The sequence below is a fragment of the Lycium barbarum genome, chromosome 10 (assembly GCF_019175385.1).
Source record: "Lycium barbarum isolate Lr01 chromosome 10, ASM1917538v2, whole genome shotgun sequence".
NCBI classification, from domain to species: Eukaryota; Viridiplantae; Streptophyta; class Magnoliopsida; order Solanales; family Solanaceae; genus Lycium; species Lycium barbarum.
In genome coordinates, this window is record NC_083346.1 from 21,380,460 (window position 1) to 21,452,548 (window position 72,089).

The 72,089-nt window shown below is 38.2% G+C and overlaps 3 protein-coding genes across 3 annotated transcripts; 2 read left to right on the plus strand and 1 right to left on the minus strand.

Moving 5' to 3' along the window:
* The first annotated feature begins 18,671 nt into the window (after positions 1-18,671).
* On the plus strand, positions 18,672-20,453 carry LOC132615885 (alkane hydroxylase MAH1-like). The gene has a single exon (XM_060330480.1). It carries the CDS (start codon positions 18,711-18,713, stop codon positions 20,235-20,237), a length of 1,527 nt encoding a protein of 508 aa, XP_060186463.1. The 5' UTR covers positions 18,672-18,710; the 3' UTR covers positions 20,238-20,453.
* Positions 20,454-23,666: 3,213 nt separating this feature from the next.
* LOC132615802 (alkane hydroxylase MAH1-like) lies at positions 23,667-25,469 on the plus strand. Its single transcript, XM_060330395.1, has one exon. The coding sequence runs from the start codon at positions 23,743-23,745 to the stop codon at positions 25,261-25,263; it is 1,521 nt and encodes a 506-aa protein (XP_060186378.1). The 5' UTR covers positions 23,667-23,742; the 3' UTR covers positions 25,264-25,469.
* A 37,653-nt stretch (positions 25,470-63,122) lies between these two features.
* Positions 63,123-63,680, minus strand: LOC132612829 (agamous-like MADS-box protein AGL61). Its single transcript, XM_060326913.1, has one exon. It carries the CDS (start codon positions 63,678-63,680, stop codon positions 63,123-63,125), a length of 558 nt encoding a protein of 185 aa, XP_060182896.1.
* Positions 63,681-72,089: the final 8,409 nt, after the last annotated feature.

A 72,089-nucleotide genomic window follows, 5' to 3' on the forward strand; every position in this document is an offset into this window, starting at 1 on the left:
TCTTTTATAAAGGTTTGGTACAATGGAGGTTTTGAGTGGAGTTCCTACGTCTACACTCAAATCACTCTTATTCTTTTTGATACAAAGCCTCACACGTTATACTGTAACTCTCCTTTCTGTTTTTGTTACACTATAAATCACTCAGACAAATAATGTTTATGAAAAGTAAAGCAGAGCACTGAGGGAATGAGACTAAGCATATTTCTTGTGTTTGTGAAGCAACCCTTTTATAGCATTTTAGGCTCTTCACGCAGAGAGATCAACCCAAGGGATTTGATCCTTGGAAACGGAATTAACGATCCTATTTCCAAGAATAAGGCTGGAGCTTTTGCTGCTTTCCTTGTGCGTTGAGGCAGCATTATCAATCATCAAGATTATTACACTTCATGAGATATTCCTTTTAATGTTGGAGATGGCCTTTCCTTCCTTGAAATGATTTGATACTGCTGGAATATTCCTTCTTTAATGTTGCAGATATCGTTTCCTTTCTTGAACGATTTTGTACTACTGGAGAGTACTACTGTTAGCCACGTTAGGGCTGGGAAGTCTTCACTTGAGTGCGCCCAGCTCATTGGGGCTGTTTTATGGGCTCCCATCTTGTTTGGGCTGTTTTGCGGGCTCACATATATTCCTTGTGCGATTCAATTACTATACCTGCGCAAGTAAAATTGTCATCATAAAAACTTGACACTAACAATCTCCCCCTTTTTGAGGATGACAATTTTAAATAATATGTAGTCAACTTCCCTGTAACGGATGCTCGCCCTGAATGGGTGGAGGCTCCCCCTGACTAGTCGACTAGTCCTTGTAGGCTCCCCCTGAACAGTTGACTGTCTAGTTCTCCCCCTTTGGCATCACTCAAAAATAAAGGCAAAGAAACAGCAAACATAGATATAGACTTATAACATGTATAAGATACCAAACCAATCAGCACAAAAGGACTAAACCAAAGAGCAGCATAAACACAACCAAACATAAGTCCCACAAAAACATTGTTTAAACAGACCAAAAACAACCAAATAAAAAACTTTTCTTGGCGGCGGAAGACTTGACGACGAAGAAAATAGGCTAATGTATTCACAATAGCATCCTTCATTTCAGTCAACAGAGTAGTAAGATGTTCAGGCATGGCACTAACACTGGCTTGAAGCTTGGCGGACAGTTTGACCACTTCCTTTATAACAACATCCAGTTTAACCCGTAGCTTAGAGACATCAGCACCCGTTTCCTTAGTCGCATCACGAATCTTCTCTACTTGAAACAATGTGGATGTCATTAAGTCTTTGATGGACTCAATTTTTTCATCCATAGAAAAACGTTTGGCGAGAAGTTCTGCATAGCATTCAGCGGAGGCGACAGAAGGATCTGATTTTCTCCCTTTGGTGGAGGGACCAGGTTGAGATGCCTCATAGACGTCCTTTAGCACCCAAGAATCATTGCTAAAGACATATCCCATGCTACCAAACGCCCTAGAGTTGTAACACTGCTTAACCAGAGTAATGGGATAGTCGACTAAATCGATTTTGTGGACTTCAAGTATGCGGGAGATGAGCATACCATATGGAACGCTAGAAGGATTAGAAGCACACTCAATCATGTAATTGATAATGATGGAGGACAAATTGATTTTCTTCTTGGAGAGAAGGCAAAAAGCAAAGATAGCATCACGTTGGGAGATAGTAGAGTAGGACCCAGCACGAGGAACAACAGTAGTCGCAACCATATGAGCAAGCACACGAGCCTCAAAAGAGATGTTGGACGGACCAATTTGAGCAGGAACAGAGGTGGAATTTGAAAGGGTTTTCTTAACATCATCAAAAGACACTTCAAGAGATTCAGGCCAGGAATTTTTGGGTAGTTCAGAAAAACCAGAACAGGTGCAACCAAAAATAGAGTCAAGGACAGAGCAATTTAGCACAATGTGGGTACCAAAAACCATTGTTTCGAGTTCATTAGCCTTAGAGGACCGAAGATTTGCATAAAACATACGAACAGGGGTTTCATACACATGAGGAGGGGTTTTGAAAAAGTTTTCCCAACCTTGATAGACAAATAACTGTTTTACCTTACAACACAGATAAAACATATGGTCAAGATCAACAATCCTACCAGAGATGATGGTTTTGTCCTCAAGAGACGAGAAGAGTTCTTGATGATGGTCATCCCAAATTTTTTTGCGAAGATCAAGGGGTTTATCAGTGATGGTTTTGAGTTTCTTGGAGGAGGTGGAGCATGCAGCATCAGCAAAGGCTCGCTTTCCAAGATTGCAAATTGGAACGGAGTCGGAGGTGTCAGAGGAAGAGGAGTCGCCGGAGGTGACAGAGTCATGAGGAGCAGGAGAGAGATTCTTACCAATTTCCTGGAGCCTTGAGCTTTGGCGTGTGGAGAGAAGAGGGGTTTTCGTGTTTTTCGCCATTGGAGAGACGAGAGTACAGACGGAAAGGTTGGCAGGGAAAGGTAGAGTGGAAGGTGGAAAGGGTTTATGGGGATACAAATGAAAAATAAAGATATTTTATGGGGAAGGTAAAAAGTAAAATATGGGAACATGGGACGGTCATAATTTGGATGGGGATAAAATTTATGGCAAGGATTTGAATAGCCGAAAATATTGGCACGGATTGTTACAAAAAAAGTTAGACAGATTTATCAATAATTCCCAAAGATCTTCTTAGCATACAGAAACGTTCTTCAAGAAGAGGTTTAGTAAAAATATCAGCAAGTTGGTTTTCAGTGTTAACAAAGACTATTTCAAAATCTCCCTGAGCAACATGATTTCTGATAAAATGATGCTTAATATCTATATGCTTGGCCCTAGAATGATGCACAGGATTTTTGCACAGACAGATAGCACTCGAATTATCACAGAAATTTTTTATAGGTTTAAAAAACAAGTCATAATCACTTAGTTGATAAGACATCCAAATTAGCTATGTGTAACATTGACCAACACCAATATATTCAGCCTCAGTGGTAGATAGAGAGACTGATCCCTGTTTTTTGCTATTCCAGGAAATAAGAGATTTTCCTAGAACCTGGCAAGTACCACTGGTACTTTTTCTATCATCTTTATCACCTGCAAAGTCTGCATCTGAAAAACCTTCAAGCGTAAAATCGTTGGTGTTAGGATACGATAAACCATAGTTAGTTGTTCCATGAAGGTATCTAATGATACGTTTAACAGCAGTAAGATGAGATTCCTTTGGAGCAGCTTGGAATCTAGCACACCTGCACACACTAAACATAATATCTGGTCGACTAGCTGTTAGGTAAAGCAGCGATCCAATCATACCGCGATACTTAGTTTCATCAACAGGTTTTCCTGTTTCATCCTTATCAAGAGAACAAGTAGGACTCATTGGAGTTCCCATAACTTTTGAGTCAGACATCCCAATTTTTGAACGAGTTCTTTAGCATACTTTGCTTTACATATAAATATTCCACTGTCAGTTTGATGAATTTGTAGTCCCAAGAAGAATTTTAATTCTCCCATCATACTCATTTCGAACTCGCTTTGCATAAGATCAGAAAATTCCTTGCACATAGAAGGGTTAGAGCTTCCAAAAATAATATCATCAACATATATTTGTATAATGAGATTTCCTAAGGAGGATCGTTTAATGAGAAGAGTTGTATCGATCTTTCCTCGGAAAAATCCGTGACTTACCAAGAAGGAGCTTAAGCGATCATACCATGCCCTAGGGGCTTGTTTAAGACCATATAAAGCTTTACTTAATTTAAAAACGTGATAGGGAAATTTTAAGTTTTCAAAACCTGGCGGCTGTTTGACGTACACTTCTTCTTCAATGAACCCATTTAGAAAAACACTTTTGACATCCATTTGAAAAAGTTTGATTTTTTTAAAAGAAGCATATGCGAGCAAAATTCTAATGGATTTCAACCTGGCAACAGGAGCAAAAGTTTCATCATAGTCAACTCCTTCCTGTTGTGAGTATCCTTGAGCAACAAGTCGGGCTTTGTTTCTAACTACTTCTCCGGCCTCATTTAGCTTGTTCCTGTATACCCATTTTGTGCCAATGATTGAAGCATTCTTAGGTTTGGGAACTATATTCCACACCTTGTTCTTTTCAAATTGATCAAGTTCCTCTTCCATAGCCTTGACCCAGTATTCATCTTTTAAGGCATCACTAACTTTCTTTGATTCATATTGAGAAATAAGAGCCAGATTTACATTATTTTTACTAGATGCTCTAGTTTTCCTCCCTTCATGGATGTCTCCAATAACAAATTTATTTGGATAGTCAGGTTCGCTTCTCCATTTGTTTGGAACTATTCCAATAGTAACATCAGTCGACTGAGGTGCATCAGAAGTCGGCTCACAGGGTGCCTTTTCTTCAATGGGTCTTGTAACCACTGCAATAGGTATTTGACTGTATTCTTCATCTGCAATTTTCCTTTCCTCGGCCAGGTGATTAGTATCATCAAATACAACATGAATAGACTCTTCAATAGATAAAGTACGTTTGTTATAAATTCTATAGGATCTACTAGTAGGAGAATAACCAAGAAATATACCTTCATCACTTCGAGGATCAAACTTACCAAGATTTTCCTTCCCATTATTGTGAACAAAACACTTACATCCAAAAGGATGAAAGTAGCTAATATTTGGTTTCTTACCCGTCCATAGCTCATACGAAGTTTTCTTGAGAATTGGTCTGATTAGACATTTGTTCAAAATATGACAACTTACCGCTTCAGCCCAAAAGTGATGTGGTAAGCTTGTTTCTATGATCATTGTTCTTGCCATATCTTGAAGGGTTCTGTTCTTTCGTTCAACTACACCATTTTGTTGCGGAGATCGAGGTGAGGAGAAATTGTGTGTGTACCCTTGATCATTGCAGAATTCTTCAAAAGCTTTATTTTTGAATTCTCCTCCATGATCACTTCTAATGGAAGTGATGTAATATCCTTTCTCACGCTGAATTTTCTCACAAAAAAACTAAAAATTCTTTAGAGTATCATCTTTATGAGCAAGAAATATTACCCAGGTAAAACGAGAGAAGTCATTTATTATAACAAATGCGTACCTTTTTCCTCCAATGCTAGCAGTTCTAGTAGGACCAACTAGATCCATATGAAGTAGTTGGAAAGGCTTGGATGTAGACACAATATCTTTCGAACTAAAAGAGTTTCTAGTTTGTTTACCTTTTTTGACACGAATCGCATAAATGATCTTTAGTGTAGTTGAGTTTTGGCAATTCTATTACAAGATCATGTCTTGCTAGTTTTTCAATTAAGCGCATACTGGCATGCCCAAGCTTCTTTTACCACACCCACGGATCTTCTCCCATTGATGCCAGGCATATATGACCTTTAGGATTTTTGACAGAGTCCAAAGTGTACACATTTTTATTTTTGCTTCCAGGAAGAATCTTTATTCCAGAGGAGTTTTCTATGACACAACCTGATTTACTAAATCTTATCTCAAGATCAGAATCACATAGTTGACTTACACTTAACAGGTTATACTTAAGTCCCTTTACCAACCAAACATTTGAAATGTCACAAGAATTATCAAAAGTAATAGTACCAATACCAATTACCGTTCCAGTTGAGTTGTCTCCAAAAGTTACCAATCCTCCATCAAAGTCAGCGACCGATTTGAATAGACTTTTGTCGCCTGTCATATGTCTTGAACACGCACTATCTAGATACCATTTTCCCTTTTTCCTTTTCTTGTGGTGTTCCTGCAAAACAGAATTTTTACTCTTGTTTAGGTACCCAAGAGTTCTTGGGTCCTTGATGGTTAGTTTCAAAACACTTATTTTTCTTGGGTTTCCATACCCAACCAGGTGCAGTTAAAAAATGAAATCTACAGTTATGATAGTTATGGCCGTGTTTTCCACAACAAAAACATGTTTGAAAAGATTTTCCTTCTACTTTACAGGGATCGGTTGATATATGTATTCCAAACTTCCTTTCAGTCAACTTAGAGGTTCTAGTTGACTTATCAGTGTTTAAGGAAACAGTTTTCTTTCCTTCAAAATTATTAGTCATTTGTAAGACCTTTTTCCTAGTGGACTTATTTGTATAAGTTGACTGGTTTGACTTGACATAGTTATGGTTGGAAGGTTTCAGTAAAATATCTATTTTAGATTGTAAATTGTAAACTTCATTTTGAATCGAATTTTTTTCTTTTTCGCAAATTTCTAATCTTGATTCCCATTCCTTTTTCTCTCTCTTCAATTTTCTATATTCATCAAAGACATTATTCAGGTCTATAAGAGTTTGATCTAATAATTCTTGAGTTTCCTCACATTTAGAGCAGGGATGGGAACTTACCTTACTGCTTCCTTCGAGAGCCATGAAACACACAATTTCAATTTCTTCAGATTCTTCATCTGAAATTTCATCTTCACTCCAACTGCTGAAGGCCCTTTGTTTTTGATAACTTCTAGTTCGTTTCTTTCTTGTCTCAGGACATTTAGATGCAATATGGCCATATTTTCCACATTCATAACACTTTCCATCATTCTTTTGCTGTCCAGTGGAAGTCTTACCTTTTCTAAAAGTTTGAGCTTCCTTTTCTGTTATTTCTTGATCTTCTCATGGCTTCTATCACATGCCTAGAAATCATAGCCACTTCTTCTTCTTTAAAGTCATCATCAGATTCTTCAACTTGAGCCTTGAAGATGATCACTTTCTTCTTTTCATCCTTCTAATATCTTTGTATGTGATTCTTTTCAAATGCTATTAGATTTCCTCTTAATTCATCATAGGTGAACTTATCCAGATTTCCATCTTCAAGAACAATTGCTTTGGTTTCCCAAGTCTTTGCAGACTTCTAACAAGCTTTCTAACTTGTTGAGAGTTGGTATAAGTTACTCCACGGGATTTGAGTTCTCCAATGATCTTGCTAAATCTTGTGAACATTTGTCACGACCCAGCCCCGTGGGCCGCGACTGGTGCCCTACTTGGTCACCCGAACGGACAAACATACCAAATCGTCATGTTACAGCTTAGTTCAGATTTCAAATTTCATCATTTTAAACAGTTCTGAAAATAGCTATTATCTTAAGCGGTCACGCGTACCAAAAGTATCATATCGGAACAGAAGGGGCGGCGGAATACACATCGCCGATCATATGTACATATGCGAACACATGGGCCATTTTGGCCGCCATAACAAACAGGACCGCATTAAACCGCAAATCAGAAATAAAACGAACACACATAGGACCCACGACCCACATATATGACTACAGGCCTCTACAAACCAAAACGGAAACATATGGCGGGACAGGGCCCCGCCGTACCCCAAATAGCCAAATATACATAAATATATACATGACAGAGATATGTACCAAAATATGGGCTCCGGATCAAAAGGAGCACTCTGTAGTAGCAGAAAGTGTGGCCTACAGTGGCGGATCACCAACGTCTGTACCTGCGGACATGAAACGCAGCCCCTGAGGAAAGGGGGTCAGTACGAAAGATGTACTAAGTATGTAAAGCATAGAGTACAGAAATTCAAACCATAACCATAGTAAAGGTACAGAAAGGGAATACCGAATCAGTATATCAAAACCGGTACGGAAATCATATGTACATAATGCAAGTAAAAGAAATCATGCATAAGGCTTAGGAACGTGGTCGCCACTCCGACACTGGCGCCACAACACAGCATACTCCGGAAAGTTTCAAATCTCCGTACAACCCCGAACATAACATATCATCACACACATCATATCATAAGCCATATCACAGCATAACTCCATAAACGGAACCCCGCCCTATGGCGAGGTCTCGGGAACCGTAACACAACATACTGTCGAATATATCATAGCGCGCACGATCACAAAACCGGCCCGGGAACTGGCGAACGATATCATAATAATGGGCACGAGCAGAGTAGTGCGGAAACTAATGCAATCCAAACATTTATGAAACTGGATATAATCATATGACAACCCGATAGGCAAACTAGTCCGGACAACTGATCAATACGGGGTTTATCTCACAAAAGTACTTCTGAAATCGTATTCATAGTTCAAAATGTAAATCAGAATATCATGGAGTAATCAAAACATTATTCTTTAATAGCTAGAGTCATAAGTAAAAGTCTCTTTCCGATATCGTACAAAGTTAAGTCAATTAAGACAACGAAGGAGACTCGGGGCTAGTGGGCCCACCTCGGTCCAAGTCGAGGCGGCGTACAAATATTTACAGACATTTGACCTTATGGAATCAACCATAAAATCTTAGGGGTGATTCGATCATGTTTACGAAAGTTACGAATGTTTGAACATTCCTTTTCAACAAAGCATAAGTTTCTAATTCAATTTCGCTGAATGGAATAGTGCTAAAAGTAAACTCGAGTTTCTATGAATAGGATGATCCCCAAGGTTCAAACTCAAACCTAGGACATCTAGGACATGCCAAGAGAAGAAAAGGGATAGCTTTACATACCTTTCGCGCTTCTTACGCTTACCCAAACTCAATCTCCGTTTCGCCCAAAACCTACAATTGGTCATAGTTACCAATTATGAGTTGCAAGCTTTTAAGAATTCAAACTTAAGTCTATATTTGTCTACCGAAATTTCGGCAGCATTTCCCCTATACATATAGCATCCCCGAGACTTAGCTCGGCCCAATATATCAACAACAACAACCCAACAATCCAACAACATCAACAATTATCATAAAGCGCACTATAACATAAATAGTCCTCTTTTCTACATAGTTCAACAACTTCCATTCCAACTTCCCGTTATCAAACTAATATTAACATTTTCCATATCCATCAACTAATTCAAGATTATTCAAACATATTTCAATAACATTCCAAACAATATTCATGAATTTAAGTGGTTCCGCCAACTCCTATTCCATCCGAAACTTCAACGAATGCAACAACGCTACCAACTCGCATTGTTTTCTCCCAAATTCATTAACAACAACCATAATTCACATTTAAAATCTTACTTTCACAATTATATAAAAATCATATAAAAATCACATAATTTCCCATAATAACATACAACCAATTTCAATGCTAACTCAAATCGTTAAACCTTTATTTACGTCACAAAGGTCACAACGACATAACTAACCAACTAAATGGAATTTAATTCACCTTCCCTTGACCACCCTATGGCTCACGGCCACACAAACCACTCCACACACACACGGCTTCACACGCACACATCACAACCCCATAATTTTCATCTAATTCCAATCCTTACAACATATATACTTATTCCATAACACAAAAGAATAGATTTCTTACCTTTTCCTTGAAACTTCAATCTTGTCGCAAACGTTGCTCTCTCGCTAAGCCAATTATATCCTGAACTTAACAAGGATTCAACAAGAAAGAGATTCTTAGGATGAAGATTAAAGAACTAATTTTTTTTTTTTGTTGTTGTTGAAAGGTGTTCGGCCGAGAGCCTTATGGAGGGGCTTTCCAATTTTTTTTTTGTTTTGTTTTGTTGTCTTGAAGCTTCTATTGGATAATCACTTATATACTTATCCTTTATACTAATTGATCACATGGAAATTAATTCATACTTGGGCTTGGGCCAAGGCCTCTTGGCCGGCCACCCCCCCTTATGCTTGGGCCTTATTGTTTTTTTTTAGCCCAATTAATTATGGAGCTTGTTTTGTAATTCCCGAAATAAATTTCCAAAATTCCAATTTTGCCCCTAGCCTTCCTCAATACTTCCACATTAATATTATTTCATGAACAACTCATATGTTAAATAAAATCAATTATGACCTTATTTCTTACAAGTCAAAATTGTTTCAAATTTTCCGAATGCGCAAAACACGGGATATAACATTCTCCCCCCCCCCCCCCCCCCCCCCCCTTTAGAACATTCGTCCTCGAATGTTAAATTCGTCTTACAGGATCTTATGAACATGGCGGGGGAGTCTCTCTTTATAAATAACACACATAAGTTATTTGTCAATCACAATAACAAACTCAAAAGTTTAGATTACCTGTGGGCGTAGGAAACAAGTGGGGATACTTCTTCTTCATCTCATCCTCCGCCTCCCAGGTCATTTCTTCCCGGTTGTTGTTCCGCCACAGGACTTTAACAGAAGGCACTTCTTTGGTGCGCAGTCTCCTCACCTGACGATCTAGAACAGCTACAGGTTGCTCTTCATAAGACAAGTCCTCCGTTACCTGAATATCATTTACTGGAAATATTCTGTCAGGATCACCAATACATTTTCGGAGCATGGATACATGGAATACCGGGTGTACAGCCTCTAGATCTGATGGTAAGTCCAGCTCATAAGCGACATTCCCAATCTTCCGGATAATCTGGTAAGGCCCAATGTATCGCGGACTGAGCTTTCCCTTTCTGCCGAATCTCATCACGCCCTTCATGGGCGACACCTTTAGAAATACCCAGTCTCCAATCTGAAACTCTAACGGTCGACGTCGTTTATCAGCATAAGATTTCTATCGACTCTGGGCCACTAATAGTTGCTCTCGAATCAGTTTCACTTTATCGACGGCCTGCTGGACCACATCTGGACCAATTAATTTAGTTTCACCCACATCGAACCAACCGATCGGAGATCTGCATTTCCTACCATATAGGGCTTCGTACAGCGCCATCTGTATGCTGGAATGATAACTATTATTATAAGCAAATTCCACAAGCGGCAAATGATCGTCCCAGCTGCCTCTGAAATCAATAACACAGGCCCGCAACATATCTTCCAATGTCTGAATGGTGCGCTCGGCCTGCCCATCGGACTGAGGATGAAATGCTGTACTAAGACTCACCTGAGTCCCCAATCCTTCCTGGAATGATCTCTAGAAATTCGCTCTGAACTGGGCACCTCTGTCAGTGATAATAGATACAGGAACCCCGTGAAGTCTTACTATCTCTTTAAGATACAATCTGGCATAGTCCTCAGCCGAATAAGTAGTCCTGACCGGAAGAAAATGGGTTGATTTCGTCAATCGGTCAACAATAACCCAAATAGAATCAAACCTGCGTGGAGTGCGCGGCAACCCAACAACGAAATCCATATTAATCATCTCCCATTTCCAAGCTGGAATTTCCATTTCCTGTAGTAATCCGCCGAGCTTTTGATGCTCGATCTTGACTTGCTGACAATTTGGACATTGGCCAACGAACTCTGCAATATCTCTTTTCATGCCGTCCCACCAGTATAAACATTTAAGATCATGGTACATCTTAGTAGACCTAGGATGAATAGAATACCGAGCATTATGTGCCTCGGCCATAATTTGCCGTCGTAACCCTGCAACGTCCGGTACACATAATCTGTCTCCGTATAATAATACCCCTTCAGACGAAATTTCAAATGGAGTCTTTTCTTTATTAAGGGCCACATTTCTATACTGTGCCAAGACAGGATCTTCGAACTGACGCTGCTTAACCTCTTTCATAATGGATGATTCAGCAACCTCCCGAACCGAAACCCCAACATCTCCAGAATTTGCCAAACGGACCCCAAGGCTGGCTAACTGATGAATCTCACGAACCAATTCTTTCTTATCAGGCTGTACACCAGTCAAACTGCCCATGGACTTGCGGCTAAGTGCATCCGCTACCACATTGGCTTTCCCAGGATGATACAAAATATCAACGTCATAATCTTTCAATAATTCAAGCCATCTCCTCTGCCGCAAATTTAGTTCCTTCTGTTTAAAGATATACTGGAGACTCTTATGGTCCGTATAAATATCAACGTGGACCCCATATAAGTAATGCCGCCAAATCTTCAAAGCATGAATCACCGCGGCCAATTCTAGATCATGAGTGGGATAATTTCTTTCGTGCGGTCTGAGCTGCCGGGAAGCATAGGCTATGACTCGACCGTGCTGCATCAACACACAACCTATCCCGATACCAGAAGCATCACAATAAAAGACGTACCCGTCTGACCCTTCTGGAAGAGCTAACACTGGAGCTGTAATTAATTTTTCCTTCAACATCTGAAAGCTGCGCTCACAGGCATCAGTCCACTGAAATTTTGAGGCCTTCTGAGTCAGCTTTGTTAATGGCGCCGCAATAGAAGAAAAATTCTCTACGAACCTTCTGTAATAACCGGCCAAGCCCAGAAAACTGCGTACCTCCGTCGGTGTAGTAGGCCTAGGCCAATTCTGTAAAGCTTCAATCTTCTGCGTATCGACCCGAATACCATCTGCTCCAATAATATGCCCCAAGAAAGCCACAGAGGTTAACCAGAATTCACATTTTGAAAATTTAGCATATAATTTCTGTTGCCGAAGTGTGCCAAGTACTGTTCTCAGATGATCTGAATGCTCCTCTGATGATCGTGAATAAACCAAAATATCATCAATAAATACATGACAGAGATATGTACCAAAATATGGGCTCCGGATCAAAAGAAGTACTTTGTAGTAGCAGAAAGTGTGGCCTACAGTGGCGGATCACCAACGTCTGTACCAAGAGGCCTTGGCCCAAGCCCAAGTATGAATTAATTTCCATGTGATCAATTAGTATAAAGGATAAGTATATAAGTGATTATCCAATAGAAGCTTCAAGACAACAAAACAAAACAAAAAAAAATAAAATTGGAAAGCCCCTCCATAAGGCTCTCGGCCGAACCCCTTTCAACAACATTTTTTTTTTTTTTTTTAGTTCTTTAATCTTCATCCTAAGAATCTCTTTCTTGTTGAATCCTTGTTAAGTTCAGGACGCTCTCCGACGTGATATAATTGGTTTAGCGAGAGAGCAACGTTTGCGGAAAGATTGAAGTTTGAAGGAAAAGGTAAGAAATCTATTCTTTTGTGTTATGGAATAAGTATATATGTTGTAAGGATTGGAATTAGATGAGAATTATGGGGTTGTGATGTGTGCGTGTGAAGCCGTGTGTGTGTGGAGTGGCGTGTGTGGCCGTGAGCCATAGGGTGGTCAAGGGAAGGTGAATTAAATTCCATTTAGTTGGTTAGTTATGTCGTTGTGACCTTTGTGACGTAAATAAAGGTTTAACGATTTGAGTTAGCATTGAAATTGGTTGTATGTTATTATGGGAAATTATGTGATTTTTATATGATTTTTATATAATTGTGAAAGTAAGATTTTAAATGTGAATTACGGTTGTTGTTAATGAATTTGGGAGAAAACAATGCGAGTTGGTAGCGTTGTTGCATTCGTTGAAGTTTCGGATGGAATATGGAGTTGGCGGAACCACTTAAATTCATGAATATTGTTTGGAATGTTATTGAAATATGTTTGAATAATCTTCAATTAGTTGATGGATATGGAAAATGTTAATATTAGTTTGATAACGGGAAGTTGGAATGGAAGTTGTTGAACTATGTAGAAAAGAGGACTATTTATGTTATAGTGCGCTTTATGATAATTGTTGATGTTGTTGGATTGTTGGGTTGTTGTTGTTGATATATTGGGCCGAGCTAAGTCTCGGGGATGCTATATGTATAGGGGAAATGCTGCCGAAATTTCGGTAGACAAATATAGACCTAAGTTTGAATTCTTAAAAGCTTGCAACACATAATTGGTAACTATGACCAATTGTAGGTTTTGGGCGAAACGGAGATTGAGTTTGGGTAAGCGTAAGAAGCGCGAAAGGTATGTAAAGCTATCCCTTTTCTTCTCTTGGCATGTCCTAGATGTCCTAGGTTTGAGTTTGAACCTTGGGGATCATCCTATTCATAGAAACCCGAGTTTACTTTTAGCACTATTCCATTCAGCGAAATTGAATTAGAAACTTATGCTTTGTTGAAAAGGAATGTTCAAACATTCGTAACTTTCGTAAACATGATCGAATCACCCCTAAGCTTTCATGGTTGATTCCATAAGGTCAAATGTCTGTAAAAATTTGTACGCCGCCTCGACTTGGACCGAGGTGGGCCCACTAGCCCCGAGTCTCCTCCGTCGTCTTAATTGACTTAACTTTGTACGATATCGGAAAGAGACTTTTACTTATGACTCTAGCTATTAAAGAATAATGTTTTGATTACTCCATGATATTCTGATTTACATTTTGAACTATGAATACGATTTCAGAAGTACTTTTGTGAGATAAACCCCGTATTGATCAGTTGTCCGGACTAGTTTGCCTATCGGGTTGTCATATGATTATATCCAGTTTCATAAATGTTTGGATTGCATTAGTTTCCGCACTACTCTGCTCGTGCCCATTATTATGATATCGTTCGCCGGTTCCCGGGCCGGTTTTGTGATCGTGCGCGCTATGATATATTCGGCAGTATGTTGTGTTACGGTTCCCGAGACCTCGCCATAGGGCCGGGTTCCGTTTATGGAGTTATGCTGTGATATGGCTTATGATATGATGTGTGTGATGATATGTTATGTTCGGGGTTGTACGGAGATTTGAAACTTTCCGGAGTATGCTGTGTTGTGGCGCCAGTGTCGGAGTGGCGACCACGTTCCTGAGCCTTATGCATGATTTCTTTTACTTGCATTATGTACATATGAGTTCCGTACCGGTTTTGATATACTGGTTCGGTATTCCCTTTCTGTACCTTTACTATGGTTATGGTTTGAATTTCTGTACTCTATGCTTTACATACTTAGTACATCTTTCGTACTGACCCCCTTTCCTCGGGGGCTGCGTTTCATGCCCGCAGGTACAGACGTTGGTGATCCGCCACTGTAGGCCACACTTTCTGCTACTACAGAGTGCTCCTTTTGATCCGGAGCCCATATTTTGGTACATATCTCTGTCATGTATATATTTATGTATATTTGGCTATTTGGGGTACGGCGGGGCCCTGTCCCGCCATATGTTTCCATTTTGGTTTGTAGAGGCCTGTAGTCATATATGTGGGTCGTGGGTCCTATGTGTGTTCGTTTTATTTCTGATTTGCATTTTAATGCGGTCCTGTTTGTTATGGCGGCCAAAATGGCCCATGTGTTCGCATATGTACATATGATCGGCGATGTGTATTCCGCCGCCCCTTCTGTTCCGATATGATACTTTTGGTACGCGTGACCGCTTAAGATAATAGCTATTTTCAGAACTGTTTAAAATGATGAAATTTGAAATCTGAACTAAGCTGTAACATGACGATTTGGTATGTTTGTCCGTTCGGGTGACCAAGTAGGGCACCAGTCGCATCCCACGGGGCTGGGTCGTGACAACATTGATTCGATGTTCTTATCGTCTTTCATCATAAAGGCTTCATAATCGTGTCTTAGAGCATCAATTTTCGTTTCTCTTACTTTTGATGTTCCTTCATAAGTCACCTCAAGTTTATCCCACATTTCTTTGACAGTGTCACAGTTTGAAATTTTTGCATACTCTTCTCCACTTACTGCACAATAGAGCAAAGCTATTGCCCTAGCATTTATTTGCAGTGTCTCTTGTTGTTCTTTAGTAATGTCATGTGACTCTAGATCAATTGTTGAAGTTTCTGCGTCTTTCTTGTTTTCAGTGTCGACTCTTGGAATAGGTTTAGATCCTTTCTTAATTACAACCCAGGCTTGATAATCAGTTGACTGCACAAAGATTTTAAATCTTTCCTTCCAATGGCAATAGTGTTCACCATTAAAGTATGGTGGTCTTATTGTGGAGTGCCCATCTTGCAATATTGCTCCAGGAATTTGATATCCAGCCATTTGATCTTTTCTCACGTGCGGTTAAACAACTGAAAGTGAGACCTTGCTCTGATACCAATTGAAAGTGCAAGAGGGGGGGGGGGGGGGGGGTGAATTGTAAAATTTTTCGATCTGTTAGTCGACTAGGTTAAACCAGTAGTCGACTGCTTACTCAGTGAATGCTAAAGTAAGGTGCAGAAAATAAATGACAGAAAGTATTTTATACTGGTTCAGATTCAATATGAATCCTAGTCCAGTCCCCTTGGGTTGCAAGGGTGTTCTCTGCAGCTCTTTTATAAAGGTTTGATACAATGGAGGTTTTGAGTGGAGTTCCTACGTCTACACTCAAATCACTCTTATTCTTTTTGATACAAAGCCTCACACGTTATACTGTAACTCTCCTTTCTTTTTTTGTTACACTATAAATCACTCAGACAAACAATGTTTATGAAAAGTAAAGCAGAGCACTGAGGGAATGAGACTAAGCATATTTCTTGTGTTTGTAAAACAACCCTTTTATAGCGTTTTAGGCTCTTCACGCAGAGAGATCAACCCAAGGGATTTGATCCTTGGAAACGGAATTAACGATCCTATTTCCAAGAATAAGGCTGGAGCTTTTGCTGCTTTCCTTGTGCGTTGAGGCAGCATTATCAATCATCAAGATTATTACACTTCATGAGATATTCCTTTTAATGTTGGAGATGGCCTTTCCTTCCTTGAAACGATTTGATACTGCTGGAATATTCCTTCTTTAATGTTGCAGATATCGTTTCCTTTCTTGAACGATTTTGTACTGCTGGAGAGTACTACTGTTAGCCACGTTAGGGCTGGGAAGTCTTCACTTGAGTGAGCCCAGCTCGTTGGGGCTGTTTTATGGGCTCCCATCTTGTTTGGGCTGTTTTGCGGGCTCACATATATTCCTTGTGCGATTCAATTACTATACCTGCACAAGTAAAATTGTCATCATAAAAACTTGACACTAACAAACTCTACTGACCTCATCTCTATGGATCATGTCACCAATTAGACTTTTATATTCAAACTTTTAAAAAAGAAATTTGATACCTGTAAATCCTCCTTTATATTCATCTCTTCAGCATTTCTATGAACATCAATTTATTGCCAAAGAAAAGTTATATACATTATTAAAACAAAAAGGACAATAATCGTAGGATTGCTTATTTACAACTTTAATATCTTGAATGACTAGAGTATTTTCTTTTTAAGGTTTTAACATAAACTTAAAACAAATCATTTACCCGAATTATGCACTGAAAGATATATAACAAGTACACATGCTTATGTCATTCAAAAATTACCTAAAAAGTGTCATATAACCTTAGGATATAGATATCTAAATAGAGCATAACTTTAGGGACATTAAGGTGCCAAAAATATACGTTCGACTTTCTAGAATTTGTCCAATAAAACGGATAGAGGCAATGCTATTCTCACCAATTGTTATTTATTTATAATATGTGGTGTCGATTCAATTTATAATACGTCGCATCTGTAGGGTGTGCAACAAAGTACCACATTGGTAGCTGAAATGAAAAAGGACGTACTTATAAGGAGTTGAATACTCTTAATGATGTGAGTTTTTTGAAGAAAACCGTGCGGGCTTGACCCAAAGCGGACAATATCACATCATGTTAAGAGTATCTTTGGGCCGTTTAGCCAACAGCATCCCCACCTGCTATTTTTATTCATCAAGACTTATTAAGATGAAACAAATTAATCTTACGCCGTTTTACCTTTGTCATGATTTGAACATTGGTCTCTCACGTTAAGTAGATTAAAACATATAAGAAGTGAAAAATCCTAAAAAACACCGATACTTTAATTTAGCGAAAATTCAATATTTGCAAAAGTGACGATTCTCAGGCTCTCAGCTTCATGCCACAAACTAACAACTAAGAAAATTAATCCTGTGCATGTTAGCATGTACTGAATTAAATTACAAACTAACTGAGCTCACAATATATGTCACGCCAGATGAAAGCATATAGTTTCCAGCCAATATTTTTTATTTTTATTTTCATTGTTTCCTATTTTGCTGCTTCTTTTATTTTGTTTACAGTTTCCTTTATTTTTATTTTTATTTTTGTTTCTTGGTTTGTTGTTTTATTTTTTCTTGTTCAATTTCTCTGTTCGTTTTTTGTTTTTTTGTTTTTTTTGTTTCTCTTTTTCTCATTTTGGATATTGGACAATATCACAATTATTAGAACTGAAATGAATATATTCATTTACGATAAATTTATATATATAAATTATAAAAGACAACGACAATTTCCTTCTTTTAATTTTCTTTTGTTTGTTATTTGACATTTAAACCTATGTCATCAAGGGCGACGCTAGCATCTGGACTCGGGTTCGGCAGAACCTAGTAGGTTTGGCCTAGATCCTGTATTTCTATTAAAAATTTCACTTAATATGTATAAATAATTTATTAAGAACTCAATAACTTTTTCTTTTTAGAATTTAAAACTCATAAACTCAAAATCCTATCTGTATATCATACATTTAGCTACACCATATTCATTGAGGCCACCACACATTTTAAGCTAAGATCATAGGAATGAAACAAATATTGAGTTCATACGAAGAAAAAGATGAAGTAATACATTAGATAAATGAAGTTTGTTCTTTTACTAAACGCAATGGACATGATGTGTTTTTCTAGTTTCTTGGTAAGAAAAGGACAATGTAACAAATAAATGTGCATGTCGGCATGACAGGTCAAGTAATTTAATTGATGCATTTGAATTTATTCTTTTCCAATTCAAACCTAGGTATCCTCGAAAGATTAATTTACTCTTATATAGGAATAGTGTAATGATATTTCACATTATCACCCGGCGTAATTTAACTTGTTATCAAAGGTTATTTGCCTTATATTTTTCAAGTTTTTAATTCATTTATTATAGGTAGTGTACATGTTATTACTTTATAAATAACCAGATAATGTAAAAAGATGAATTTACACTGTTAGTGTATAGAAATTAATTAACATAAACTACCAATAATTTTATTTTTTTAAGAAACTTTTCTTTTGGTGGTTAAAGGAAGCTAAATTAACCATTTCCCCTCTATATATACTAGCCGTTCTCCCCAGTTTGAAATCCATCAAGCAAGCAAGCAACAAAAATAAAAATGACAATAATAGGATTAGGTTACATTGAAATTTTCCTAGCAATACTATGTTTTTTCTTGTTTCATGCCCTGAAGGATGCAAAGGGATTCCCCATAAACTGGCCAATTTTTGGTATGTTACCAGGTACCCTTTATCACATAAAACATATTCACGAAAGGGTCACCAAGACCATGAGGATATCAGGGGGCACTTTTTTATTTAAAGGTCCCTTGTTTGCAAACATGGACATGATAGCAACTGCAGATCCAGCAAATGTTCACTACATCATGAGTGAAAATTTCATGAATTTCCCAAAAGGACCAAAATTCAGGGAGATATTTGATGTTTTGGGAGATGGAATTTTTAACGCGGACTTGGATTTGTGGAAGGTCCAAAGGAAGACGGCTCGTACTTTGATCACTCACCAACAGTTTTACAAATTTCTAGTCAAGACTAGTCGCGAAAAAGTGGAGAAAGGGCTTATTCCAGTTCTTGATCATGTTTGTCACAAAAGTATCATAGTGGACTTGCAAGATTTATTTCAAAGGTTCACTTTTGATACTACTTGTATATTGGTCACTGGATATGATCCTGGGTGTGTATCTATTGATTTCCCTGATGTTCCCTTCTCTAAAGCCATGGATGATGCTGAAGAAGTGATTCTCGCTAGACATGTCATACCTGGGGTAATATGGAGGCTACAAAAATGGCTTGGAATTGGAGAAGAAAAGAAGTTGATTAAGGCTGTAGAAACGATGGATAATGTTATAGGCAGCTACATATCCAAAAAGCGTGATAAGTTGAAAAAAATGGAACCTGACTTGAAAGAGGACGATGAGGGGTTTGATCTTCTGACCTTTTATCTCAAAGAAGGTCAAAATTTGGGAGTGAATTGTGATGATAGGTTCTTGAGGGATACCATCTTGAACCTCATGATCGCGGGGCGTGACACGACTAGCTCAGCCCTCACATGGTTCATATGGCTTGTGACAAAAAATCCAGAAGTAGAGAAGAAATTAAGGGAAGAAATCAATTCAATTATCCCCCAAGAAGAAGCAGGAAAATGGAGGCTCTTCAATGTGAATGAATTGAACAAATTGGTTTATTTGCATGGTGCATTATGTGATTCACTAAGGCTATATCCACCTGTTCCATTCCAACACAAAGAACCACTTCAAGAAGATATTCTCCCAAGTGGTCATAAAGTTCATCCAAAGATGAAGATTCTGTTTTCAATGTATGCAATGGCGAGAATGGAGTCAATCTGGGGGGAACATTGTTTAGAATTCAAGCCAGAGAGATGGATTTCAGAGAGAGGAACGATTAAGCATGAGCCTTCGTATAAATTCTTGGCTTTCAATGCAGGGCCAAGGACTTGTTTAGGGAAAGAAGTGGCTTTCACTCAAATGAAGGCTGTGGCTGCTACTATCATCCATAATTACCAAGTTGAACTTGTGGAAGGACACCCTATTGAACCTAATGCTTCTATTATTCTCTATATGAGACATGGTTTTAAAGTTGGGATTAGTAGGAGATGGCCTCAGTGACAGTATCTTGCGTCAAATTTATCTCCATGGTTTTAAAGTTAGGATTAGTAGGAGATGGCCTCAGTGACAGTACTGTCTTGTGTCAAATTTATGTCTGTTTGTGTTACGTACTGTTTGTTATTTTGTTTACTCCAATGAATAAAACATGTAAAACTTCTTACAAAGATTTATGTTCTTTAACTGTGAAACAATTTGGGCTTCTCACCAAACCCTTAATACAATTAGTGGAGCATGTCAAGTTTTTTAAAGTTTGCGATGCTTGTATATAGGGGTGTTCATGGTTCGGTTTGGGTCGGTTATTGGTTAAAATCATAACCAAACCAATTTAGTCGGTTTTTAAATGTCTAAAACCATAACCAAACCATGTAAAATAATAACCACCGGTTTGGTTATTATCGGTTTGGTTCGGTTTGGTTCGGTTTTTCGGTTTATGACTAGCCGTGACAATTCAAATATTCTCTCTCTACATTCTTCAAATTTCTTATGAAGCTCTTTTTTCCTCACGGCCCATAAGGGTGAACTTTGCTGCATATTGAGGGAAAGACACGCTGTTGGCAAATTAGGTGGACCAAACTTGCAACGCAGTTTAGATTCAAAAGAACAAGTCAAACAGAGGTTTCAAAATACAAACAACCCTTATGCTTACGACTTATTAGAGTTGGGCTTGGATTGTTGGACATATTCTTTTAAGACATGGGCCTTAAAAATAAGTAGACCAAAATTAAAAGGTATAAAATATCTTTAATTATTTATGAAAAGCTAATATTATACATATAAATAATTATAAATTTTATGTATATAATTATCGGTTTGGTTCGGTTATTTATTCGGTTATTTTTTACTATAACCATAACCAAACCAAATATTATCGGTTTTTCAAATTTAAAACCAAACCAAACCAAACTAAACCAAATGTCGGTTATTTTATTCGGTTTGGTTAAATTTTCGGTTTGGTTTTGGTTTTAACCAAAACTGTGAACAACCCTACTTGTATATGTCTATCAATTACGTACCATAGCATTATATCCCCATTATGTAAGAACAAACTTATCAAACGTAAAATCATTAACCATTTAATCCAAATCTCAAGGTAATAAGTGGAGTTAATGTTATACAATACGTTTATAAACTTTTAAGGTATCATGGGTTATGTTTTGAACTTAATTATGTTTTTGTTTTCCTTCCACATACTCCCTCTATCCCAAAAAGATTGTCCTCCTTTCCTTTTTAATTTATCTCAAAAAGATTGTCCCCTTTTTATATTTAGAAACAATTTAACTTTATGAGATGATTTACAGTCACACAAATATCTAAGGCTTGTTTTGGACCACACATTTCAAAAATCTTCCTTTGTTTCTTAAACTTTGTGCCAAGTCAAAAGAGGACAATCTTTTTGGGACGGAGGGAGTATATATTATGAACTAGTTGTATATATTATGAACTAGTTGTATGATGTTGGTTCTACTTTTTCATCTAAAAATACTTTTTCATTTATTTGGGTGAGCATGGTTGAATACACTCGAGGTCATATGAAAAATTTGAGGAAGCCTGAAGGTGATTTAGGTTGGTTTGGAGTTAAAACCATAACCGAAATCAAGTTGGAAAGCGTCACTGCGACAATGTATATGTATATCGTGTATATCAGACACATAATTTTATGAATATACATAGATATACATGCAATGCACAAATATACATGAAAGATATATATCCAAGGGGATATTAAATGATACACACAGCCTAAAAATTCATTTTTCACCATTTTCGCACAACCTATGCCGCACCAACACACCACAAAACCATCCTAACCACAGTCATTTCACCATAATAATACAAAAAATCATTCTAATCCAACAAAAAGAAATTGATTGAAGAAGAGATCTAGAGAAGGTTTTTTTAAATTCGTCAATGGTTCTGGAAAAAAACCATTTCAATCAAAGAAGAAAAAAACGACAAGGGTAGAAAAAATCTAGAGAAGGTGGTATCATGTTTTCCTATTAAAATACCCTAGCAATATTTCCCCTTTCCTCACCAAAACACCGATCACACGCTGTAATAAAAAGCAATCCTTGAATTAATTTTACACCAAATTTTCGAGCATTTAACTCAAGTTGTTGGTGGCGTTAGTGTTGGCCGGAGGTATTGGGCCGATAGGCTTCGCCGTATCCAAATCTAAGAGCCTAAGAGAGAATCCGAACTGTCCAAATTTAGGAGCCCAAGAGATAATATGTCTTTATTTTTTATTTTTAAAAAAGGGCAGCCTCGGTGCACTAAACTCTCGCTATGTATTTTTATATATATATATAAATAATAGGTTATAGTTTGTAAAATCTTTTACTAAGAAAATTGAACTTTTGCTAATAACAGCAATTTGGATCATTTTGAACCTATCGTATATCTGCCTGGTCAGAGGCGGATCTAGGATTTTAAGACGGTGGGTGCACCATTATCTTAACATACATGGCAACAAATTTTTTAATGACGACTGAGGAATAATACCGTGTCGGACCGGTCACTAATAGTGTAGCAGTGGCGAAAATACAATTATATAGGCGAAAAAAATTTGTGTTGAAGCCAAGATTTGATATTTGAGGGGTCCTTTTAAAATATATCATAGCTTTTCAAGATATATATATATATATATATATATATATGGTTTTTTTCAAGTTAGGGGGGTCACGTGTCCCCACACGTTGGGTCCGCCACTGCCTGGGATATTCATATCATATTTTGATAGTTGTCTAACTTTAGTTGAGATATCTTTTACTACTAGATACCTTCCACTAAGATATATCTCCTATAAGAAGTAGACAGAAATTGCTAAAACTACTGAAATTGAGCTTCACAGGCAACGTGTAATCTCACTTTCTAGTTGAGAAAGGGACACAACAACTAAGAGTGTATAAAACGAAGATATTAGATACAAGAAAAGCTCTCTTATTTTCAGTAAATTGAAGCACATTAACATCAATATTGTGCACTACGGCAAGTAATATATATCCATTTCCATTCTAGAATCCAAAAGTTTGAATGATTTTCTGAATTGAAACCATTGTCTAATTCCGCAAGAACTCTATACTATTAAAACATAAGCATTCAAGTCATTTCGCTCACCAAAAATCAAAGTTAATTTATAACATGAAATACTTAGATTAAGACAACATTTTATAGCAAATGCTACATTATTCGCACTGAGTTTACAACAAATCAATCATTGTAATCTTAGAAGTTAATTAAAAGTAAAATGAGAATACATATCACTGAACTATAATTAAATGCTGAATGTGCAGATGAAAGACTTTTAGACACGTGTCTTTCTTTCATTAGTTTAGATAATCATCAAATGCGAGTAAATTTTCCATTTTCGATACACGTCATGGTGGATTAGGTATATATCAATTTAAGTAATCTAGCCTACAATTAGACTAGATATGATTATCTATAAATCATGAAGTAATCTCCCAAAGAGAGCAACACTAAGCAAGAAATAGTTCTCACTTCTTTAATGGCCTCAATAGGTTACTTTGAGATATTTGTTTCAATCTTTTGCTTTATTGTATTTTGGGCTATAGGTGATAGCAGTGGCCTACCATGGAATTGGCCATTTCTTGGTATGTTTCCAGGCCTTCTACTCAGTGTAAACAGAATCCATGAAAGGTGCTTTGAAGTTTTTTCAAGAACCGGTGGCACTTTCTTGATAAAAGGGCCATGGTTCACTAACATGGACATTCTTGGCACAGTGGATCCTGCAAATGTGCACTACATCATGAGCGCAAATTTCGTGAATTTCCCAAAAGGGGAAGAGTTCAAGAAGATTTTCGATGTTTTGGGGGATGGGATTTTCAATTCTGACTTGGATTTATGGAAGGGTCAGAGGAAACTTACTAGGACATTGATCATTCATCAAAGGTTCCACAATTGTTTAGTAAAAACTAGTTGGGACAAGATTGAAAATGGACTTATTCCTGTCCTTGATATTGTGGCTAGAGAAAACAGAGCTGTGGATTTGCAAGATGTTTTTCAAAGATTCACATTTGATACAACATGTAAATTGGTCACAGGCTATGATCCTGGCTGCCTCTCTTTTGAATTACCTCGTGTTCCCTTCGCGAAAGCTATGGATGATGCTGAAGAAGTATTATTCATTCGCCATTTATTGCCAGAAAATGTTTGGAAGTTGCAAAAATGGCTAGGCATTGGTCATGAAGCTAAATTAACCAAAGCATGGCAAGTTCTTGATGAAGTTATAAGCAAGTACATATCCATGAAACACGACGAATTGAGCAATATTGCAACAAAATCAAAGCAAGATCAAGAAGAGGGTTGTTTTGATCTCTTGACATCATACATATTAAATGACGGTCTAAATCTTGACGACAAGTTCTTGAGGGACACCGTATTGAACCTCATGATCGCGGGGCGTGACACCACTAGCTCAGGCCTAACATGGTTCATCTGGCTTGTCGCGACACACCCTGAGGTGGCAAAAAAAATCAGGGAAGAACTCGCTACAATTATCTCGTTAACATCATCATCATCAGCAAACCAGAGGCTTTTTAGCGCAAACGAGTTGAAAAATGCAATTTACTTGCATGCAGCATTGTGTGAATCATTAAGGCTATATCCACCGGTACCATTCCAGCACAAGACTCCACAAAGTCCAGATATTCTCCCAAGTGGACACCATGTTCATCCCAATATGAGAGTGGTGTTCTCACTGTATGCAATGGGGAGGATGGAGTCGATATGGGGAAAAGATTGTTTAGAATTCAAGCCAGAGAGATGGATTTCGGAGAGAGGAACAATTAAGCATGAGCCTTCGTATAAGTTCTTGGCTTTCAATGCAGGGCCAAGGACTTGTTTAGGAAAAGAAGTGGCTTTCATTCAGATGAAAGCTGTGGCTGCTGCTATCATACATAATTATCAAGTTGAAGTGATCAAAAGACACAAAGTTTGCCTTAATGTCTCAATTATTCTCTACATGCAACATGGTTTCAAAGCCAGAATTAAGAAGAGATGGACTTAATTAGTTTTATATTTTTTGTATTTGTGTTTTCTTGTGGAATTAATGCCATCATCTTGACTACGAAAAGTATATTTAAGTTTCCTGTTATGTTTTATAAGTTGTGTTTTATGTTCAAGTCGTACGAAGTCGCACATGTGGTAATGTATATGTACTTGATGTATATGTTGGAGGAAAGAAATGAGTATATAATTACAACTCTTTTCCTCTTTTAGAATAGTTAAATTATTTGTTTTACTAAAGACTTGGTAAATGTCTTACCAGGATAATTATGACCGACACATTAGCTGAATATATTTCCTCGTTTCATTTTATTAAAATCGTAATTTGACTAGATACCAAATTAAGAAAGTAATTAAGAAGATTATTCAATCTTATGTCTTAAGCAAAAAATGCGCATACCGTACCAAAATGTCTTTTGAGTCCTGTGGTTCTATATAAACATTTCATGTGAGACGTTGGAATTAAAGAATTACTCCCTCCGTACCACTTTAACTGTTGTTTTAGCTTTTTTCACGCCCATTAAGAAAACTAATAAATACAAGGTATAGTTTAGTAAGTTATCTCTATTTATTAGATGTTTTTTGAGAATTGAGAAATATTTAAAATGACTATTATTTAATGTTAAGACTATAGTTGAAAACAAATGCCAACTTTAGTTTTGAATTTCTAAAGTAACACTTATTTTGAGATATTTTTTTAAAGTTAAAGCGACACTTAAATGGAATGGAGAGAGTACTAAATATAGAAAGTGAAATCTTCAAAACAAACTAAAAAGTAGTAGTACAAATAAATTGAAATAGACAAATTAATTAAAATAAAAAAAGATCAGTCGTGGATTCTGCCTTGAGAAACCCTTCTGCATCCGCCACTGATTATACAAGAAGCAACTACCGGAAGAATTACAATTAAAACTTAAATAGTTTCGGACATAGTATAATAATACAAATATAATATAAAGTTACCCCAGAAGCTATGCAAAATTTTCCTACCAACGAAAAAGCAACGCAAAAACTTCAAGAATAGTATATGTGTTAATTTGGACAATATTTGAGTTGAAGTTAAAAATATATATATATATATATTGAAACTAAAGTTATAAAAAGTAGTGAAAGTTATTATAGTTGATAATTAAGGGTGATAAAAATTAGCTCACAGAAATATGACCCGTCCATATTCAACACAAACCGCTCATTTATCGCCCTTATTGGTTCATGTTTTTCTCCAGAATTTTTTGGACTTAAGTCTAACTGTATATCCCACGACCACGTACAACAAAAAAGAGAAAACGGAAAAAAGGAAAAGCAAAAGCAAAATGAATACCCGTTATAAGGTTAAAATAGTGATGGTCCTCAGTCCAGTGATTAGTCTAATGCCAGCAATTCATGTTTGGTTGAAAATTATTAGTACTTCCATACAAGAAATTCCTATTCTAATGAAATGTTTTATAACTTAACAATCTATCCTATGATTGACTTGAGAAATGAATTGTCAATAGATGCACATTTATTGAGGTAACATTTTAGTTAAATGATTACGGTTTGATCCATTAGTAGTCGGGGGAAGTTAGAGTTCTATCTACGGGCTTGATAAAATTCATAGTTTTGACCTAATTTCTGTATTTATGCTAAAAATGCACTTAACACGAGTAAATAGTTTATCCAAGACCCAATAAGTTGATTTTTTTAAGAACATATAAATTTAGAATCCGCCTCCATTAACAGTTAATTTATGCAAATGAAGACCATAACTTCTCGTAGGAATGTCCAAATGAAGACTAGGGTGCCCCAGCGGGTACAACTTTCATCAAGAAAACATGGTCAAATTCCCTATATATCAAGAGGTAAATATTTTTGAAGTTGGACGTAGGTTCACTTTGAACATCTTTCTCTATTAACCCTTCCAACTCACTCCAAACCATTTATTCCTACTACCAAATATCCATTATTACTCTCAACATATTAGGTTTAGGTGTTGAACACCCTTCTTTTTTCCCTCTCCCCGCAGCCTTTATTTTATAGTCATATATATCGTGCGGTGTCTTGCGCGCGCAACTTAATTAGTGTAGGCATTGAAAATTTACCCTATTTAAAATGGGATTCTACAAGAAACGTCTAATCTATCTTCAAACTCTTTCTTGAAGACTACTCTATCCTAAATCCTAGATTACACCTATATAAAGGGACACATATTCCCTTGAAAAGACATCTCAAATATCCCATAAACTCATGAGAATTCATAAAGAGATCAAGCCATATCTCGAAAATCCCATAAATCCCTTTATCAAACTGCTCGATGTTCTTGGAGATCAAATACATCACAAGGAGGTCATCCTACGTTCGAGAAATACGCTACTAACGGCCCTCGAATTATGGAGAAGTATTAGAAGAAAAGAATCAAGAGAATAAACAGATTTGTACCCGTAATATTCATTAATAAAGTCTCCGTTTCTTCATATTTTATTTGTGGTTCAGTTTATTATCCGCATATCAAAAATTTGTTGCAAACAAATTTCACGGTTGTAAACACTTAATTAGGTTGCCTATCGTGTGTCGTGCCTTGATCGCGTGCAAGTTTGATTGACTTCTCTCCCTCCTTTCTTGCCCAGATATTGCCTTGTCTCTTTGCACACTAGGCGCGACCTGAGACGAGTCAGACCTTTTCTCTCCTTTTGTTTAGCGTATTGGCCTAGCACCTATGCCTCCAAATGCCTCCAATGTACTAGTTTTGTTCAAACCTCCTTAAAACGTTGTCATTTTTTTTTTTAGTTTTAACTGTCTCCATTGATCATTGATAAGCAAAAGAAGTACATATTGAATTTGACATCCCAAACTTTTACATGATCATTGCGAAGAGACTATCTATGAAGGTTAGCTTCTAGAACATTGTCATGTTCATGTGGGTCTCATGCACATTGAATTCGCTTCAATAATAAACTTTTAGCCTAGACTTAAATTAGAAGTAAAAATTTACTAGGCTGTACACCCCGTACAATAAAAAGATAATAGTGGAAAAAACGCAAGACCCGTTGTAAGGTTAAAAAAGTGATGGTCCTCAATCCATTGATTCGTCTATTGCCAGGACTTCATGTTTAGTTGGAAATTATTACTTCCACACCAGAAATTCCTATTTTAATGAAATGTTTTATCACTTAACAATCTATCCTCCGGTTGAGAAGTGAATTGTCAATAGATCGGTATCGAATTTTCATTTAATTTGCACTTCTTCCTATCTGGATATAATATTTTATAAACGATTACGGTTTGAACAATTAATAATTGATCCCTGAAAATCATGATTTTGTTCTAACAGCCAAAGATACAATAGAATCTACCTATACCTATTAGTAATAGAAATGGCGTAAAATACAAAATATATTAAACATCATGAAATTTAATAACACTTAATAGGGGAATACAATAGATGAATCTTCGAACTTGTCCAGAAATTCTACTTGAACACCTAAACTTCCACCTTACTCACCTCCACCACTATATCTCCTCTAGTGCTTTCACCATATCCACCACCATTTTGATAAACATTGCCAGACAATTCCATACACCACCCAAAAATAATAGGATATTTTTCTTAAGGTTAATAAAACTTGTTCCTTTAATTTCGATGTAGATACATGAAATTAATTAACAAATAGCGATTCATGAACCAAAACAACCGAAGGAATTGAAGGAAAATTAAGAAAGAAAATCCTTATTTTGCATAAAGAAAACAAAGCTTACATCAATTCTTGGTATCCTCAAGGTCACGACCCAATTTACGGAGCAGTGAAGGCACTAACTCCCTCCGAGTCAGTAACCAATCAACAACCCAAATTCAAGTAAAAGAAGAAGAAATTGATGCGGAATTAAACATACATTTCAATTTTTTGAAGTCTTAAATATCCTCAAATAACATAAATGCGGAAATAAAAGAACAACCATCCCCGAATCAAGTGTCACTAGTACAAGACAGACTAAGATAAAGTATAAGTCTGGAAATACATCCTGAAATACATAAGCTGTCCAGAAACAAAAGACAGAAAGTAAGAATAGCTGTAGAAGATCTGGTGCCATGGATCACACTAATGGCTCACCCCAAATCGTATAGATGGTCTCCTCAATAGCCGGCAACCTCCCGAGATCCACTCGTGCTAGGAATAGAATCTGCATACAAAAAGGGTGCATCAAGTGTAGCTCGAGTACAAAAACAACGGGTACTCAGCAGCATCGTCGACCAACATTAACGAAAACAGAGACGAGGGCTGGTCTACGAATACTACTTCCACACTTAACCACTATTAGTCCACGACAATAATAATCATAATTCATACAATAACCTTCCGTTACAAGCCTAGGTGAAGCATCGAAGTCCTCAAGTCCATCAAATATCCAAACGACATATAAGGCAGTCCAAACAGCAAATCAATAACTCATACAACAAGGAAACCAATAGAATGTAATGATATGAAAATGTATGTAATCCAAGGCCTTTTCCATCTCCCGGTACATGCACGTTCAAATTTTATGAATCGTGACTCATGGGGAACTCGCGAGTTCCATATACCAACTCGGAATTTTCCATTGGATTCCTAGCCATTTCGGGCTTCCAATCACACTGCTCAGCCCCATAGTCTCCAAATCACAATACTCAACCCTCAAGCTCACATTACTTGTCAACTAGTCAATCTAGCTCATATCATCAGCATCACTCCGTGTGGAATCATTTCCCCTCGGACCTTTCACAAGTATCCTCAAATACATATGACATACCATAATAAGCATGAATATGACATGCATCACAATAAGCAATCAAGCTAAGCAACAAAGACTCGACCTTTAGCTCTTTTCCACTTTTAATCAAGTATTTAGCAGTGATGAGAACACATAATCACAAATAAGAGAGGTAATAAACATAGAAACAACAAATAAGGGACCTCATATCCCAATCACATACACAAATCAATCTATGCTATCAGCTAATGCCCAAAGCATGTTATTCAGACCAGACTATACAAATAAAATTATGCAAATACCCTTATCATTGCACCGGTATCTGATACAAGTGCTCGTCACCTCACAAGTATCGAAACCCCCTTACGTTACCCTATTATCTCCTCTTATTAGTCCAATTTTAACCAATCAAGACGCTTACATTAAGGTTTATAGTCCCAACATGTCTGAATAGGAGTCCGAAATCACAACGGTGCGTTTCCTTTTCGTATAGCCACTGAACGATCCCAATCTATTCAAACACATATCATACGTAAGAATACGAGTCAAACAATACCCATATTACCTTATAAAAGATTCGATTTTAGAAAGTCAACCCAAAAACCTCATCCTAAACCCCGAAGGTCAAACCGTAATTTCGTAGGAAAATCGGGTTCAATAAGATCAAATTATTGTTGTAGGAAGTCATACGAACCCAATGGTACCCATATTAGGATACTTTATATCCGAACCCAAAAGTCACCCATATTAGGATTCCGAGCCATGAAGGCCAAAATGGGAAATCGTTCCATAAATAATTTAGCCATGACCTATGGAGTCTACATAACATAAACCAACTAAATTCAACATCAATTCCATGATTAATTCAAGAATCCTTATTTTAGACTTAGGGTTCATGAACCCCCAATTTCTCAACCTTAGTTCATGATTTCTAGCATGGAATCCTTTAATAATCTAAGACATAATCATAAATCAAAAGTAAGAATCTTACCCACATGATGAACCTTGAAGAATCCCTCTACAATCTCCCAAAAGTAAAGTCTAGAGCTCCAAATATGTGAATGGGGGATAAAAACTAGAACTAGGATATTTATCCTTCTGTTTAGTGGTTCTCGCAAAAGCGAAACCTTTCTCGCATGTGCGAGGCTCGCATAAGAGGCTTCCAGCTCGCAAACGCGAGCTTCCACTTAACCCGGCCAACTTCGTAAAAGCAGGCAATTATTCGCAAATGCGGATATGGCCTAGTCAGCAAATGCGGCCCAGACCTCGCATATGCAGACTTGGGCCAACTCTGCCCAGGTTCGCAAATGCGGCCAATACTCTGCAAATGCGAGATTCCACACGAAAATGCGGTCACACCAACACCAGTAGAATTCTGGTTTTTGACTCTTCCAACCTGAAATCTCGAGACTCATCCGGAACCTCCAGGATACAAACCAAATATGCATCTTAGCTTAAAACACGCTACGCAGTCACTCTTGCACTCGGGATTTCCAAAAGAGGTCATCTTGACCCTGTTAACCCCAAACGCCTTAAACTAGAAATCCACCCAAAAGACCAAAATACCCCGAGCCCCTCGGGAACCAAACCAACTACTCAACCAAATCATAATCAACCATTCGGGACCTATTGGAATCGACAAAATTCCTAAAAAGACCCATTTACCTTCGATGTTGACTTTGGTCAACCAAACACTTAAGAATTTCCAAAACTTCAACTTTTTTCATTCAAACCGTATCTGAATGCCTCGAGAATCGCACGACCTATCCCAACAAGTCAAATATATGATAATAAAGCTAAGGAAAAGGTCAACAAGGGTAAAGTTTTCAAAATAGTCAAAATGACCTAACGGGTTGTTGCATCATCTACCACTTAAACACATGTTCGTCCTCGAACATGAAAGAGAAAAGAAATACTTGAGTCGCTGAAAAGCTGGGGATATCTCATCCGCATATCTAACTCGGTGTCCCAATTAGCCTCCTCAATAGGACGATGCCTCTACTGAACGTTTACTGAAGCAATCTCTTTAGACCTCAACTTCCGGATCTGTCTATCTAAAATAACAACTGGCTCCTCCTCGAAAGTCAAATTCTGTTCAAGCAATACCGAATCCCACTGAATGACATGAGATCTATCTGAATGGTAATTTTTTAGCATGAAAATATGAAACACGGGGTGAACATCCGAAAAACCAGGGGCAAAGCCAACTCATAGGCCACCTCACCAATACGCTGAACAATCTCAAATAGACTAATGTACCTAGGGCTCAACTTGCCCTTCTTCCTGAACCTCATCACACCCTTCATGGGTGAAACCTTCAGCAATACCCGCTCACCAACCATGAACTCTAAGTCACGAACCTTCTGATCCACATAACTCTTTTTCCTGCTCTGAGCTGTGAGAAGTCTTTACTGAATCAACTGGACCTTATCCAAAGAATCACGAAGTAAGTCTGTACCCCAAAGCCTCACCTCAAGTGCATCAAACCAACCAACGGGAAAACGACACCTCTTACCATATAATGCCTCAAATGGTGCCATCTCGATGCTCGAATAGTAACTGTTGTTGTAAGAATTCTGCCAAATGCAAGAACGACACCTCTTACTAGACATTGTTCTTGTACTTGTGAGACCGATTAACCTAAAGCTCTGATACCAATTTGTCACAACCCAATTTACGGAGCCGTGAAAGCACTAACTCCTGAGTCAATAACCAATCCACAACCCAAATTATAGTAAAAGAAGAAGAAATTGATGCAGAATTAAACATACGAGTCAATTTTTAATTCTTAAATATCCTCAAATTACATAAATGCGGAAATGAAAGAACAACCATCCGCAAATCAGGTGTTACTAGTACAAGAACAGATTAAGATAAAGTATAAGTCTAGGAATACATCCCGAAATACATAAGCTGTCTAGAAACAATAGACAGAAGTAAGGATAGCTGGAGAAGATCCGGTGCCATAGATCACACTAATGGATCACCCGAAATGTCTAGATGGTCTTCCCAACGGTTGGCAGCGTCTTGTGCTAGGAATAGAATCTGCATACAAAAAGGGTGCAATAAGTGTAGCTTGAGTACAAAAACAACGGGTACCCAGCAGCATTGTCGACTGACCCTAGCGAAAACGAAGACGAGGGATGGTCTATGAATACTACCTCCACACTTAACCGCTACTAGTCCATAGTAATAATAACCATAATCCATGGTATTACCTTCCGTCACAAGCCTAGGTGAAGCATCTGAGTCCTCAAGTCCATCAAATATCCAAACGACCACAACAAATTAATAACTCATACAACAAGGAAACTAAGAGAATGTAATGATATGCAAATGTATGCAATGCAAGGATTTTTCCATCTCCGGTACACATACGTTTAAATTCTATGAATCGTGACCCACAAGGGACTGGCGAGGCCCATATACCAACTCGGAATTTTTTATCGGGTTCCTAGCCATTTCAGGCTTCCAATCACAATACTTAGCCTCATAGGCTCTAAATCACAATACTCAGCCCTTAGGCTCATATTACCTGTCAACTAGCCAATCTAGCTCATATCATCAGCATCACTCCATCCAGAATCATTTCCCCTCGGACCTTTCACAAGTATCCTCAAACGCACATGAGATACAATAATAAGCATGAATATGACATGCATCAAAATAAGCAATCAATCTAAGCAACAAAGACTCAATCTTTAGCTTTTTTCCACTTTTAAACGAGTATTTAGGAGTGATGAGAACACATGATCACAAATAAGACATGTAATAAGCATAGAAACAATAAATAAGAACCTCATATCCCAATCATGGACACAAATCAATTCATGCTATCAGCTAGTGCCCAAAGCATGACATTCAGGCCAGACTATACAAATGAAATTACGTAAATACCCTTATCATGGCACAAGTATCCGATACAAGTGCTCGTCACCTCACAAGTACCGAAACCCCCCTACGTTACCCCATTGTCCTCTCTTATTAGTCAAATTTTCACCAACCGGGACGCTTAAGTTAGGGTTCATAGTCTCAACATGCCTGAAATAGGAGTCTGAAATCACAACAATGTCTTGCCTTTTTGTATAGCCTCTGAACGATCCCAATCTGTTCAAACACATATATATGTAGGAATACGAGTCAAATGATTCCCATATTACCTTATAAAAGATTCGGGTTTAGAAAGTCAACCCAAAAACCCCATCTTAAACCTCGAAGGTCAAACCGTAATTTCGTAGAAATATCGGGTTCAATAATGTCAATTATTGTTCTAGGAAGTCATACAAACTCAATGATACCCATATTAGCATACTTTAAATCCGAACCCAAAAAGTCACCCAAATTAGGATTTCGAGCCACGAATGGCAAAATGGGAAGCATTCCATAAATAGTTTACTCATGACCTATGGAGTCTATATACCAAAAACCTACTCAATCCAACATCAATTCCATGATTAATTCAAGAATCCTTATTTTAGACTTAGGGTTCATAAACCTCCAATTTCCCAACCTTAATTCATGATTTCTAGCATGAAATCCTTTAATAGTCTAAGACATAATCGTAAAACGAAGGTTACAATCTTACCCACATGATGAACCTTGAAGAACCCCTCAACAATCTCCTAAAACTGAAGTCTAGAGCTCCAAATATGTGAATGGGGGATAAAAACTCGAACTATGATATTTATCCTTCTGTTTAGTGGTTCTCGCAAAAGCAGAACCTTTCTTGCATTTGCGAGGCTCGCAAAAGAGGCTTCCAATTCGCAAAAACAACCTCCATCTCGCAAATGTGTGCTTCCACTTATCCCAGTCCACTTCACAAATGCGGACATGGCCCAATCCGCAAATGCGACCCAGAACTCGCATATATGGACCTGGGCCAACTCAGCCGAGGTTAGCAAATGAGGTCAATACTCCGCAAATGTGGCCACACCAACACCAGTAGAATTCTGGTTTTTGACTCTTCCAATCTGAAATCCCGAGACTCATCCGGAACCTCCTGGATAAAAACCAAATATGCATCTTAGTTATAAAACATGTTACGAACTCACTCGCACACTTAAAATTTTCAAAAGAGGTCATCTTGATCAGGTCAACCCCAAATGCCTTTAAATTAGAATTCCACCCAAACGACAAAAATACCCCCGAGCCCCTCGCGAACTGAATCAACTACTCAACCAAATCATAATCGACATTCGGGACCTATTGGAATCAACGAAATTCCCAAAAAGACCCATCTACCCCCGATGTTGACTTTGGTCAACCAAACACTTAAGAATTTCCAAAACTTCCATTTTCTCTTTCAAATCGCATCTGAATGCCTCGGGAATCGCACCACCCATTCCACAAGTCAAATATATGATGAATAAGCTAGGGAAAGGGTCAACGGGGGTAAAATTATCAAAATAGCCGGAACGACCTAACGACTCGTTACACTCATGAAATTAAATTACTTTATAGGTTCAAAACCCTCATAATTACCTTCACTACATGGTACAGTGCTTGAAGAACTAACAAAATAACAACACTTAGTTCACTTTTAATTATCTTTTGCAAGGAAAAACAAGAGAGCAACACTTAGAGAACATAGAAAAGAATAGCAACACAAGTCCAGAGCATCCAAACTTGTGTTCGCTTTTTCAACTTTTTTTTCTATCTCATGATTAATATGATAAGTTCTCTTGTTTATTTGTTTGTACTGATCTTAGCCTGAGCGGCTAGACACCTATATATGGTTTAGCCAAATCTATATATTTCATTTAATTTCTTAATTTGTCTCTGGTTAAAGTGTTAGCATTTTTATTTATTCTAGTTGAATTTGTGCTTATTTTATAATCAAGAGAGTGTACGCTATTTGTTCTGACCTTGGGCTCTATCTTGAGAAAGAAGAATGTATCTAGAGTTCGATTCAATTAGCAGGTAGGCATACATTGCCTAAGAAATTAGAGTGAGGAGTTCGACTCGAAAATACTTTGGGTAGTTACCGTGAACGATTGCTTTTGTCACGTCCCAAACAGACGTGAGTGGCACCCACACAAGTCCTATAGTGGGAGAACCAACCCCTTAACCCATTATGAAGCACTTTCAGTTACTTAAACCAACTAATAAACATTACTCACAAATAATGGAATAAAATGTCTTACAATAAAATAAACTAAATAGCAAGTGCGCAGATCTAGCTATTACATCCCCAAAATCTGAAAGTCACCGTACTAGGACTCTAAACCAACAATGTCTAAAAGAAGAGATGCTGTCTAAAATAAATATAATGTCTGGAATGAAAATAGACATCTGAAATAAGGAAAGATCTTCAGGTGGCATGGCACGGATAGGAGCTCATCCTCTAATCTTGGTAACGAATAACCCCAACTAGATGCGAGGTCTGGAAGACTTCTCCGGCTCAAAATCTGCACTCACAAAAAAGGTGCATCAAGTGTAGGTCAGTACAAACAACACGTACTGGTAGCTATCATAGGCCGACTAAGATTAATATCATGCATACACACATAAACTCAATGGAATAGGCAGACAGGCACAACAAACATGAATCACAGTAAATATCCTCAAATAATCCTCTTTCAGAATCAATCACCAATTATCAACAATGAAACACCAACACTTATGCCGAAAGTAAAACAATAAACAATGAAGTTTCCAGCTCTGTCACATATTTGTACACACATGCTAAATGGTATTGTTTTCCCCAAATAGCCATGACCTGCAGGGGACCCATGGTGTCCATGTACTATTCATTCCGGAATGAACCTCAAACCACGAGCTCACAACTAGGCCACATCGTCAGCCCCTGTCAAATGTGCCTTATATATATATATATATATATATATATATATATGTTCCATATCAAAATCTTATCCATAAATTCCTCATAATCACATCACAAGAATAGCTCAAATACACGTGTCAAGTCAACACCAACGAAGTATAAGCAAATAACACAAGCCACAATACGATTCAGAAATAATCTGCTCAATAATAATATAATATGTAGCTATCTCAATTCATCTCTGAAGGGTATATATGAACACCTCCCTTTCAACAGTCTCAAGAATACAATTCAAGTTATCAGCCTCAACAATGGAGAATCACTTCACACAATTTAATCATACAACTAACAACGATCACCAAACTCCAAGTCTGAAGGCCTAGACATGATTTCTCCCATAAATTCTGTGACACATAGAATCAACTAATCAAAGTCTAACTCAAGTAAACCGTAACCTACCTCAAGCAGATTTGAGTAATGGAATCACTCCCCAACAATCTTTCCTTTTCGCAATGCCTCAGAACATTCAAACTCTAGAAATCATAATGCTTAAGTAAGTAATGGAGTATGAACTCAATTCATGGGTTATATAATCACTTTAACCCTACCAATCTGATTTTATCCAAAGTTCCCATTTTTATTGGAACCCTAGGTCTCAACAAACAATTCTAACCAATGAATACCCAATTCTCATGCTATGAAGTGATAATCTCTACTCTTAGATGATTAAACAACAATAAACGACAATAAACGATAACCCATTAATATTCTAGGGTTTCATGAACTTTGGTGTTCTAACCTTTCAATTCTCCCCAAACTAGCTTTTATTTGGTGCTAGGAGTTAATACGATTAAAGAACTAACAATACTAATGGCGAAAAGTTACCTTGATGAAGAGTATTGACCTTGCCTTAGAAAATTTGCCTCAAGGGTTCTTGGGAACTGTTTTTGGAGTTATGTGAGGAATGAGGTCGAAATAAGGTACTTAACTTGGGTTTCTGACTTAATGTGGACCGCGGCAGCGGTCCATGCTTTGCTACAACAAGAACCACCTTCGCTACAGCGAGAACCACCTTTCCTGCAACGAGGATTTGAAGTTCCAACCTTGGGGCCTCGCTGCAGTGGTCTCGTACTTCCGCTGCAGCGATGCATTTTAGGCAGTCATGAAATTTTCTACATTTTTATACTTAGTCTCTCAAAATCATTCTAAGGCCCTATGAACACAAGTCAACAAACAACCAAGTTAAAAACACATCATAGTGTCACTTATAAGTCACAAAACGCAACATAAAACACACCCCAATTTATTTAGGTCCGCTCATTCCTAACCTCGGGAAAGTACTAGCAAGGGTAGAATGGTAAAATTATGCATAATGACCAAGTGAGTCATTACATCAGATACCAATTGAACGATCGTTCGTCCCCGAACAGACAAGAGAGAAGGAAACAAGGGAAAAGGTACCTGACTCAGCGAAAACAATCCGATACTTATTACGCATATCTGACTCAGTCTCCCAAGTTAACTTACGCACCTTCCTATCTAATATAGCAACAGGCTCTTCCTTATAGGAAAAATTCTCATCCAATAGAACCGAATCGCGACGAATGATATGGGACCCATCACCATGATACCTTTTCAGCAGATATGAAACACCGGATGAACACCGGACAAACCTGGAGGTAAAGCTAACTCATACGCTACCTCCCCCACACGATAGAGAATCTCAAACGGGCCAATATATCTTGGCCTAAGCTTACTCTTCTTCCCAAATCTCATCACACCCTTCATAGGTGAGACTTTCAACAACACTCGTTTCCCCACCATAAACTCAAAATCCCGGACCTTTCGATCTGCTAAGAGCTTTTCCTGAATCATCTTAACATTATCTAGAGCCTCTATCAACATATCAGTACCCCAAGGTCTTACCTCGAACGCATCAAATCACCCAATAGGTGATCTACACTTCCTCCCATAAAGTGCCTCAAACGGAGCCATATCAATACTCGAATGATAACTATTATTATAAGCGAACTCCGCCAATGGTAAAAACTGGTCTCAATGACCGCCGAAATCAATCATACATGCAAGAACCACGTCCTCAAGAACCTGAATCGTCCATTCGCACTGATCGTCTGTCTGGGGGTGGAAAGCTGTACTAAGGTCCAACCTAGTACCCAATTCCAAATGCAAATGCTTCCAAAATCGAGATGTAAATATCGTGCCCCTATCAAATATGATAGAAATAGGAACCCCTATGGAGTCTAATAATCTCACGAATGTAGATCTTGGCAAACTTCTCGGCATTATAAGTAAGCTGGACCAGAATAAAATATACAGACTTAGTTAATCGGTTAACAATGACCCAGATCGAATCAAACTTACCCAAGGTCTTCGAAAGACCCACCACAAAAACCATGGCTATCCGCTCCCACTTCCATTCAGGAATGGTATCCTCTGAAGAGTACCACCGAGTCATTGGTGCTCGTAGACAATTTAAACACTTGGAAACATAATCAACTATATCATGCTTCATCCCAGCCAACCAGTGATGCTGTCTCAGATCATGGTACATCTTCGTAGAACCAGGATGAATAGAATATCTAGAACTGTGGGACTCCTCTAAAATCATCTGAATCAAGTTATCCACTCGAGAAATGCACACGCGCCTCTTAATTCTCAATACGTCCTCTTTAATAATAACGGCCTCCTTGGCCTCACCACTCATTACCTTGTCTCGAATTTTGCATAAACCCGGATCGTCACACTGTTTTGCCTTAATCTGGTCTAGAAGAGATGGCCTTACCTCAATAAAAGCCAACACTCTGCCAGAACCGGATAAATGAAGTCGCACCAAACTGTTAGCTAGAGCCTGAACCTCCATGGCCAACAGATGTTCTGAAGTGACCAAACAAGCTAAGCTGCCCATACTAGCTGACTTCCTGCTCAAGGCATCCGCCGCTACGTACGCCTTTCCAGGATGGTATAAAATAGTAATACCATAATCCTTTAACAATTCCATCCATCTTCGCTGCCTAGAATCCCGTTGAGTAAACACGTGCAGTAGGCTATGATAATCAGTGAATATTTCACAATGGACATCATAAAGATAGTGCCTCCAAATATTCAATGCAAACACCACTGCTGCCAACTCTAAGTCATGAGTAGGACAATTTTTTTCATGAATCTTCAATTGCCTGGAAGAATAGGCAATAACCCTCTTATCCTGCATTAACACAGCACCCAAACCTGAACGGGAAGCATTACAGTAAACCATAAAATCCTTACCCTCTACGAGCAAAGTAAGAATCGGTGCTATAGTCAGCAAAGTCTTGAGCTTTTGAAAGATCTATTCACACTCATCGGACCCTGAAAGGGTACCTCTTTCTACGTCAAACGGGTTAAGTGTGATGCAATGGACGCAAACCCCTTCACGAACCGGCAGTAGTAACTAGCTAAACCCACAAAGCTATAAATTTGTGTCACTGATGTTGGCTTAGCCTAATCTCTGACGGTCTTAATATTTTTTGGATCAATCATAATCCCCTCTTTTGAAACCACGTGCCCCAAGATGGACACTGAATCAAGCCAAAATTCACACTTAGGAAATTTAGCATACAATTCCCTATCCCTCAACAATACAAGGACAACTCTCAAATGTTTTTCATGATCTTCCCTGCTCTTCGAATAAATCAATATATAGTCAATAAATATAATAACAAAAGAATCTAAGAATGGCTTAAAAATTCAGTTCATTAAATCCATAAAAGCAGCAGGGACATTAGTGAGCCTGAAAGACATGACAAGTAACTCATAATGTTCGTATCTAGTCCGGAAAGTTGTCTTAGGGATATCCTACGTCGAATCTTTAACTATGGTAGCCTGATCTCAAATCAATTTTACAGAACACGCATGCTTCCTAAAGCTGGTCAAACAGATCATCAATGCGAGAAATGGGAAATTTATTCCGGATGGTGACTTTATTTAATTGTTAGTAATCAATGCACATCTGCATAGTCGCATCCTTATTTTTCACAAAAAGCATAGGAGCACCCCACGGAGAGACACTCGGATGAATAAAACCCTTACTGAGAAGGTGCTGAAGCTGTTCTTTCGATTCTCTCAACTCTGTTGGAGCCATACGATATGGAGGGATAAAAATAGGGCGAGTCCCCGACTCTAAGTCAATGCAGAAATCAATATCGCGGTCTGGAGGCATACTGGGTAAGTCCGTAGGAAATACCTCTGCGAACTCACAAACTACAGGAACTGACTCAAGTGGTGTAATCTCAGCATCAAAGATAATTTTCTTTGGGGAGGGATTAAGGTTTCGTTTCCACTCAAGTCTAGGTATCCCGGGCATAGCTAAGGTGACGATTTTCGCGTGACGGTCTAAGATTGCATGGTAGAGAGATAGCCAATTCATACCCAGAATAACTTCAAAATCTACCGTGTCTAAAATCATCAAGTCTACCCATGTACCACAACCCATAATCATAACAGTACAAGATCGAAATACTTTATTTACAACCATTGATTCTCCGACCGGAGTAGACACAAGAATATGAGTGTTAAGAAAGTCACAAGTCGTATCAAACTGCTAGAAACGTAAGTAGACACATATGAAAACTTGGCGCCTGGATCAAATAGTGTAGAAGCCTGCCGGCGATAAGCTGAGATAGTACCGTGATAACTGCATCTGAGCGCTCGACCTTTGGCCTGCCTGGCATAGCATAGAGATAGGCACGCCTACCACTAGCCTGAGAACCTCCACGGTCCCCCTGAACTGCTTGAGAAACACCCCTACCAGACTGATAACCGCCCCTGTTGGACTGAGTGCCACCTCTACCTGTCGTGTGACCACCTCGCCCAGTCTGAGTACGGTTCTCACCAAAAGAAACCCATCCTCTAGCCAGAGCAATTGGGGGCCTAAGAGCCTAAAACTGGCCATTATGGTTACCTTGCCTGAGTCTAGAATAAAATCTCTTGATGTTTACCTGCTCGCCACAATCAAAGCAGGCACGATCAAGAGTAGGCCTCTAAACTGACACCGAAGAGGCTGAAAAACCTTCCCGATCTGGAACTCGACACTGAAAGCCCTCTGCCTGGCTGATAGAGTACTGAACGACTCCAGAAGAGCCTCCAACCAGAGCAGGCATAGTCTGCTGAACCTGACGACCCGAGTAACTCTCGGGTGCCTGTCCCTTAGAAATGTACCATTGAAATTACCATCCTTTCGGGCCTTCTTCTCTGCATATTTGTTGTAGCCATCTTGACGGACACCCTCTAAAGTCTTTACGTGATCCACAGCCTCCTGAAAAGAACAACCCCTGGTCACCAACTGAAGAGACGACAACTGAAGGGCAGTATTCAACCCCTTCCTAAAATGTCTAACCCTCCTCTCCTCATTAGGCAAAAGTTGGTGAGCATAACGAACCAAGAAGTTAAATCGGGACTCATAAGCAGCCATAGAAGAATTTTGCTGCTCAATATTACTGAACTCATCATGCCTCCTGTCCCTCAAAGTACGAGGAACATACTTCTCAAGAAAAATCTGGTAGAACTGAGTCCAAGTTAATGCAGGCAAATTCGCTGCGCTACACTCTACAAACGCCCTCCACCATAGCCTGGCATCTCCCATGAGCTGAAAAGTCATAAACTCTACTCCATACTTCTCAATTGCCCCCATCTTGTGGATCCTCTCGTGGCAATTAATAATGAATTCATAGGCATCCACTGCCTCAGTACCGAAGAACTCTGGAGGCTTCATCTTAGTGAACCTCTAAAACAAATCATATTTGTCACCTGTCATCACTGGTCCTCCCACTGGCCTAGGAAATAACTCAGGTCCTGGGGCCTCATCCAAACGTGGAACCACATCTATGGCATGCTGTGCCCCTGGCGTCGGAACAGGACCTTGAGCCGGACTACCTGCTCTCACACCCTAATTAGCTGCTGCTGCTGGTAACACACCTACTCAACACTCGAACCATAACATTTGACAACACTGGAGTAATAATAATATCCGGCTGAGCTGGTGCTGCTGCGAACTCGGCTGCCTCATCCTGAACAACCTGAGGCTCAGGGGACTCAGCGCGTTATTGACCAGCCGCAGGAGCTCTACCCCTGGCTGGTTCTGCTGCTCCCCTGCCTCTACCTTGACTACGGCCCCTGGCTTGGCCTCCTCTTCCACGAGTTGTCGCTCCAGTGGACTGACCTCTCCCATGAGCTACGGGCCCAACGGCCGGTGCAGGTGCCTCGTTAGTTGCTGCTGCTGCACGAATCCTCACCATCTGTGAGAGAATAGAAAGAAAAGCCAGGTACCAATTTGAATCCTGCAAATACCAATTGGAATCAAGTAGCACGAAACAAAAAAAGAAATTGAAGTTTCCTATTATCCCATAGCCTCCCAAAGATAAGTACAGACGACTCCGTACCGATCCGCAGGACTCTACTAGACATGTCCTTGTACGATGAGATCAACAAACTTGGCTCTGATACCAACTTTTTCACGTCCCAAACAGACATGAGTGGCACCCACACTAGTCCTATAGTGGGCAAACCAATCCCTTAACCCATTATCAAGCCAATTTCAATTACTTAAACCAATTAATAAACATTACTCACGAATAATGGAATAAAATGTCTGACAATAACATAAACAAAATAGCAAGTGCGTAAATCTAGCTATTGCATCCCCAAAATCTAAAATTCACCAAACAAGGACTCTAAACCATTAATGTCTAAAAGGAGAGATACTGTTTAATGTCTGGGATGAAAATAAATATCTGAAATTAGAAAAGATCTTCAGGCGGCATGGCACGGATAGGAGCTCACCCTCTGATCTTGGTAACGAATAACCCCAACTAGATGCGAAGTTCGAAAGACGTCTCGGGCTCAAAATCTGCACTCACAAAAATAGTGCAACAAGTGTAGGTTAGTACAAACAACACGTACTGGTAGGTATTATAGGCCGACTAAGATTAGTATTATGCATACACACTTAAAATAAATGGAATAGGTAGACAAGCACAACAAACATGAATCACAGTAAATATCCTCAAATAATCCTCTTTCAGAATCAATCACCAGTTATCAACAATGAAATACCAACACTCACGCCGAAAGTAAAACAATAAACAATGAAGTTTCCAACTCTGTCACATATACGTACACACATGCTAATTGGTATTGTTTTCCCCAAATAGCCATGACCTGCAGGGGACCCATGGTGTTTATGTACCACTCGTTCCGAAACGAACCTCGGACCACGAGCTCACAACAAGGCCACATCGTCACCTCCTGTCAAATGTGCCTTAATAGATGGATATATTCCATCTCAAAATCGTATCCATAAATGCCTATTAATCATATCACAAGAATAGCTCAAATACACGTGTCAAGTCAACACCAACGAAGTATAAGCAAATAACACAAGCTATAATAAGATTCACAAATAATCTGCTCAATAATAATACGGAAAAGGCTCAAATATGCCATCCAACTATCAAAAATGGCTCATTTATGCCACTGGTCAATAGTATGGCTTTGAGCCTTCGAACTATAAGAAATGGCTCATTTATGCCATCGAACTCTAGGAAATGGCTCATTTATGCTACTCATCAATAGTTTGACGTATTTATGCCATCGCCTGTTATTAAAATGACTCATCCATGTCATATTTCATTAGCGCTAGTTTTACAATACCATATATGACACGTGGCCTCCAACTAGATTATGATTATGGGTGGGTAAGGTGTATGGATCTGATTTTTTATTAATTTGGTATTTAAAATTGGGCTGGTTTAATTAAACGACGTAGACCTCTAATTAGAGGCCACATGTCATATCTGGTATTATAAAACTGGCGTTAATGAAAAATGGCATGGATGAGTCATTTTGATAATGGGCGATGTCATAAATAAGTCAAACTATTGATGAGTGGCATAAATGAGCCATTTCCTATAGTTTGATGGCATAAATGAGCCATTTTCTACAGTTTGATGGCATAAATGAGCCAAACTATTGACGAGTGGCATAAATGAGCCATTTTCAATAGTTGGATGGCATATTTGAGCCTTTTCTAATAATAATATAATATGTAGCTATCTCAATTCATCTCTGAAGGGTATATATGAACACCTCCCTTTCAACAGTGTCAAGAATACAATTCAAGTTTATCGACCTCAATAATGGAGAATCACTTCACACAATTTAATCATGCAACTAACAACGATCACCAAACTCCAAGTCTGAAGGCCTAGTGTAACAACCCTCCCGGTTGTTATAGAAAATCTAGGATCGCTCTACTAAATAGAACCTTTCCAAGGGTAGAATGAGCTAATAGAAACTAAAAGGTAGAAGTCTAAGAACTAGAAAATTGGTTTGTTTGTGATTATTGTTTGGTAGTGTTGAGTCCGTTGGGTGGTGACGTAGGAAATTAGACTTCCATTGGGAATTCTGAGGCCATGGGTGAGTCTGTATAGTGTTTTTACATTTATGTGCATCTTTTATTTATGTTTTTGAGGCCTCGAATGAAGTGTTATGTGGCAGAGTGAAAAACTGTGAAATTAGCGAGCTCACTGGTTCAGTGGTACAGTTGCGGCGGGGGATGTACCACTGCGGCGGGGCCGCTGTAGCGGCAGCTCTCTCATCACCGCAGTTAGTAAAAAACGTGGGTGTCCGCTATGATGGACACTGGACCACTGTAGCGTTTGCGCTACAGCGGGACCAGGCTCGCCACAACGGAGGGAAGGTTTTAGTGAAGTCCGCTACAGCTGGCACTTGCCCGCTATAGTAGGACCACTGTAGCGATGGTTTTACCGCCGTAGCAGTCGATGGAGACAGAATTCCGGGTTTTAAACACTTAGTTTTGAATTCTTTATTCATAAAACTCCAAAACAGTTTCCAAGAAGCACCTAGGGTGAAATTCTAAGCTAGGGCAAGAATATTCTTGAGAGGTAAGTCTCAACCATTCCTTCCTTCATTACGCTTTCATCTCTAAAATTATCATCCTTCTAATGGATCTACAATGGTGAATTGGGGATAGTAACCCTAGAACTTAATAGACTTTCAATAGTTGGTGGGTCATGAGTATTATTGTGTGATTATCATCTAAAGGCTTGGGTTATCACTTTCTAATCAAGAATTGAATCATTAGAGACATGAACTATGTGACTTGAGACTTAGGGTTTCATAAAAATGATAGTTTGACCATAGAAACTGCTTGTAAGAGATAACTTGATTAAATAACCTTATGAATTGTCAGTTTGTGGCTGCTAAGGCTAATGTTAGGATGAGTTTCGCCTAGTAATCCTTCACCCATTAGAGAGGGGTAAGGTGGAAGGGTGTTTATCGTATTGATATTGTTGACTAGAGTGTTTGTAACTTATTTAGGATCTTAATTGTTAGATTTTGAGCGTTTCAAGGCTTTACGAAAGGGAAAGGCTATAGTGGAGTGACTCGCAATGTTTCAGCTCTGCAGTTGAGGTAGGTTACAGTCTACTTACATTATACTTTGATTAATTGATTATACGCGTTGTGAAATTGATAGGAGAAAGCATGTCTAGTCTTCGGGCATAATGTGTGTGGTTGACATTTCTACATGCTATTGATTGAGTGATTATGTGGGCTTAGTGCCACTATTCGATATGTTGTGACCTACAGGTTGATGATATTTGTGGTAAGAAGTTAATATGGTCTTCTTGGTGAAATTGAGGTGCAAATTGATAAATCGATTATAAAAATTAATGTGACAGTAAATATGTATAGATATGAAAAGGCACATTTAATCGGGGGTGAGGATGTGGCCTAGTTGTGAGTTCGTGGTCCGAGGTTCATTCCGAAACGAGTGGTACATGGACACCATGGATCCCTGCAGGTCATGACTATTGAGCAATGACACCAATTAGCTTGTATGTACATGAGTGATCAGTGACTAAGTAGTGAGAATGTTGTCGGGAGACTTATTTCCGTTGTTTGCTTCTATTGACTAGATTTTTGATATCATTGGGTGGCTTGCTTGTTAATATCATTGGTTGACTTGTTGTTGGGCTATTTGATTATGTGTTGTTGACTGGTCTGTCTATTTTATTGATTTTATAATTCATGCATGAAACTAATCTTAGTCGGTCTATGATATCCACCGGTACATAGTGCTTGTACTGATACTACATTGCTGCATTTTTTTGAGTGCAGATTGTGATCCAGAGACTGCTACCCGACCTCATATTTAAGGCCATTTGCTGACAGATTGAGGGTGAGCTTTTATCCATACCGGGCCACCTGAAGATCTTTTTTTTCTAATGTCTATTTCCATTTCAGACATTGATGGTTATTTATTTCAGACAGTATACATTACTTAGACATGTTTTTTATTAGAGTCCTTGTATGGTGACTTTCGGATTTTGGGATTGTAATAGTTAGGACTTCTGCATTTACGTTATTATTTTATGGCATGACTATTTATTGATTTATCTTGTGTTTAAATGTTATGAATTGGTTAAATAAAAAAAATGGAGTTGAATGAGTAGATGGTTAGACGTATTGGTTCGCCCACTAAGAGTTAGCATGGGTGTCAGTCATGGCGGGTTGGGTCATGACTGAGTTGGTATTAGAGCTTTAGGTTCATCGATCTCATCGTACAAGGACATATCTAGTAGAGTCTTGCGGATCGGTACGGAGACATCTGTACTTATCTTCGGGAGGCTACCAGACACTAGAAAAATTCCCTTTTCTTTCTTTCTTGCTACTTGATTCTAATTGGTATCTAACTATCCTTCATTCTCTCACAGACAGCGAGAACACCCGCGGAAGTTGCCAGAGGTAGAGATGGAGGTAGAGGAGCAGGTAGAGGGGCAGCACTGGCTGGGGGCGGAGTCCCAGTAGTTGATCTCGTGCCTCTAGTGGCTTCTAATGAGGCCGCCAGAGATGCAGCCATACCAGCTTAGCCAACGGTATGGCCAGCTCCGCTAGGGGCTACAGTTGCTCCAGATATACCAGATGTGATGGCGCAGATGTTGAACTGGTTACATGGGTTGGCACAGACCAGAGCGATACCAGCTGTTCCAGTAGGTAGAGGTGCAGGGATAGCATCCCCAGGTCTGGACAGAGTTCAGGATCCGAGAGTTTAGTATGCTGCAGTAGTGGCACCTCGCTTGGATAAAGTTTCAGGTTTCAAGGCTTTTTCAAGGCCAGTTGTAGGGCTGGTGATGACTGGTCAGGAGCATGATCTATTTTGGAGGTTCACTAAGATGAAGCCTCTGATTTTCTATGGTACTGAGTCAGAGGATGTGCACGATTTCATTATAGATTGTCATGAGAGGCTCCATAAGATGGGGGCAGTGGACAAGTATGGAGTTGAGTTTGTGACCTTTCAGTTCTTGGGTGATGCCAAGTTGTTGTGGAGGGCATATATGGAGTGTAAGCCAGTTGGGTCACCTTCGTTAGCTTGGGTTCAGTTCTATTCAGTGTTTCTAGAGAAGTATGTACCGCGTACTCTGGGGGACAGGAAGAAAGATGAGTTTGCTAACATTGATCAAGAGAACTCGTCTGTTGCTGTTTGTGAGTACCTTTCCATTTCTTGTCCCGATATGCTCTTCAGTTGCTGCCTACTGAGGAGGAGAGCATCAGACGTTTCGTGAAGGGATTGAACACTGGACTTCAGCTATCAGCTCTTCAGCTTGTAGCCACTGGGGCTTCATTCCAGGAGGTTGTGGAGCATGTCCGTGTTGTTGAGGGAATTAGACAGGAGATTCATGCAAAGAAGATAGAGAAGAAAGCCCGAAGGTGTGGGAATTTCAGCAACTCCTTCTCTAGGGGTTAGAGTTCCCAGGGGCATTCGAGGCGTCCGGTTCAATCCGCTATGCAAGTGTCTGTTGGGGGCCCATCAAGGGCCAATTATTAGTCTTTGGGTCAGTACGGGGTTATACTGCTTCATCAGCTTCTGGTTAGTGACCTATGCTAGACCGTTCTTGCTACGAGTGTGGTGAGCCAGGGAATACTAGAAGGTTTTTCCCCAGACTCGGACAGGGAGGTCAGGGGACTCAGTATTAGGCTCCCTGAGCTCCATTCTCACCAGATAAGGGAAGGCAATGACCGTGCACCGACTGGGTAGGGAGGCCTCTCATTGGGGTGCTCCAGTGCTGTTTGTTAAAAAGAAAGATGGGTCTATACCCATATTTATTGATTATTGTCAGCTGAATAAGATTACTGTTCCAAACAAATATCTCATCCCTCGTATTGATAATTTGTTTGATCAGCTACAAGGAGCTTCTGTGTTCTCTAAAATTGACTTAAGGTTAAGGTATCGCCAGTTAAAGATTCGGGCAGAAGATGTTCCTAAGACAGCCTTCAAGACCAGGTATTTGACACTATGAGTTCTAGGTTATGTCTTTCAGGCTTACTAATGCCCCAGTTGCGTTCATGGATTTGATGAACAGTGTGTTTATGCTCTATTTAGATTCTTTCGTGATAGTGTTCATTAATGATATCCTGGTGTATTCTAGAAGTAAGGAGGAGCATAAGAAACACCTGAGGATTGCTCTTGGGATATTTCCGAAGAAGAAGTTGTATGCTAAGTTCTCCAAGTGTGAATTTTGGTTGTCTTTTGTGTCCTTCTTGGGGCAAGTAATCTCGAAGGAGGGTATTATGGTGGATCCGTAGAAAATTCAGGCAGTCAGGGAATGGGCTAGGCCCACATCAATGACTGAAATCCACAGTTTTGTGGGTCTGGCTAGCTACTATCATCGGTTTGTGAAAGGGTTTGCCTCTATTGCTTCTTATTTGACCCATTTGACTCAGATGGAGGTGCCGTTTCAGTGGTCCGATGAGTGTGAGGAGAGCTTTCAAAATCTCAAGACATTATTGACGACAGCTCCTGTTCTAGCATTGCCCGTGGAGGGCAAGAATTTTGTTGTTTATTGTGATGCTTCACGCTCTGGTTTGAGTGTTGTTTTGATACAGGAAAAGAAGGTAATTGCTTATGCTTCTAGACAGTTGAAAGTGCATGAGAATAACTATCCTACTCATGACTTAGAATTAGCAGCAGTAGTGTTCGCGCTGAAAATCTAGAGGTATTGCTTGTATGGTGTCAATTGTGAGGTGTACACTGATCATCGCAGCTTGTAGCATATGCTTACTCAAAATTATCTGAACTCTAGGTAGCGAAGATGGATGGAGCTGCTGAAGGATTATGACATCACCATTCTATATCATCATGGTAAGGCTAATGTGGTGGCCGACGCGTTGAGCAGGAAGTCAGCTAGTATGGGGAGTCTGGATCGTTTGATCTCTTAGGAGCGTCCGTTACCTAGAGAAGTTCAGACTCTGGCTAACAATTTTATGAGGCTGGATATTTCTAACACAGGTAGGGTGTTGGCTTATGTTGAGGTTCGATCATTATTTCTGGAGCAGATTAATGCTAAGCAGTTTGAGGATGCTAAATTGTGTAAAATTCGTGATAAGGTGTTGCGTGATGAGGCCAAGGAGGCCTTGATCAATGAAGAGGGGGAGTTACGGATTAAGGGGCGAGTTTGCGTGCCACGTATAGGTGATTTGATCAAGCTCTGGCAGAGGCTCACAGTTCGAGGTATTCCATTCATCCTGATTCTACTAAGATGTACTGAGATCTGAGATAACATTTCCAGTGGGCTAGAATGCAGTGGAGTTTGTTGCTCAGTGTTTGAACTGCCAATAGGTGAAGTATGAAAATCAGAAACCTGGGGGTACACTTCAGAGAATGCCCATTCCTGAGTGGGGTGGGAAAGGATAGCAATGGATTTCGTGGTTGGTCTTCCGAAGACATTGGGAAAGTTTGATTCTATCTGGGTTATTGTCGACAGTTTGACTAAGTCTGCTCACTTTATTCTAGTTCGGATAACTTATGACGCAGAGAAATTAGCCCAGATCTACATTCGCGAGGTGGTTAGACTACATGGGCTTCCTATTTCCATCGTGTCTGACAGGGGCACAACGTTTATATCTCGGTTTTGGAAGCATCTGCATGAGGAATTGGATACTAGGTTGGACCTCAGTACAACTTTCCACCCTCAAACTGACGGGCAGTCCGAGCAGACTATTCAGGTTCTTGAGGATATGCTTCGAGCTTGTGTGATAGACTTTGGTGGTCATTGGGATCAGTTCTTACCATTGGCTGATTTTGCATATAATAATAGCTACCACTCGAGCATCAACATGGCTCCATTTGAGGCGTTGTATGAGAGGAGGTACAGGTCTCCTATTGGTTGGTTCGATATGTTTGAGGTAAGACCTTGGAGTATAGACCTTTTGAGAGAGTCCTTAGAGAAGGTGAGGGTGATTTAAGCTAAGCTTTTAGCAGCACAGAGTAAGCAAAAGGAGTATGCGGACTGTAAGGTCCGAGATCTTGAGTTTAGGGAGGGAGAGCAAGTGTTGTTGAAAGTCTCACCCATGAAGGGTGTGATGAGGTTTGGGAAGAGGGGCAAGCTTAGCTCGAGATTTATTGGGTCATTTGAGATTCTCAAGCGTGTGGGGGAGGTAGCTTATAAGTTGGCTTTACCCCCAGGCTTATCAAGCGTTCATCCGGTATTTCACGTTTTGATGTTGAAGAAGTATCACAGCGATGGTTTGTACATAATCCGTTGGGATTAGAATTTACTAGATGAGAACTTGACGTATGAGAAAGAGCCGATTGCAATTTTAGATTGAGACGTTCGTAAGTTGAGATCGAAGGAAATAGCCTCCGTGATGGTTCAGTGAAAGAATCGCTCAGGTGAGGAAGCTACTTGGGGAATAGAATCGGATATGCGTAGCAAGTATTCTCAGCTTTTCGCCGAGACATGTACTTTTTTCCTAGTTTCCTCATCTTTGTCCGTTCGGAGATAAACGGTGTTTTAATTGGTATCTGATTAATGACCCTCCCGGTCATTATGGAAAATCTAGGATCGCCCTACCAAATAGAACCTTTCCAAGGGTAGAATGAACTAATAGAAACTCAAAGGTAGAAGTCTAAGAACTGTAAAATTGGTTTATTTGTGATTATTGTTTGGTTGTGTTGAGTCTGTTGGGGGGTGACATAGGAAATTAGACCTCCATTGGAAATTCTGAGGCCACGGGTGAGTCCGTATGGTGTTTTTACATTTATGTGCATGTTCTGTTTATTCTTGTGAGGCCTCGGATGAAGTGTTGTGTGGTAGAGTGAAAAACTGTGAAATTAGCGAGCTCACTAGTTCAGTGGTACCGCTGCGGCAGGGTCGCTGTAGCGGCGGTTCTCTAGCCGCCACGGTCAGTTGGAAACGTGAGTGTCCGCTATGGCGGGCACTAGACCGCTGTAGTGCTTGCGCTATAGCGAGACTAGGCTCGCCACAGCGGAGGGAAGGTTTTAGTGAGGTCCGCTACAGCGGGCACTTGCCCGCTATATCGGGATAGCTGCAGCGATAGTTTGACTGCAACAGTGGTCGACGGGGAGAGAGTCCCGGGTTTTAAACACTTAGTTCTGAATTCTTTATTCATAAAATCCAAAACAGTTTCCAATGAGCACTTAGGGTGAAATTCTAAGCTAGGGCAAGAATATTCTTGAGAGGTAAGTCTCAACAATTCCTTCCTTCATTACGCGTTCATCTCTAAGATTATCATCTTTCTAATGGGTCTACAATGGTGAATTCGGAATAGCAACCCTAGAATTTAATAGATTTTCAATAGTTGGTGGGTTATGAGCATTATTGTGTGATTATCATCTAAAGGCTTGGGTTATCACTTTCTAATCAAGAATTGAACCATTAGAGACATGAACTAAGTGAATTGTCATAAAAATGGTAGCTTGACCATGGAAACTGCTTGTAAGAGATAACTTGATTAAATAACCTTATGAATTGTCAGTTTGTGGCTGCTACGACCAATGTTAGGATGATTTGCACCTAGTAATCCTTCACCCATTAGAGAGGGTTAAGGTGAAAGGGTGTTCATTATGCTGATATTGTTGACTAGAGTGTTTGTGACTTATTTAGCATCTTAATTGCTAGACTTTGAGCGTTCTGAGGCTTTACGGAAGGGAAAGGCTATAGTAGAGTGATTCGCATTGTTCCAACTTTACAGTTGAGGTAGGGTACGGTCTACTTGAGTTAGACTTTGATTAGTTAATTGTATGCATTATGAAATTGATAAGAGAAAACATGTCTAGTCTCCAGGCATAATGTATGTGGTTGAAATTCCTATATGCTATTGATTGAGTGATTATGTGGGCTTAGTGCCAGTATTCAATATGTTATGACCTACAGGTTAATGATATTTGTGGTGAGAAGTTAATATGATCTTTTTGGTGAAATTGAGGTACAAATTGATAAATTGATTATTGAAAGCGATGTAACAATAAATATGTATAGCTATGAAAAGGCACATTTGACTGGGGGTGAGGATGTGACCTATATGTCTGAACAGGCACATTTGACCGGAGGTAAGGATGTGGCCTAGTTGTGAGCTCGTGGTCCGAGGTTCGTTCCAGAACCAGTGGTACATGGACACCATGGGTCCCCTGCAGGTCATGACTATTAAGCAATGACACCAATTAGCATGTATGTACACGAGTGATCAGTGACTGAGTAGTGAGAATGTTTTCGGGAGTCTTATTTCCGTTGTTTGCTTCCGTTGACTTGATATTTGATATCATTAGGTGGCTTGATTGTTAATATCATTGGTTGACTTGTTGTTGGGCTATTTGATTACGTGTTGTTGATTGGTCTGTCTATTTTATTGATTTTATAATTCATGCATGATACTAATCTTAGTCGGCCTATGATATCTACCGGTACATAGTGTTTGTACTGATACTACCTTGCTACATTCTTTTGAGTGCAGATTATGATCGAGAGACTGCTACCTGACCTTATATTTAGCATTGAGGCCATTTGCTGACAGATTGAGGGCGAGCTTTTATCCATGCCAGGCCATCCAAAGATCTTCTTTTAATAATGTCTATTTCCATTCCAGACATTGATGGTTATTTATTTCAGACAATATACATTCCTTAGACATGTTTTGGATTAGAGTCCTTGTATAGTGATTTTTGAATTTTGGGATTGTAGTAGTTAGGACTTCCGCATTTACATTATTATTTTATGGCATGACTATTTATTGATTTATCTTTTGTTTAACTGTTATGAATTGGTTAAATAAAAAAATGGACTTGAATAAGTAGATGTTTAGACGTATTGGTTCGCTCACTAGGAATTAGCGTGGGTGCCAGTCATGGTGGGTTCGGTCGTGACACCTACACATGCTTTCTCCCATAAATTCTACGACACATGCAATCAACTAATCAAAGTCTAAATCAAGTAAACCGTAACCTACCTCAAGCAAATTTGAGCAATGAAATCACTCCCCAACAGCCTTTCCTATTCGCAATGCCTCAGAACGTTCAAGCTCTAGAAATCATAATGCTTAAGTAAGTAATGGAGTATGAACTCAATTCATGGGTTCTATAATTACTTCAACCCTACCAATCTAATTTTAGCCAAAGTTCTTGTAACGACCCGCTTGGTCGTAATAGCCTTTTCGGACTGTTAACACGCTTCCCGAGGTGTTCAGAGTTGATTTTGGTGACTTATTGGGAAAAATTGGCTTTAAGCGCAAAAGAGTTGACTCAAAGTCGACTTTTGAGTAAATGGACCTTTTTCAAAAATTTGTCGATTTTGAGAGGTGCGGATAGTCATTTAGAACTTGTGTGCATATCTGGTTCGGTTCCTAATGCCCTCGGGTCCTTTTTGAGACTTGGGTTGGGAAGTTGAAATTGATGTATTGGGGGTTAACTCAGTCAATGAGACCTCCATTGAGAATTTTGAGGCCACGAGTGCGTTCGTAGCGTGTTTTTATGTGTGTCTGTGTATGTAGTTTGTGAGCAGATGGCCTAGGGTATTAGGCGGGAGTTCCAATTGAGATTGTGATTATTTTTGGGGGAAATCTGGTGCTGGTGTCCGCTTGGGAAACACCCTTACCGCCTCAGCGGTACCGCCATAGTGGCAGGATGGGCCGCCACAGCGGCCAAGTGTTTTGAGGGCCGACCGTCACGGCGGTTTGAGTGACCGTCCCGCTCCCGCTGAAACGGTATCGGGCCTGGTTATTTCACTAATTGAGTATTAAAATCCCTTAGTCCCTCATTTATTACTATTCCGAAATCTGAGCTATTGGGAGATATTCTAGGATATTCTTGAAGGAAATTCTTGGCTATAAGTTCTTCTAATCCTTTTACTATTTCATTTTCCTTAATCACCTTAGAATCCATTTATTTTGAGAGTTCATTGAGTGATTGAAGATTTAAAAGTGGGTTTAACGAGTTATTCTTCTAGGCTTCCAAATCATGATTTGTTGGTTGCGTTAGCTTCTTTAAGCATTGAATTGATGATTAGAATCCTTTATTTCGTAACTTCTCCCTAATTAGTAGCTAATTTATGGAATTGGAAGTTAGGGTTTATAAATAAATTTGGGGGTTTTCCTAGAATTAGAAATTGAGTGAATTTTTTATTATTCTAGCTTGCTATTGATGGGAATTGAACACCTAAAGGTTTAATTTCATGTTGGGACCTTTAGATTCCTAATTTCACCCTTCTAGTTCATAAAACTCATTCCATAGGTTGGGGACTTGGGTCTTGAATAGAAGTAGGGTCCGTTTGATGTTCTTCTTGATTCAAATGTACCTAGACTTTCTTTATCTCGAGGCTCAGAGGAAAGGGAAGTCGGTGATATTGTTCAGCCTTCCAGGTAGGTTACGGTTTACCCTATGGTGAGACTTCGTTTAGAAAAGCATATATTTAGATGATATTGTCGGAGAAAGCATGTAAACCTTTGGGTATGAAGTTGGGTTGGATATTGTCTTAGGTTGGGCTCTATTGTGTGATTGGGGTTAGCCACCCCGTTGTGTTGTGACTTGTCTTGTTCTATTGTTGTTGGCTTGATTCCACGTGAAGATAGTAGACATTGGAGATTATTGATATATCTTGATCATAATATTGTAGTATCTTACTTGTTGACGTTTGATACGAGGATAATGTTCTATTATGGCTTATTGTGTAGCCTTTTCATGATATTGTTGGTGTGACCATGCATGGTACTTGTGATATTGATTTGATTATTGACATTGAACTCATACATTGCATGGATTCTCATCCTTCATGATATATTGTTGTTACATTGATGATACTTGAGGAAACACAGTGATGAGCTGGGCTCAGTTGGATGAGAGTGACATGAGGACCGATGTTCGATGGTTGTCCCGAAATCGAGGTTGTGCATAGCGATTGCCTAGGTTTTTATAGGAATCGTAAGGTAGCAGTTGCCGAGGTTGTTGTCGGAGCCGTGAGGTACATAGACTTCGTGGGTCCCCCATGGGTTATGCTACTGAGATGTGATGTTCCATCATCGGAGTACATGTGTACACAACATTGCATTGCATTCACATTCCATACATTATTGCATTGCATTGCACTATGGCTTCTATTGTGATTTTCTTGTGATGTATTTTTGATAGAAGGATTTGGACTGAGTATTTGAGACTTGACACAATTGGGATTAGATGCTATACCATAGGTGATGACGAGTACTTGGATTCTGGCTCGTGTTTGACTTATACCTTCTTGATTTACCTATTTATCTTACTTTGTTGTCTTGATATGTGTTAGCTAAACTTAGTCGGCCTATGATACCTTCTAGTACTTATTGTTGTACTAATCTGCACTTGCTGCATTCTTTTATGAATGTAGAGTTCCAGGTAGGATCAACGTCTGATTCTCGTGGCTGATTGTGGTGCGAGAGCTGCTGCTTAGAGTCTTATAGGGTGAGCACGGGGACGTCCGCCGCCTTGGAGATTCTTTTTTTTATCTATGTCTTATTTCATATTCTGAGACATATTCAAACTTTTGATGTATTTTGTTACTTTCAAACTTGTAGTATCTAGTTAGTTGCTCTTGTATGGTTAGACCATACTCTGGGTGGATTTGATGTATTTTCTTACTTCCGCACATTTCTATATGATTATCATCAGACTTACGTCATTCTTATCTCTTTCGCTTGTTTATTTGTTTATTTATGACTTTGCAATTGATGGGATAAGGGTTCGCCTACCAAGGTAGGAAAGGTAACTGCCCGCGCGACTTAGCTAGATTGGGTCGTGACAGTTCCCATTTTTGTTGGAATCTTAGGGCTCAACAAACAATTCCTGCCATTGAATATCCAATTCTCATGCTATGAAGTGATAATCTCTTTTCTTAGATGATTAAACAACAATAAACAATAACCCATTAATATTCTAGGGTTTCATGAACTTAGGTGTTCTAACCATTCAATTCTCCCCAAACTAGCTTTTATTTGGTGCTAGGAGTTAATATGATTAAAGAACTAACGAGCTTAATGGTAGAAAGTTACCTTGACGAAGAGTATTGACCTTGTCTTAGAAAATTTGCTTCAAGGGTTCTTGGGAACTGTTTTTGGAGTTATGTGAGAAGTGAGGTCGAAATAAGGTATTTAACTCGGGTTTCTGACTTAATGTGGACCGCTGCAGCGGGCATTTGAAGTTCCAACCTTTCGCTGCAGCGAGGCCCCCCCTCGCTGCAGCGGTCTCGTGGCAGCGGAAATCCTTCTGCTGCAGCGATGAATTTTAGGCGATAAGCACGAAATTTTCTATATTTTTATCCTTAGTCTCTCAAAATCATTCTAAGGCCCTATGAACACAAGCCAACAAACAACCAATTTATTTAGGTCTGCTCATTCCTAACCTCGGGAAAGTACTAGCAAGGGTAGAATGGTAAAATTACGCATAAGGACCAAGCGGGTCATTGCAGCTTTACTGTTTCCGAGGATACGATTGAGCTTTATCAATACACCTGCTCATGCACGAGTAATTTTGTGGTGTCGTAAACCACCAAGGGCTGCTAACCCTCACAAAGATCTCGGAGCTCCCAAAAACAAGTATGAACAGTTTTTAAATCATAACCTCTAATAACAATCTTTCTTGGAATTCTCATTAAAACAATTCAATAATAGATCAGTCCTTGCTCAAAAAGTTTGAAGTCAAATCAAGTCTCGCATCAAAGAGAATCCACCATTTATACGTAAAAGAGTTCGACGATTCAAAAGCGATATGAACTTTGATAAATCATGTAAATACATGGAATGCAGCTTAGAGAATAAAGATCTATACTTTGAAATGAAACATCACTCAAAACACTTTGTTTCATTCAATTGATAATATGAGCCCGATTGCTCTAATAAAAACTCACATTAAAGTTATAAACATCTCCTAAAACACATGATCTCGGATTCTCAAAAGATCTTGAGTTTACATATGAATGAATAAATAAGTTATTATACGTGAAAATTATATAGCACCTTACAAATGTGGGGGAGAAATATATCATCCTTAAGTAGATTGAAAAAATTAAGTTTCCTTAATGTTATGTAAAGATTTATATGTGAATGATTTTACCAATACAAATATATAAAAAATGAACTACGTGAAACCATATGAATTATTATTATACGTAAAATTTAATTGTTCGAAACAAAAATTATTTATTTATTTTAAGTATATTACAGAACTCGTGATCAAATACACGTGAGTCATTATTAGTGGGTATTATAAAAATAGGAACCTAAAATATCTACTTACTTAATATCGTGCAAAAGTGTAGGAAAACGAAACACTAAGTAATACGCTACATGAAGTACGTATAAAACTGAACACAAGAAAATAAGAGATCTAACATATAGGAGGCAACATATGTCAATAGAAATAATATCTCATTAGTAAAAACAACAACATCATCAAAACAACATTATAAAAAGAAGAAAAAGGATAAAATAAAACCACAACCAATAATATAATTTCAAAGCCTAATGTAGAGATGAACTATTTATGAAGCATCAGATGCATCATTTGCATTCTCAACAGAAGTTTGTGATGAAGATGCTGCTTCATTTTCCATTTGTTTCATACGATATTTCATGTCGAAATCAGCAGCATTCAACCAAGCTTCAAACTTGATTAAGTCATTTCCGTTGAATTTTGCAATATGCTCCCATCAACCTATTTTTCTAGCCTTTTTCACTTTGTCAAGTTGAAGTGTTTATTTGTTTGCCAACACTTCTCTAGTTTCAAACTCTTCAAGTAAATTATTGATTTTAATCACCTTATTTCGAACATGTGTCGCTACAAGTCGTGTAGTTTGACTTAATTCTAGATTCAAAAAACGATGGGCAGCTGCTTCAACAGTTGGATGAAAAAATGAATAAGGCTTATCCGTCGAAGAAAAAAGAATTATCCCTATGTCAATGTTGCACTATTGAACGAGTTCACTGGCCATTTGTATAAAGTCCGATCGACGTGTTGAAAATGAGGCAGATTGAGTGCCTTCATTTTCTATTTTTACCATTGGAATTTTTTGACGTCCATCAGTGTTCTTACCCTCCATTACTAGATAAAATAACCTTTATTGATCAACTAATTTCAAGAAATGATACTTATGAGAGATGAAATACCATGATATTTATATACATAATTTTTTTTCACAATGGCAATTAATTGAATATCTAGCCAAATGATATATGGAAAGTATCATGATAAAAGTATAGTAAAAGCATAAATTGATTTGATACTTAAAAATGATATTCACTCAATAAAATCAGTGAAGTTTGAAGTTTAAAGTTAAAAAATTAAAAAATTTAATGTATAATTTTACCAAATTTTAATTAGCAAGTATCAATATAATTACAAGGAACATTAGTTACAACTTACATACAAAAAATTCAAATTATTTAAAACAACCAAATCAAAATTTCAATTGCAATAATAAAAATACATCTAAAATTTTTTCTTGAAAATGAACATATATCAATGTGATTATTGAAAATTTTACCAAAATACCTCAAGAAAATTATAACAACCAAATCAGAATCTCACTTGCACTAAAGGAAATAAATCTAAACTATTACTTGAAAAAAGGATATGTATTAAAGTGTTTTTGAAATTCATCAAGTTCAAGTAGACAGAGTCAATCTAACTAAGAAAGATACAAAATTACATAGTTCTTTTTTGAACTTCACAACATCATAATTTTTTGTACATGCATTAACTTCGATAAAAAATTTAAGTTGGATTGTAGCATAATTGGAACGTAAATATGAATGGTAAATGTTATAACGAATTACAACAATGAGAAGAATGATAATATAATGAAGATAGATAAATTGGGAAGAAAAAAAGACAGGTAAATTGCAAATCAATAAGTATTCTAATAAATTAATAATTTTTAAATGTGTGTAAAAGTATACAATATTTTAAGGATGATTACCCTGGTCGATTGTGTGTAAGATGTGATGTTAAAATATGTAAACTATAATAACATACATTTTTCATCATTAAAAAATTATAAAATACAACAATCACATGTAAAATAAATATTAGTTAAGGCTAAACAATGGATTGACTATATTATTATTGTCATTTTATTTGGGTCCTATTTGTTTGGAATTGCTAATTGATAAATCACAGTAACAACCTTTAGTTTAACAATTATGAAACTAAATTAGTTTAAAGACTTCTATTATCTTGTAAAACACTAAAAACATTACCAGAACAACTTAGGTTAAATATTAAGCTAAGCTAATTAAAATTATTATCTATATAAGTGGTGAATTCAATTGTTTTTTATATTAATGAAAACGTGAAATTAAAATTACCCTAGAGGCAGATCGCTCCTCCTATATGGTTACAAGACTTTTTCATTGACAAGAAGGTTCAAGGTTCCTGTGTATCAGATCTCTGAATATTCAGCATCATTTACTTACGCTTTTGTTGTTCTTTTAGTAGATATTTATGCTTAATCGTATTGAATTAGTCATATTTTAGGTTTGTTGGTCAATAGAAAGCAGGGAAAAGGAAATAAAATGGTGAAATCGAGCTCAAGGTCGAAAACTGTGAAGTATATGGCGTGTCAGAGATCTATGGGTCTAGACGAGATCCTATCCATGCGGCCAGCACATGTATTATGTATGCGGCCACCAGAGATCCCATCTATGCAGCCAACAGGGACTTATGAGACGCTACAGAGAAAAGGTCTCAAAACTCATCAGTCTGAGTGAAACTATGCGAAGTGTTTGCGTCTCCCATAGAGGACCTATGCAAGACGCAGACACTTATGCAGCCTCGCATAGGCGGGCATCCAGGAGCATTTTTGTCGAAAAATTCTAAATTTTATAATTTATTATAAATAACGACACTTAGTTCAATTTTAATTATCCTTTGCAAGGAAAAACTTAGAGAATATAGCAAAGAATAGCAACACAAGTCCAGAGGACCAAATTTGTGTTCGATTTCTAAACTTTTTTACCGATCTCATGATTAATATGATGAATTATTCTTGTTTATTTGTTTGTAATGTTCTTAGCATGAACGGTTAGACACCTATCTAGGGTTTAGCAAAATCTATATATTTCGTTTGTGACCTTGCGCTCTATCTTGAGAAAGAAGAATGTATCTAGAGTTCGATTCAATTAGAGGGTTGAGATAGATTGCCTAAAACGTTAGGGCGTGGAGTTTGACTCGAAAATACTTCCGGTAGTTACTGTGACGATCGCTTTACTCTTTTCCTAGGGTACGATTGAGCGTTATCAATACACCTACTCATGCACGATTAATCTTTAGGTGTCGTAAACCACCAAGGGCTACTGTAATGACTCAGGAAGATCTCGGAGCTCCTAAATACATGTATGAACAACTTTTAAATCATAAACTCAAATAAAAATCCTTCTTGGCATTCTCATTAAAAAAATCAATAATAAATTATTTCTTGCTCAAACAGTTTGAAGTCAAATCCAGTCTCGCATCAAAGAGAATCCACGATTTATACGTAAAAGAATTCGACGATTCAAAAGCAATATGAACTTTGATAAAACATGTAAATACATCCTACTAGAATAAAGATCTATACTTTGAAATGAAACATAACTCGAAGCTCTTTGTTTCATTCAATTGATAATATGAGCCCAATAGCTCCAATCAAAACTCATATTAACGTTATAAACACCTTAACCAAAAATACATGATCTTGGATTCTTAAAAGATCTTGGATTGACATATGAATGAATAAATAAATTGTTATACGTGAAATTATATAGTACCTTACAAATGTGAGGGAGAAATATACCATCCTTAAGTAGATTGACAAAATTAATTTTGCTTAATGTTACGTACAGATCTAAACGTGAATGAGTTTACCAATACAAAGATATGAAAAATTAACTTCGTGAAACCATATGAATTATTATTGTACGTAAAATTTAATTGTTCGAAACAAAAAATATTTATTTATTTTAAGTACATAACATAACTCATGATCAAACACATGTGAATCTTTATTAGTGGGTATAACAAAAATCAAACCTAAAATTTTTGCTTAATTAATATTATTAAAAGTGTAAGAACAGGGAAAATTAAATAATATGCTACATGAAGTACACATAAAACTGTTAGAAAAATAATATTTTTATCTAATATCTCAAAAATAATAGGACTATTTCTAATGTTTTATTGGCTTTAATACAAAAGACTTAATTATACTTTATTAGCCTTAATGGTAGCATTTCATAATGGAAAACATTTGTCCGTTGCCAAACGGCTTATAAATTAAATATGGTCATTTGACAAATTGTTTTTATGGTCTTTATTATTCTTAAATATTTGTATGGCATTAATGCCTGACTCTGCATATTTAGTAGTCCAACACGTGACTTTTATTCTGGACACACTCCTTGATCTTATGGTTTATACCACTTTCTGAAAGGTTTTACCATTTTGCAATTCGTCTTTTCTTCAGCTATTAGAAGCTCTAAGTTGATATATATCATACATTATCGGTTCATCTTGGAGGTGTGAAAAAAGTACTTCTTCTCATTATGTATTGTTGGGTTTTTATGAGATAAATCTTTGTTAGATTCTGGCTCCTAGTTTTGTACTAGAAGAGCTTGTTGAATCCTGGAGGATACACCCATACCGGGTGAAATATCCTTAAGGACAGTTCCATTGGCATGCCTCAAGCTACGAAGAATTCTCTACAATTGTTCGTGATCAAGCATTTTCCTCAAGTGTAAAAGAAGTTCCTACAAGTGTTCGTGATGAAGAAAAGTCCCTACACGTGTTCGTGTTGAAGTATTTTCCGTAAGATTTCCAACAAAAACTAGATTAACATATAGGAGGCAACATATATTAATAGAAATAATATCTCATTAGTAAAAACAACAACATCATCAAAACAACATTATAAAAAGAAGAAAAAGGATAAAATAAAAGCACAACCAATAATATAATTTCAAAGCCTAATGTAGAGATGAACTATTTATGAAGCATCAGATGCATCGTTTGCATTCTCAACAGAAGTCTGTGATGAAGATGTTGCTTCATTTTCCATTTGTTTCAGACGATATTTCATGTCGAAATTAGCAGCATTCAACCAAGCTTCAAACTTGATTAAGTCATTTCCGTTGAATTTTTCAATATGCTCCCACCAACCTATTTTTCTAGCCTTTTTCACTTTGTCAAGTTGAAGTGTTTGTTTGTTTGCCAACTCTTCTCTAGTTTCAAACTCTTCAAGTACATTATTAATTTTAATCACCTTAGTTTGAACATGTGTCGCTACAAGTCGTATAGTTTGACTTAATTCTAGATTTAAAAAATGATGGGCAACTGCTTCAACAGTTGGATGAAAAAACGAATAAGGCTTATCCGTCGAAGAAAAAAGAATTATCCCTATGTCAATGTCGCACTGTTGAACAAGTTCATTAGCCATTTTGTATAAAGTCGATTGACGTTTTGAAAAGGAGGCAGATCGAGTGCCTTCATTTTCTATTTTTTCCGTGGGAATTTTTTGACGTCTGACAGTTTTCTTACCCTCCATTACTAGAATAAAATAACCTTTATTGGTCAACTAATTTCAAGAAATGATACTTATAAGAGATGGAATACCATGATATTGATATACATAATTTTTTTCACAATGGCAATTAATTAAATATCTAGCCAAATGATATATGGAAAGTGTCATGATAAAAATATAGTAAAAAAATAAATTGATTTGACACTTAAAATAGATATTCACTCAATAAATCAGTGAAGTTTGAAGTTTGAAGTTTAAAGTTAAAAATTTAAAATATTTAATGTACTTACTTAATTTTACCAGATTTTAATTAGCAAGTATCAATATTACAAGGAACATTAGTTACAACTTACATACAAAGAATTTTAATTTATTTAAAACAATCAAATAAAAATTTCAATTGCAATAGTAGGAATAAATCTAAAATTTATCTTGAAAAGGAACATACTTTAATATGATTATTGAAAATTTTACCAAAATACCGCAAAAAAAATTATAACAATCAAATCAGAATCTCACTTGAACTAAAAGGAAATAAATTTAAATTTTACTTAAAAAAAATATGTATTAAAGTGCTTTTGAAATTCATCAAGTTCAAGTTGACAAAGGCAATCTAATTAAGAAAGATACAAATTTACATAAATAGTTCTTTTTTGAACTTCAAATATCATAATTTTTTTTGTACATGCATTAACGTCAATAAAAATTTAAATTGGCTTGTAGCGTAATCGAAACTTAAATTTGAATGGTAAATGTTATAATGATTTACAACAATTAGAAAAATTATCATACAATGAAGATAAATAAATTGGGAAGAAAAAAGACATGTAAATTGCAAATCAATAACTTTTCTAATAAATTAATAATTTCTAAATTTGTATAAAAGTACACGATATTTTAAGGATGATTACCCAATTTGATTGTGTGTCAACAGTGATGTTAAAATATGTAAACTATAATAACATACATTTTTCATCATTAAAAAAAAAAATAACAATCACATGTAAAATGAAATATTAGTTAAGGGTGAACAATGGATTGACTACATTATTATAGTCTTTTTTTTTTGGTTATATTTGTTTGGAATTACAAATTTATAAATCACAATAATGTAACGACCCGTTTGGTCGTTGTTGCACTTTTGACCCATTTACCCCCGTCGACCCGTCCCTGAGCCTTGTTAGTATGATTTTGACCCGCGGGGATGGGAGACATGGTTCCCGAGGTAATCGAGCGAATTTTATTGTGACTTATGAGAATTAAAGTCTTAAAGTGAATAATCTTTGACCAATAGTTGATTTTTGGGTAAACGGATTTTTTTTGAAAATTCGTCGATTAATTGAGATCCGGAGGGTCGATTATGATTTGATGGGGTATTCAGTTCGGTTCCCGAGGCATTCGAGAGTGTTTTGTGAGGCCGTTTGGGGGTTGACCTGGTCAAATAGACCTTCGTCGGGAATTCTGAGGCCACGAGTGAGTTCGTAGTATGTTTTTACATATGTGTACATATTTGTTTTGTATCCAAGAGATCTCGGGTGGATGTCGGGATTTGGGGTGAAACTAGGTGAAAAACCAAAATTCTGTTGGTTCTGGTGTCTTGCCCCAGCGAGACTGTTGCGCCTCAGCGGACCTGCCACAGCAAAGCTTGGTCCGCAAGCGCAAATACTTGTCGTATTAATGAGATCTGCCTCAGCGGATGGTCCTTTGCCGAGGTGGAATCGCGGGGGCGGGCCCTATTCCGCTGGAGCGAAAATCGCTGAACCAGAATCATTAAATGCCCTATTTCGAACCACTCTTTCCCCATTCCCAAATTTTATTCTCTAAGTGGCTCAAAGGTGATCTGAAGAGTATTCAGAGTTGACTCATCTTGGGGTAAGTTTCCTTCACCTTGTTCATGTTTATTCACCTTCCTAAAGCAAGAATCCATGGTGTAATCTATTAAAGCTTGTTGGAGAAGATGGGTTTTAACCTTAAGTTTGATATTTGAATCTTAGGCTATGAATGTGATTTAATTGATGGATCTAGCTAATCTAATCATGAAATTTCATGAATTAGTAGTAATAAGCTTGAATCTCTAATTTAGGTAATAAGTTGATTATGGAAAACCAGGGTTTATGCCTAAATTGAGGGTTTTCTTTTGAATGATGAAATTGATCAATAATTGAGCTTAATTAGCAATTGAAGAGTAGAATTGAATTTCTAGAGTGTTGAGTTACCATTTCCACTCTTGAAATTCCCGTTTTACCCTTGTGGGTTCGATTTCCTCCTTTCCTAAAGTTGAATTTTGGTTTGAACGAATGTATAGCAATATGGGTATCGTTAGTCTCCATTTCTAACTTAGATTTCAATAATGACTAGACTTTGAGTATTCGGAGGCTCTTCAGAAAGGCAAGGCTCACGTTTGACAGTTCATGGCACCAGCTCGGCATCGAGGTAGATTACGGCTTACCTTTCGATTAGAATTTAATTAGTGAAGAATATGCAAAAGTTAGTTATTGACGGAGAAATCATGTTAAGCCTATGGGTATGAAGTTGGGATGAATACTCTAAGGTTGGTATTGTTGATGACTTTGTGGGCTTGTCGCCTTGTTTATTGTGATTTGGCTTGTTGCCATGTGTGTGGTGTCGGGCTTGTTGCTTATTTACTATGATGTGGTTGTGATTCGTTCATCTCTCACTTATCATCGATAAAGGGAGAAACATGATTTAGGATTGGTATTGTGACGTGTTATCACGACCCAACCCGCCATGACTGGCACCCATCTAAATCCTAGTGGGCGAACCAACATACAAGACACCTATCCATTCAATCCGGTTTTATATTAACCAAGCTAAATAATTATTACTCATTTAACAACAAAAGAACAAGGTAAATCATGCCATACATGCTGAAGTAAGTGCGGAAGTTCTAACTATTACAATCCCCAAAATCTTAAAGTCATCGTACAAGACTCTAAGCCAAAACATGTCTAAGAATCTGAAGTCTAACAAGTAAGTAATCCATAATGTGCAGAGTACTAAAAGACATCATAGAAAGAAGATCTTCGGGCAGCCTGGCATGGGAAGAAGCTCACCCCAAAATCCGTCAACAAATATCCTCCACGCTAGATGTAAGGACGATCATAATGTGATCATAAGTAATCCATAATGTGCAGAGTACTAAAAGACATCATAGAAAGAAGATCTTCGGGCAGCCTGGCATGGGAAGAAGCTCACCCCAAAATTCGTCAGCAAATATCCCCCATGCTAGATGTAAGGACGATCAGCGGTCTCTATATCAAAATCTGCACTCAAAGAATGCAGCAAGGTAGTATCAGTACAACTACTATGTACCAGTAGATATCATAGGCCAATTAAGATTAGTATCATGCATATTTAGTAAAATCAATAGAATAAAACAAGCCAGTCAATAATCATGAATATCAATAAATCACAACAAGTCAACCAAGAACAATCACAATCAAATCACCAAGATGTCAAGCATCATAATCGCGTAAGTCAACAACGGAAATAAATTTACCACAATAACCGCACGCACTGTACATACATGCTAGCTGATGTCTTAGCTCAGTAGCCATGACCTGCAGGGGACCTATGGTGTCCATGTACCACTCGTTCCGGAATACCCCTCGGGCCTGAGCACAACCTCCGCCCCGTAACAAACCTCGATCGCGGGACATATCAAGTATCTTTCATTTTCGAAACTATCCTCGGATCACGAGCTCATAATCTAGGTCACATGTTCATTTCCATACCTCTTACAGAACAACGTTTCTTACCTTTTCAATATCAAGAATCAATTCATCATTTCATGTCACAATACCTTGAGAAGATTATATTAATTTCTCATGAAAACACATCCACTGTAGATTTAATCACACAGGAATAATGGCACAGAGCCTACACAATCAATCAATTACATTCACATAGGAATGACCCACACAATACCATGCATGAAAACTAGACATATGTTCTCTTAAGGAGATCACCAAACATACAATCAACTAACCAAAGTTTGACTTAAGTAAACCGTAACCTACCTCAAAGTAGAGTTGGAACACGCAGGTTACTCTGCTACAACCTTTCCTTTCCTCAAAGCCTCAATTCATTCACGGTCTAAAAATAGAAGGCTCAATGAGTCACTTTGCTCAATTCACAAACACCAAAGCAAGAATACCCTTCCCTTTCCCCATTCTAAGGGTGAACAATTTTCTAGGTGATAAACAACTTATCAAAGCCCCTAGTATTCATTTACCATCCATTTATACAACATTCTATCCAACATTCCCATTACAAACAGTTTTCTATGGCAAAAACACCATTTTCATAAAACCTTAGGTCTCAAATCACTTAGTTTACTATTCTAATGTTCAATTTATGACAAATAGAAACTAATCAATCCATTTAAATGATAAATAAGCAATAATAACCCTAACCCATCAAGTTTAGAAGGTTTACTGACATTCTAGGGTTTCTACTTCACTTTTACTATTAAAGACCCATGAAGATGATTATCATAATGAAGGGGAAGAGAATGATAGAATGAAAAGCAATGGAACTTACCTCTCAAGGTTATCTTGCCCTAGCTTGAAAGTTCTCTCTAGGTGTTTGTTGGGAAGTGTGTTGGTGTTTTGTGAGAAGAGAAAATAAAACTGAGTATATAAAATTTGGGTTACTGTTTTACGTCGACCGCTACAACGATCATCACGCCGCTGCAGCGGTCCCGCTATAGTGGTCCCAAAGGAAATCGCTTGACCGCTATGGCGGTCTTCCCACCGCTATCACGGTACCGCCAGAGCGGTCCACCTTCCGCCACAGCGGCCACCAAGGACATGGATGGCCACTAGCAGCGGTCAAGCCGCCGCAGCGGTCCATTTTGGGCAGTGAGCTCGACTTTTGTCTAGTTTTTCCCCCGATCACCCCACATTTCATCCAAGGCCTCAAAACATGCACACATACAAAAAGACACCCTACGAATCCAACCGCGGCCTCGGAATTCCCAACGGAGTCCTAATTTCCTATAATGACCGGAAAGGTCGTTACACGTGTGCTCATGTAATGGCACAAATGAGAATTCACTATGATTTACACTTGATATTGACATCATGCATAACATTCATACACTGTCACAACTCATTTTCACTAAGTCGTGCAGGCACCTACCTTTCTCACCTCGGTAGGCGAACCCTTAACTCAACATTCAAAATAATATAAAATAGCGGAAAAAGAAAAATAACATAAGTCTCACAATATAATATAATCTCAACGAATGCAGAAGTAAATGAAATCCACCCCAGTATCTGGTCTAGTCATATAAAAGCATCTAAATCGAAATACTAAAAGTCTGAATAATAATACATAAGTAGTCTCAAATCATGTCTCAGAATAGAAAGAAAGACATAAGTAATAGCAGAGTCTTCAAGATCAGCGGACGCCATGCTCACCCTGGAAAAATCGAGTGGAAGCTGAAAAGTCGATCAGCCACGGGTCAGAGAAGTAGATCCGACCTGGTACTCTGTATTAATAAAAGAATGCAGCAAGTGCAGGTCAGTACAATCAACAATACTAGTAGGCATCATCGGCTGACTAAGTATAGTTAACATAATTCAGAAGATAAAGCAGATAAATAAGGAATCTAGCAAGTATAAGTCAATATAATCACAATCAAATATCCATCGTCGCCTATGTAAGCATCTAAACCCAAATTTGTCAAGTTCGAATATACCCGATCCAATCCAATCACCACAATAGAATCATCACGATCCATCATCATCACAGAATCATCACAATCCAATCATCACAACATCTTAATCAAGTCATAATGCAATGCAGTGCAATAATGGTATGAATGTGATGCCATGCCATGCAAATGAGGTGTACATATGTACTCCGAACGAAAATATCGACGTCTCGGTAGCACAACCCAGCATGACTCGCGAAGTCTAAGTGCCACCCACCCCCGATCTTTGCCCAACAGACAGACGGGGCCCTGGCTAATTGCTCACAGGGGAGTCTCACCGGCACCACCCTGGGGGACCCGCGGAGTCCATGCACTAACAACGATTCCGGAATAACATCGGAATTAGCCATGCAACAACAATGCCGGAATAGCTCATCGGCCATCTCACAGTCACTCAAGTAAAAGAGTTTGTCAAATATCAGTTTCACACAATCAACGATTCCGGAATTGAACCTCGGACATCGGCCTTCTCACAATCACTCAAGTAAAAGAGTTTATCAAATATCAGTTTCACACAATCAACGATTCCGAAATTAAAACTCGGACATCGGCCTTCTCACAATCACTCAAGTACACTTATCAGTTTCGCTCAATCAACGATACCAGATCATCACCGAGTATTGGCCATGCATGAATATGAGAGAATGTGTGCAATGCATATGTAAATCGATCACGTTCAATATCACAAGTACCAAAATGGGGTACGCCAACAAGTATCACATCACAATACCAAAAGTGGGTATGCCAACATATATCAATAAGTCAAGTACCAACGGTGGGTACGCCAACAATATATCCGAGTACAAATACCAACCACGGGTATGTCAATTCTATCCAAATCATGATGACAAGACAGAACTCGATATCTACCAACTATACATGGCATCAACCATCAAAATGGAACAATCAAACACAAATAACGGGGTGGCTAGTCCCAACACACATCAGGGCCCAAACGAAGGCAATATCCATCCCAACTTCATACCCGAAGGTTCACATGCTGTCTCCGACATTATAATCTAAATATGTGATTCACTATACGAAGTCTCACTAAAGGTAAGCCATAACCTACCTGGACTGCTGAACCGCAACACCAACAAGTCATTTTATTGCCTTGCCCTTCCTCTGAAGCACAAAACCAAAGTAGTCTAAGCATAATCGAATTCTATATTAGAAATCATGAAGAATGATACTAAGATTGCTATGATATCAACTAGGTCCATTCTAACCCTAGCAATTGGGGAAACGGGCTCACAAGGGTAAAACGGGAACTTCACGAGCAAAATACTAAATTACGTACTAGGGAATCATAACCCAACCATTAATTATTGATTTAACTCAAGAATTGGTCTAAATCTGATTTCAAGTAAAAACCCCCAAATTGGGTATAAACCCTAAGTCTCCAAATTCGAAATTCAATGTTAAAAGTGGGAGATATATGATCAATAAGCTTAGATTTATCAAATTTTAGCATTAACATCATCAATTTATCATACATGACCCTAAGGAAAAGTTCCCAAAACCTTCCTTCAAATTTCATCTCTAGGGCAATATTAAAGGGAATGAAAGAATCTAGAATGATTGTGATTAAGGAAGAATAAAGGATTAGGCAAAGTTTACCTCCAAGAATTTCTTCAATTTATCTTCAAAAATAGTTTCTCTAAGCCCCAATATCGAGATATGGAATAATGAGGGTCTAAGACTTATTTAAGACACATTTAATGAAATATAATTGCCCGTCACCGCCACAGCGGTTGGAATGCCGCTACGACGGCGCCTCTATAGCGGCTAAGTTACCGTACAGCGGTATGGCCAACTTCACATATGGCCACCCCAGCGATCATCACACCGCCACAGCGGTGCCGCTGGGCAGCTCTGGTGCCGCCGTTGCAAGCACCAAATACTAGAAATCCCAAAATTCCTAAGTCTCCAATTTAAATCTAGAGTTATTCCCGAGGCCATTTGTTCACAAACCAAACACACAGACCCACACAAAATTAAGCTACGAACGCGCTCGTGGTCTCAAAATTTCTAACGGAGGCTTCGTTGACCGAGTCAACCCCCGATGTCTAATTCCAATCTCCCATCCTATGTCCCGAAATGCATCCGAATGCATTAGGAATCTAACCAAATACACATACAGGTTCTAAACGACCATCCGGACCTCTCGGAATCGACAGAATTTCGAAAAAGGTCCGTTTGCCCAAAAGTAAACTTAGGATCAACCATTTTTCACTTTAAGCCCACATTTTTACCAAAGTTGCTCGGATTTGGTCTAGGCACCCCGGGAAGCATATCAAAGGTCATTTCGGGTCAAAAGCGAGTTAATCAATGCTCGGAAATAGGTGAAAATGCCGAAAGAACTATAACGACCAAACGGGTCGTTACATACACATTTTATATTATTCATTGATATGGACTATGATTGGTACTGATAATGATAAGTGAGAAAGGAACATCCGAGATGGTAGACAGGCTTGATATGGAAGCCATCTATGGGTTGTGTGCCGAGTGGCTAGTGTTGTGGAAGTCACCTCTGGGTTGTGTGCGGAGTGACTGATACATGGTCTTTACAGGTCCCTCATGGGTCAAGACTATCTATATGTGGAAGATATCCATCCGTAACATGTGCGTACGAAGCAGACAGTTGGCCAGTGCATCCTTTGCATTGCATGTGCACTCATTTACTT

Bases quoted from the DNA above. Each gene is read 5' to 3' on its own strand.
- LOC132615885 (XM_060330480.1), top strand. From the start codon at position 18,711: ATGACAATAATAGGATTAGGTTACATTGAAATTTTCCTAGCAATACTA.
- LOC132615802 (XM_060330395.1), top strand. From the start codon at position 23,743: ATGGCCTCAATAGGTTACTTTGAGATATTTGTTTCAATCTTTTGCTTT.
- LOC132612829 (XM_060326913.1), bottom strand. From the start codon at position 63,680: ATGGAGGGTAAGAAAACTGTCAGACGTCAAAAAATTCCCACGGAAAAA.